General features: G+C 41.0%; 3 protein-coding genes across 4 annotated transcripts; 1 reads left to right on the top strand and 2 right to left on the bottom strand.

Moving 5' to 3' along the window:
• Positions 1-27,306: 27,306 nt before the first annotated feature.
• Positions 27,307-47,692, bottom strand: LOC125437209 (V-type proton ATPase subunit S1-like protein). 2 transcript variants are annotated; one of them, XM_048504644.1, is made up of 7 exons: positions 47,532-47,692; positions 38,672-38,712; positions 37,339-37,400; positions 34,901-35,133; positions 33,984-34,034; positions 32,333-32,576; positions 27,307-28,557 (listed from the first exon to the last, which is right to left on the bottom strand). In XM_048504644.1, the coding sequence occupies exons 1-7, from the start codon at positions 47,624-47,626 to the stop codon at positions 28,255-28,257; spliced, it is 1,029 nt and encodes a 342-aa protein (XP_048360601.1). In that variant the 5' UTR covers positions 47,627-47,692; the 3' UTR covers positions 27,307-28,254. The 2 variants fall into 2 exon arrangements, with proteins under 2 accessions (XP_048360601.1, XP_048360602.1); XM_048504645.1 differs by lacking the exon at positions 37,339-37,400.
• Positions 47,693-58,160: 10,468 nt separating this feature from the next.
• On the bottom strand, positions 58,161-61,724 carry LOC125437103 (40S ribosomal protein S23-like). Its single transcript, XM_048504472.1, has 4 exons — positions 61,103-61,724; positions 59,558-59,717; positions 58,489-58,609; positions 58,161-58,351 (listed from the first exon to the last, which is right to left on the bottom strand). The coding sequence occupies exons 1-4, from the start codon at positions 61,248-61,250 to the stop codon at positions 58,205-58,207; spliced, it is 576 nt and encodes a 191-aa protein (XP_048360429.1). The 5' UTR covers positions 61,251-61,724; the 3' UTR covers positions 58,161-58,204.
• A 126-nt stretch (positions 61,725-61,850) lies between these two features.
• On the top strand, positions 61,851-66,153 carry RPS23 (ribosomal protein S23). The gene is made up of 4 exons (XM_048503393.1): positions 61,851-61,984; positions 63,322-63,481; positions 64,195-64,315; positions 65,960-66,153. Exons 1-4 carry the CDS (start codon positions 61,981-61,983, stop codon positions 66,104-66,106), a joined length of 432 nt encoding a protein of 143 aa, XP_048359350.1. The 5' UTR covers positions 61,851-61,980; the 3' UTR covers positions 66,107-66,153.
• Positions 66,154-72,089: the final 5,936 nt, after the last annotated feature.

Raw genomic sequence — 72,089 nt, 5'->3', positions numbered from 1 at the left:
TCCATTCTAACTATAGGGGGGAAGAGTCATGGTATGTACACAGGTGTTAGTCCTTATTGCAACATGTGCATGTACACAAGTCTTTGTTGTGTGGCATATATTTAACAGTCTACAATGGAAAGTCTGCTTGTGTGAATCTATATCATAATCTGAGTTAGAAGCATTCCATAGCTGTGTGTGTGTTTGTATGCAGTAGTGGGATTCTAATAATTTAAAAACTGGTCTGACCCCTCATGCCATGCTCCCCTACCACGCCCCCATGCTGCCCACTTACCTGCTGTGGAGGAACTCTTGTGGGGGCGGAGGGGGCAATGGGGCCCTGGAGAGGGAATTACGGGGCTTCTAGTATCTCAGAGCTGCAGGTTGCTCTGAGGCTCTGAAAGCCCCCTTGCTCCCCCTCCCCTGGGAGAGGGAATGACAGGGCTTTTAGTGCCTCAGAGCAGTCGGCCGTCCAGCTGCTCTGGGGACTGAAAGCCCCCTCTCTACCCCTCCCCTGGGAGAGGAATGATGGGGCTTTTAGCACCTCAGAGCAGCCAGCCACTTTTAACAATCGATTTGCTGAACTCAACAAAAAGTTAGGTACCAGTTCTACCAAACCAGCTGAATCCCTCCACTGTTTGTATGCATCCACGTCATATTGTTTCAGAATAACTTCACAGTTATCCTGAAGGTCAGGCAATGATCATACCTATAATGTTCCCTTTAACTGGAAACAGAGTGTTATAGTTCCTATATATATAAAGGACAATAGGGATGACCCTGCCAACTACTGTCCTATTAGTTTTCTTGGTAGAATCGTAGAATCATAGAGTTGGAAGATACCACAAGGGCCATCCAGTCCAACACCCTGCCATGCAGGAATACACAATCAAAACACAGATGGACATTCAGCCTCTGTTAAAAAACCTCCAAAGAAGGAGACTCCATCACAATTCGTGGCAGTGTATTCCATTGTCAAACAGACCTTACTGTCAAAAAGTTCTTCCTAATGTTTATGTGCAATCTATTTTTTCCCAGTTTGAATCCATTACTCCTAGTCTTTGGAGCAGTGGAAAAACAAGCTTGCTCCCTCTTCAACATGGCATCCCTTCAAATATTTAAACATGGCTATCATGTCACCCCTTAACCTTTTCATCTCCAGACTAGACATACCTAGCTCCCTAAGCAGCTCTTCATAGAGGGCATGGATTTCAGACCTTTTACCATTCTGGTCACCCTCTCCTGGACCCATTTCAGCTTGTTAATATCCTTCTTCAATTGCCCAGAACTGGACCCAGTATCCAAGTTAGATCTGACCACTGCAAAATAGGGTGGTACTATTATGTCCCATGATCTAGACCAGGGGTCTACAACCTGAGGCTCTCCAGATGTTCATGGACTACAAATTCCATCAGCCCCTGCCAGCATGGCCAATTGGCAATGGTGGCAGGGGCTGATGGGAATTGTAGTACATGGACATCTGGAGAGCCGCAGGTTGCAGACCCCTGATGTAGACACTACACTCATATTAATGCAGCCCAGAATTGCATTAGCTTTCTTGGCTGTCACCTCACATTGCTGACTCATATTCAGTTTGTGGTCTACTAAGACTGCCAGATCCCTTTTACCTCAGATCTCTTTCTCCTTTTCTCAGAACTCTTCTAAACTCGCCATCGTTTATTCAGATTGGAAAACTGGTCAGAGGTGTCTAATATTTTCAATCCCCAACAAGCTGGATTTCAAAAAGGCACAGTTGATCATTGTTTGACCCTGATGGCCCTGATCCAGAAATATGCAGAAAAAAACATGGAAGAAAACTTGATGTTGCTTTTGTTGATCTTTCCTCTTCTTTTGATTCTATAGAGTGAGCAAGACTATGGAGCAAAATGGATAAAACCAACACTGATAGAAAGCTTTTTAGGTTACTACATTCCAACCTCACAGTAAGGGTTAGCATAAACTCATGAGAGTTCCCTTACAAACCCTATCCTGTTAGAGAAGAATGTCAAACGTCAAACAAGGTTGCTTGCTGGGCCCTTTGTTGTTCAATTTTTGTATTAATGATTTTAATCAGGCTATGGGATCTTAGAATTTTTCCCCTCCCCCATTAGCAGATCAGAAAATTTCTGCTCTGTTGTACACAGATGATACGGCAATTATGTCATTCACTAAAATTGGGCTCAGAAGGATGCTTGTTAGATTAGGCAATTACTGTGACAGGGAGAAGCTGAGAATTAATTACAGTAAAACAACAGTTGAGCTTTCAGAAACAAAAGACCCAAGCACAGATGGACTATCAAAGCCCATGAAATTGAACAATGCCCTTCTTTTAAATACCTTAGCATATTCTTTCATGCATCCTTGCCCTGGCAGGCACACCTTACTACCAGCTCACTGCTCAATGGGAGTCATTTAAAAAAAAACTTATTCGAAGAATGGGCAGCTCATTACCCCAGCTACTACACATATCAGGGCAAAGTCATCACACAGCTTTTGCATTTGGCTGAGATTTGGGGATAGCAAGGGAAAATTCTCGTTCAACTCGAAATAATTCAGAACACCTTATGGAAAATCCTGGCACCCCTGCTGCATTTCTGAGGCTAGAAGTTGGTCTCCCCTTTGTTCCCACAAGAGATAGTTTGAAATTATTAACTTGACAGCATCAACAATGACTATCTGGTTACCAGTATTTCCAGTATTTTAAAAAAGGGAACCAGATGTTTAAATTACAATCTCCAATTCTGCACTTCTATTCTCTGCCTTCCATAGAAATGGTAAACCTTTGGGACTTAAAAGAAACCCATAAATGGCTTTTTGAAAAAGATGCCCTTCACGATCTTAAAATGGCTTGTCAATCAAAATTTTCTTCATGGTATTCTCAGTTGAAGAAAAATGAATTCTTCTCCTGTTACTTAGCCAATCTCACCAAAACCTCATTAAGAAAATCATTCTCTAGTGCATGTCTTCAGACCATGCCATCTGAAATCTTACTGGGCAGATTCCCAAAAATACCTGTGGAGCAATGTCTTTGTCCCTGTGCCTCAATCAGGTTGATGATATTCTCCACTATGTTTTGTATTGCTCTTTCTATGTGCCCATCCACCATAAACTACTGAACCAATTACTGGCTCTGCTGAGGAATGCATTAATTTTTAGAGGCTGATGCTACCCCCTTAGTAATTTGGCTAATTTCTTCTTTTTAGCCATTAATATAAAGAAGAAATCAGTACCTATCAATTCTGTAAGAATCCTGGCCAAATTGCAATATTTTAACATTTACGGGTTGTGGATTTATTTTATTTGCTTTGTTATATATTTGTAATACATTCATATTAATTGTTTGTAATATGCATTATGTAATATATTTGTTTAATTATGACTTATGGTTGCAACAGTAAATAAACGACTGACACAGTTTTCACAGTATCTCTGATTTCATGGTTTCTCCAGATCCTGGTGAAAAGCTGCCATTTTCACCGTGTCCTTCTAAATTTTTAAAATTTGCTAGAAAGTTTTATTCCGTTATATTAATCAGAAATAAAGGCAGGGGATGCCCTCTACTGATTCCCTGTGTCTCTGCAGCATAGACCACAGAGACACTGCTGTTCTGTTCCTTATCATTTCCGCCCCTAAGAAGCATGTGTGCCTTGTCAACAAGGTTCTGTAAATAGCCTCCAACAAGAGATGTGTTACAAACATAAAACAAAGCAAGTTGCTCTTTGGTGCATCATTTTTTTCATCTTTGATAAGCGTTTCCATTTTTATGAACATTCTCATTGTACCAGCACTCTGCAAATTTATGTAGCATCATCCTAGGAGACAGCAGGAAGTTGCAATAAAATGATTTATAGATCTACAAGTCCTTAACCCATTCCAGTATACACAGTACTTCCTCTTGATTTTCAGCTAGATAACTTGAATAAGCAAACACATATGAGATAGAGAAACTGATTTGGAAAATTCGCTGTGGGCATACTTCAACGGCCATAGAAACCATGGGTCCTCTTGCACAATGGCACATCTCTGAGATTGAATAGGGACTGGATTTTAATTCTTACACTCATTAATAATTCTTATTAATAACACTCATTAATATCCTTTATATAAATACTAGCTGACCCGGACACGCTTTGCTGTGGCTCCCCGTGGGCTCGCTGGACGGCTGGGCCGTGGGTCAAGGGCGCGCATGAGGCCCGTAGGGGCTTGCTGCTGGCACGCGCTGGGAGACTCCCATCCAAGGCCCGCGCCTGGCAGAAAACAATCAAAGCGACCCCCACAGCCGCCGTGGCAGCACCCCCACCGGAGTGGTCTTGCTGCACGGTTCACCCTGGCTTGCGGGGGTTAGGAATTGAAGGGAGGAGGAAGGGGAGAGGCATACCGGTCGTGTGCTGTGCCGTGGCTGCGAACGTTCCTCCTTTCTCTTCCTGTGTCCAGAGCAGGTGGTTTCGTGCGACGTGAACATGCACGCCACGCAGAAGGCGGCCAAGCCACGCCCACCAGCTAGTGTGTGTGTATGTGTTTTGCCATCAAGTCTTAACTGATTTATGGTGATCCCATAGCATTTTCAAGGCAAGAGATATTCAGAAGTGGTTTGCCATGACCTTCTTCCATGTCAGACTTCCGGTAGTCCTTGGAGATCTCCCACCTCAATACTTGCCAGAGTTGAGGCCAATAGTGTGTTCACCCAACAGGTTTCCATGGCAGAGTGGGGATTCAAACCTGGATTTCCCAGATCCTAGTCCAACATTTTAACCACTACACCATGCTGGCTCTCACATAACAGCTAATACGTGTCATAAAATGGTTCAGTCCTTCTATGTTTTCCAGAGTTTCGGGCAGAATAGATCTTACAGCATGTATTCTGCAGCTGCCAGTTGTATAGCCAGGGCGACAGGGAGGCTCAAACTCCAGGCGCTCCTTGGAGGGAGGGTGCTGGAAAAGCCCCCATCACAATTGATCTAGCCTGGACTTGACACCTAGTAGTAAATTAATCTTAATTTTAAAGCAACCACAGGCACTTTTTTTGGTGACAGGAAGAGTGTGGGGGTGGGGCTGCAGCATGGCTCACCTAGAAGTGAGTTAAGCTTAATTTTAAACCAGAGGCTCTTCTCTTTTTTGCAGTGATGGGGGAGGTGCAGTGCCATAGAAAGGGAAAATGGCTCCTGAGCCAAAAGACAGCCACACACACCCTGTGCCCCCCATCAACCCCCCAAACACAGCCTCACTTACCTTTTTAAAGCTAAAAGAGCAGCCTGCTCTGGTCTATGCAAGCTGCGGAGGCAACCTGAGAGGAGGGGTATTTAGGGGTGGGGAGGGGAGGGGAGGGGTGGGGTGAGGGAGCAATTTCCCCCCCTGCCCCATGGTAGCTCCACCTATGGGGAGGTGGCGGGGAAAACACGGGTAATGTTTCCTCCCCTGCCACAGAAGTTCCCTCCTCCCCCCTTTCTCTCTCCCCTTTTTTCTCTCTTTATCCTATTTCTCTCCATTTCCCTGTTTCCCTCCCTTGCCCCATTCCTTTTCCTTTCCCATTTCTCCCCCTTTCCCCAGTTCTCTTTCATTCCCCCTTTCTCTCTTTCCCGCCTTTCTTTCCCTTTCCCCCATTTTTCTCCCTTCTCCTGTTTCACTCTCCCCCTTTCTCTCCCTTTCCCTATTTCTCTCTTCCCTTTCCCCCCTCTCTCTCTTCAATTTCTCTCCCTTTCCCCCTTTTTTTCCCTTTCTATCTTTCTTCCATTTCTCTTTCTCTCTTCCCCCACCCCATTCTCACTGGACGGGGGATACACTACTGAGTGGAAGTGTGTGTTAACAAGATTCTGGGGTATACGTGAACAGTAAGTTAAATATGAGCATCCAATGTGATGCAGGAACAAAAAACTCTAATGCCTATCAGACTGGTCCATCTTGCTGCCTGTGTGGAAGATCTGTTTGTAAGACCTGTGGACAGCAGCATGGCGCCAACAGGGCGGGGTGGGGTGCGACACCCCGGGCGGAGGCGTGGCCAGGCCACAGAGGGGCGGGACAAGGCGTTCTGAGGTGGGGCGGGGCGGGCATGGGTGGGCAGTGCTGCGACAGGGCGCAGGGCGTGCAAGTGCCCCGGGCGGAGTTCCCCCTCGCTTCACCTCTGCCTGTGGAACTGTGGCCTGCTCCCAGAGTGCTTGTGATTCCCACTCCACCTCATTTGCATCATCTGGAGAGGTGGGGCTGGGCAGCCGCTTAAGGAGCAGCAGTGGCAGTGACTTAAGGGTGCTGCTCATTTGTGGGTGGGTTACCTCATTTTCATTTTTGGTCTGACTTGGTACATTTGGGAAAGGAAGGTAGGTGGGCAGCTTTAGTAGGTTTCAGTGGGAACTCTTTATTATTTTCTATTTATTTATATATTTGTTTTGGTAAAATTATCCACTGTTGAAGATTGAACTAGAAATGGGAAAGGTGCTTAAGTTTGAATATTTTGTAAATAACTATTTATAGTTCTGATTTAAAGTATTTACATTTGGGTGCTGTGTGGTTTCCGGGCTGTATGGCCGTGTTCTAGCAGCATTCTCTCCTGATGTTTCACTTGCATCTGTGGCTGGCATCTTCAGAGGATCTCCTCTGAAGATGCCAGCCACAGATGCAGGCGAAACATCAGGAGAGAATGCTGCTAGAACACGGCCATACAGCCCAGAAACCACACAGCACCCAAGTGATTCCGGCCGTGAAAGCCTTTGACAGTATTTACATTGCTTACTGCACTATTTACCAGAAATAACTGAATAATGGCAAGTATTCACATGACACATTAAGCAGTACAGAAAATACAGAAATAGGTTGCTACTTACAATAAGCTGTATCGGGGGCCATGCTGGCAGTGGCTGATGGGAACTGTGGTTCATGAACATCTGGAGAGCCGCAGGTTGCAGACCCCTGAGCTATATGTAGCAATATAGACCACTGTCCTTAATCATTTATTCAAATAAATGAAATAAATGGGAGTTTTCCTGACTTCCCCAAGCAATGCATTCCACAAAGCAGAAGCCACACTGGAGAAAGTACATGTATGGCCATTTGTTCCTTGCCCATTTGCAGGTTGGCACCTGCAGAAACCTTTGGTGACAGGGACATAGTTGTCGTGGGAGAACATAGGGAGACATGTTGTCCTTGTGATATCCAATGCCTTAAAATGAGCTTGATAACAGATTGGATTCTGCTTAGAACATAGATTGCCTGCCATTTGGAAGATGTTTACAATGACATTGCACTGAGTTTATTCTTGCTGTCCTTAAATTAGATAAGATAAGATACCTAAGCATTTTATAATTGTTCTCTGGATGGCAAGGCAGGCTTTCTAGTTATACTGCAAATAAGCATGATTTAAATATAATGCTAGTGAGCCAAATGGCACAACCATGTGAATTTTCACTCAGACAGCAGCTCAACAAAGCCATGTTCAACATGTGCTAAGCACCTAAGCGTGCCCAATTAGCACTACAGCACAATGCTCACCCAAGCTGTGGACTTCTGGCACTATGTATATGCAGCTGCTTTGCAGGACTAGTAGCCTAGTTTAACAGATGTTGTAAGATTGTCCATCCCGTGGCTTTTAGCCCTGTCATTATGATCAACCACACACAACCATTAGTGCCAGAAGGCAAAATAAGGAGAAGACCTCTATCAGGATTGCTAGCAGGGGATGGGGTTGCCAGGTTTGGGATCTCCTGGAAATTTAGAGATAGACCCTGGCAAGGGCAATGAGGTACAATATTAGAGTCCACACTCCAAAGCATCCATTTTCTCCAGGGGAATATCTCTGTAGGTTTGGAGATGAGATGCAATTCCAGGAGATCCCTAGGTCCCATTCAAAGGTTGGCATTCCTACCATGGCCTCTATGTTTTTTGTTAGATCTCCACAAAACTGGCCACTGTGTGAGACAGGATGGTAGACTAAAAGGATCATCCATCAGATCCAGCAGGGCTGTTAAGTTTTTATAAGATTGGTTGCTCCTTTTGCAGTTGCCACGTTGTATGAACATGTATCTTCCTGCTTTGATGTGTACTGTCAGAGAACCCAGATTTGTTGGGGGGATGGGGGCATTTATACATACTGCCTATTTTATTTTTAAAAAATTGCAGCCATGCATATTGAGGGGTTCATGCTACATTAAGTCTCTCCTTACATACAGTTGATGGTAGCAAATTGGAAAGGCTTTTGCTTCACTTGCACCAGGTTGAAATCAAGCCTGTTGTCTGGAGTTGTCCTCACGCAACAGGCTTGGGGGGGTGGGTAGATTTAAGGTGACCTGTGTAGAAAATTAAATATACCCAACAGAAATAAAAACATACCACGAAGATGCCATAATATTTCTTCTCAGCATCAAAGCAGTTACTGGAATAGTCCTACTGAAGTTCGTGGGAGTGTAGAAGTAAAACGTCGTCTATATGGACTTTCCAAAGAAGGCAATGAATTCTTCTTAAGTGGATTTCCACTCCAGCAGTGCTATCAAAAGGCAAAAAAGATGGTTGACAGTTACAGCTTATCATATGGGAAAACAGCCTTGATGGCATAAAAAATTGAAGTGAAACATTATCCTATCATGACAAGGACATGTATAGTGCAAGACATGATTCTGAAGTGGAAAACACTTAGAAGGCGGGGGCAGGGGAGGAAGCAGCTTCTTCTGAGATTAAGTGTCAGGAAAGAAGGAAGCCAGTCATCACAAAGATGCCATTTTGGAAACGCACTCTGATAAGGTAAGAGGAATTCTACTGATGTATGTAAGATGGGGAGCCAGAGAGGAAACAACAACAAACATCCTCTTTCCAGTAATATTAGCTAAAGTGCACTCTTAAATTGAAAACGTTCAGGGCACGCAGCAGTGAGTTCTTGGGTAGGCTGTGAAGAGTTTATGAAAAAGAACTAATAAATACACATTAAACTACAAGAAGGAGAGCAAAATTAAAGGGTTTGTGGGGCTGCTAACAGACCATTCTTGGGAGTAAGTCCCATTAAGTAACATGGTAAAAACCTGCTAGGGTTGCTCCCTAAGCCATTACCTACACAGTTCCATCCCAGCAGCAGCATTTTACCTCAGCCAGCAAATTCTGAAGTATAAGATTTCTTAAATTTAAAAAAGATTTTGAGACAGACTCTCTCATCCTCACATTCTTCACACTGAACAGACAGGATCACGTCCTAAACAAGGATTTCTTTGTTATAAATTGTTTATACCACTTGGGCTGCCAGGTGCATACCTGTACCTCTGTGCAAGTTAGAATTTTAATTGTCTATAAAGCAAGGATGTTTGTCTGAAATTTGGAAGGAGAGTGGGGTTCTCTTGAGTAAACCACAATCCCTGAACATGTTATCGCAAATGGATAACATGTTATAGAAGTTATAGAAGAAAATAATGTTTCCACTGAAACCAATGAAATGAAAACTAAATAATTAAACTGTAATTTTAAAATTAAAATTAAACTAAAATTTTTAAAGAGAATAACTAAAATTCAGTTTTGATAACTAATTTATTGAAACTAAATCAAAGGTATATGTTAAAAAAAGATGATGAATAAAAAAAGAATGTATCTTCCTTAATGCATACCAATTTTTGTGTGTGTACAGTGTGACGTTTATTGTGATACAAATTAACAAAAAAGAGGAAATTACAAGATGCATTGTACCGCCACACCCTTTACCAGCATTTTTTTACAACCTTCTCCCATCTTCTGATCAGCATAACAGGATGCAGAGATTTTCATTTCCACTCTGTTGGTGTCTAATCAAGGGAGCTTCAACTCTCAGAAGCATACACCCTGAAACACTTGTTCATCTCTAAGGAGCTACTGGACAAACTGTTCTCATGCAAACCAACAAAACTACCCTCTGAAATTTTCTTCCCACACGCACCCTTGATAATGGCATTTTGTTACTTTGGATTTTGTTTTATTTTTTGTAAATGCAATTTTATCTCATGACTCATTTGCTCCTTAGAAAGAAAGAAATGTGAGGCGAGCAAACGAATGCAATCATTAATGAAACAAGCATTTAAATAAAGATTTCAAATGTCTTTAGAAGTCTTGTTGAGAAATTTGAGCTCTTACAAATTGTCTTGGCATATACCTGTGATGGCGAACCTATGGCATGGGTGCCCAAGGTGGCACTTAGAGCCGTCTCTGTGGGCACGCATGCCGTCATCTCCCACTCCCCCTTCCCCCTCCCCCAGCCAGAGGTGGCTGCCAGCAAATATGTTGGGAGTCATTCTGCACAGGCTGGCCATGCACAAGGCGCTCTGCCGGCTGGGGCTGGGCTTCAAGGAGGTCCTCTTGAGTCAACCTGATTTGCTGTAAGTACCATCTACTGCCCCACAAGTACCCCCCTCCCCCACAAAGCTTGGAAAACTGGAGGCTGGCACGCTTTTCTAGGTGTGTAACTTTTGGGACCAAACTAAAACTTTGGGGGTAGGATTAAAAAGCAGCAGTCCGGGTGAGGGGCTTCCATTGGGAGGAGTGCATCTGCCAAGAGCAGGGCAGGCGCAATGGTGGGATTAAGGCGCTCACCCTGATTGGAGTGAACTGTTTGTTCCCCTCCCCTGGGAGAGAGAGTGATGGGGCTTTTAGTGCCTGGGTTCCCAGGGCGGAGAGGAGAGATCTTGCAAGGTCCCTAGGCTCACAACGCCAATCCCGTTCCCACAGGATCAAAGCAAAAGTACAAAAGACAAAAGGCATTTCACACTGATAAAGAATTGAGCTAAAACAGGCCCCGACCAACTGGCAGGAAAGGGAGAGGAGCATCCCTTACCGCCCTGAGCATCCCTTCCCCACACCCCTTGGAAGAATTAGGGCCATTCTGACAGAGGTAAATGTGGGACAGAGAGGTCCATTTCAAAATATTCTCCATGCTTTTATTTTTCTGTTCCTATTTCATTTTTGTGGGAAGTCAAGTGCTGTGATGACATGTGAAGGAAAAACCGCAGATCAGATGGCTGCTCCACAAATTTAGCTTTCCTAAAGTTATCCCACCCCTCGCACAGCATTCTTGTTTAGGATTGCCTTTCCTGACTGCTTTTTTACTTCTATTTTGTGATAGTGGGATTTTTTGGTTTCAGAAAGTGAACGTTTTACTTCCCTCTCCCCCCGCACCCCTCTCCCTTCCCCTGCCAGGCCTCCAGTGTGATAATAGCGTAATTATTTCAAGGAGATTATTAGCATTAAACTTCAGACCTAGTTTTGGGGAAGCAGTGTAAGTAACCCTGTTAAGTGCTGTTAAGCCCCACAGATTTTCATGAGAAGAACTTAAGCGCGATCCTTTACCTGGGAGTAAGCTCGGTTTCTGGCAATGGGGCTCGCTTCTGAGTAAACCCTCCTCGGGTCGTGATTCACCCATTCGAAGCATTGCATGGTTGCTTCAAAGGAAAGTCACCGACTACCACCAAGCTTACTCCCGAGTAACGCACACCTTGGAGCCAACCATTTTTTCTAAAGTAAAACCTCAGTATTCAGGTTAAATTGCTGTGTTGGCACTTTGTGATAAATAAGTGAGTTTTGGGTTGCAGTTTCGGCACTTGGTCTCGAAAAGGTTCGCCATCACTGGCATATACCATCTGAAAAACATGATTCAGCCATAGAGTTAGCTAACTTTACTTTTATATTTGCTTTCCTTTACTACTGAGAATTACATTCACCCAAGACCATGGAGGTCTCCATCGTCTATGCAGAAAGGCCCTTTCCCAGGTTGTCACCCAAATCTCAGAATGTGGGGGCACCTGAAGCAGGGCCTCTGAAGATGACAGTAGTGATCAGGCAAGTTCATAAGGAAATAGGAGGTCATTCAAATATATTAGTTCCAAACTATATAGGACTTTGAGGGTTAACACCAACACCTTGAATTGTGCCCAGAAACACCCATTAAAATAAAACAACTAGCTTCCATCAGACTAGTTTAGCATTAACAGTATTTGTGGTTTCTTTCTCTAGTTAGAAAGCCTTTTGTAGGCTTTCCAATGCCTCTGCCTGACTTTACAGGGCAAATAGCTGCAGGAAAGGAGGGGAAGGGTGGTTAGATAAAGTTCTTGTGGATTAGGAATGGTTTTACAGTGGGCAGGTGCCACAGTGAGACATCATATTACTTCAGAATAGGTTGACCAGTGTTTCAGACTTAGCAAAATAGTACTTGGATTTAAATAACAGCCCAAATGACTGGAAATATATTAAGTTCCCCCCCCCCAAAAAAAAAACCAGTTCTTTAGCTGAATAATTTGAGTTAATACTCCTTACCTGTCAAGTGGAAGCATGTCACATAAATGAGAAATGTTCAAAGAAATCATGATGCCTCAGGAATCAAACATGACACTGCTTTCCAGGGATGCAAGCCTCAGCCTTCACAGGGTGGGATCAGACTTTTATCTTTCAACAGCAGACAAATGAATAACTTAACACTCAAGAAGTGCACAGCCTTAGAAACAGTAGAACTTCTCTTCTTTGCATGAAGCTCTTTTTGGTCAAAAATCCTCATCCCGTTGCTCTGGTTCTAAATTGATGCACTGGTCTCTATCAAAGCAGACTCTTGCTCACAAAATTAGACATGTGGGATAAAATGCTTGATTCTTGGCTCTTACACAAAGAACACTCCCACTGGATACAAGAGGCGTTTTACTTTACAATAGATGGAGAGCTTTAGCCTCTGGTTGCAAACACCTGGGGAAATCAAATGTATCAGCATTACATCACTTGCTTTAAAGAAGGCTTCTTGTGACTTTACATTTAGCCTGCAGGTGGCTAGTTCAGTCACACACATTCAAAAATCACCTGAGTCTGTGACAAAAAGTATTCAGACTCCAAAAGGTGCTGTAAAAATATAGTATCAACTGACTCTTGGCAACTGACTTGTTACTCCCACCACATTAGAGAAAATAGTAACATTTCAGTCATGACATTTTAGTTATCCCAACGGACTATGGTGTTTACTTACTTCCTGGTTAGGTATGCTTAGTCTTGAAACCTTTAATGCCAAGACAAAGTTTTGTGCTCTGATGCACACAGGTTTGGCACATAGGTGGTACAAGCCTCTCTATAAAGAGTTGCTGAAGTTCCAAGATAACAAATGTGAACTTAAACCTAAGGATGATTCAAGCCTCTCTATAGCCTTTTCTAACTAGAGAATGGATGATTCACTGATACTACGAATCAAGGAGACCCACACTTGTGCTAAGTTCTTGAAGGAGAAAAATCCTGCCCTTTTCAGCCACATACACAGACAGACAGGCAGGATTCAGTAGTGATTGTGTATTGATACTGTAAGGCTTGTGAGGAGTGACTGTATCTCCATTGTCATTTGTTTTAACTGCTGCTCCATGGGGGTCGATCACATGTTTCAAATCCTGTGTGCTGTTGTTGACAATTTGTGCATTTAGGTCACCAATGAGCAGCTTTATATCGTGACTGGGAATATCACCGATAGTGTCCTGCAGTTGATCATAGAATTCATCTTTCTCTGCATTGTTGGCATCTTCATTTGGTGCATACACTTGGATGACAGTGGTCTTTGCATGTTGGGATTGAAACCACACTGTGACGATACGTTCATTGATGGTTTTCCAACCAATCCGTGCCTTTGCTGCTTCTTTGCTCAGCACCAGGCCAACACTGCATATGTGTTGTTTATCATTCTCAGAATATAAGATGGTCTTTTCATTGCTGACCAGTTGGTTTCTACCTGTCCAGTGCATTTTCACTGATGCCGAGGATGTCTATTGGGTAGCTGTTAAATTCATTGAGCAGTTGCACTAGTCTCCCAAACTGGTACAATGTCCACGTTCCAGTTCTTGTAGTCATTTTGGTGCTTAGGATCGAGCTCTGCATCAGCACTGGACTTCCTTTCAGCTTTCATCCAGCACCATCACAAGACATAAGTTGGCCCATTCATGCCGAGTCTGGTGATTTTGATGAAGTTCACTTGTTTCCATAGCAAGTAAGGTTTCGAAGTACTTCTGATGGCGCTTCCCCCAGGGATGGGGTGCTGGCCCTCCTTTTGCATTCAGGCTTCAGACAAGCAATGGCAGAGTTTTACATTTTTTATAGTGGGACAAAGGCCATTTCAGATCTAAAAAATGACACGCAGGGAGCCATAAGCCCCATCTCTCCAAAACACCATATGGGACCTACATATGTTTGGGAATTAAGTTCCAAGTACAGAATTCTCAGCCCACATCTATCAACCATTAACATGGGGTCTAAAATGGCTTCATAATGTATGACTTGGCCCACAAAGACTCTCAAGTAGATTAATATCAACTATGTCAGAGATCAAGGGCGGGTTGGTCCATGTATGCTCATTCCTAGATTACCACAACTATGTGAAGACTTATATGTGTGAAAGGCAGAGCCATAGGGGAACTGCACCCAGGGCATGCGTGCACCCTGCACCCCTTCCTACACGCCCACCCACCCCCGCCATGCCCCGGAATACCCCCGCCATGTCCCCACACCGGCATGTGCCTGTGCATCACGCACCCCTCATCCCCTTGGTACTTCACCACTGGTGAAAGGACCAACATAGCCTTAATACCAGAAACTGCTTCCATAACTCCTCATATTGCCTCAGACTCAGTGGATTGTGATTTACACATTCAGCTGACAGTCATACAGTAATCCAACTGATAGAAGTGATGTGAGCCAAGGTGACTGGCATTTCATATAAATTCAATCTTTCAGATGGTTTTGATTTGCATTGGTGTACAAGCCAAGCAATGCTGCACTGCTAAGAGATTTTTGCCACAATTTTAAGACATTGCGCTGGCACTCAGAACTGACCTGTTCTTACATACTATTTTTCATCTCCCTAGAGTTGCCAACCTCCAGGCGGTAGCTGAAGATTTTCCGTTATTACAAATGATCTCCAGGAGTCAGAGATCAGTTCATCTGGGAAAAATGGTCACTTTGGAAGGTGGACTCTGTGGCATTATACCCCATTAAACAGGGTTCCACCCACAAAATTTTCCAGGATTTTACAACCCAAAACTGGCAACCCTGCATATCCCAAATGCAGAAATCATTCCCCTGCCATTTCTATCATGCAGACATGCCTATTAGAAAATGTATTCCTAGCATGGAACACAATTCGCATAGTTATTATTTAATTTTCAAATCCCTTCCACCACCTGATATTCAACAAAAAATGCAGGAAGAGTCTGATTGGGATTGAATTACTTATAGCCTTAGTTGCTTTTGTTAATCCCTCCTGTCTTAAATAATTATGTAATACTTCACTTACAGAAAACAGATCATTGTGTTGGGGGGGGGTGGGGGGTGAAGCCTGGCCACCAGCCAAGGGAACTATTATTTTTACCTGAAGTAGTGCTCTGTCTTTATCCCTTTATGTTTGCAGATTTCAGAAGGAGTCATATCCTCCTGACCTCAAAATGTGTGTGGCAGAACTTCTAACACCTGCAGAAATAGAAGGTGGCTGTCTATTGTTAGCAGGCTTTGTTCTGCCACTGGTCTGTTATTAATTGAAAGTCTGACTCTTCACTGAAGAGGAATGTGCCTGTCCTGAGGGGAAAAGGAGGCTGACAAAGGAAGAGACAAATGTTATTTTAAGATCACATTTTGTTTTCAGTCCAGAATTGCTGCGGGTTTCCATCATCCTTGCAGGTGGCAACATACCAGCTGCTGTTTAAATTGTGGCTGTTCACACATACACCTAGTGAGCTATAGAGGCTCCAGTCAAATCAGTGCTGAAAACAGGTAATGAAGGTATGAAGAATCTGTGAGTGCACTGTCTATCAATATATTTGGCTATTGTGGGGGGTGGGGGGTGGGATGTGTGACTGTGACATGCCACTGAAGATGCCAGCCATAGATGCAGGTGAAACCTTGGGAGTAAAAACTACCAGACCACAGCCACGTAGTCCAGAAAACAATAGCCAGTTAATTCCAGCTATAAAAACATTTGACAATACACTGCATTGTACACTTTATGAGGAAGTAGTATGTATATATTAGTGCTTAAACTTTTTTTGTTAATGTTGTTCAGCAGCCGAGTGATGTCAATCGGTCTGAATCATTCTTGTATAAGGCAGTGGAGCCCCCCCCCCCCCGGTCTCTTTTTTCATGGGTTACAGGAAAGGGAAACTGAAGGCTTCCCCTTTTCAATGGCTTCTGATAGTACTCTGTTGTCTAAAGCATTTTTCTTTCACCTCTACCACTGAAAGTCAGCCCATTTGGGAATAAAAGCACTTGAAACAATAAAGCACACTGAAGCAAAATGGGGACAGTTTTAGCTCCCTTCACCCATGCACTCCATTTCCACTTGAGTCTCATGTTGTGAGCAGGGCAATCATAATAATCCTGTATAAATAAATATACAGAATTGAATAAACAGGATTTCCCCCATCATAACGCTGGCCCTTAAAACAAAACAATGGGGATTGCAGCTCTTAATTAGGTCATCCTTTCAAAAGAACCATGAGACAAAAAATTTAGTTGACTGTTACCATTCACACTAAGCTGCTGAGTCTTTTCTCTTTCACAATAAGAAGCTCTAGTCTTTGCAAAACTCTAATTACATAGGTTTTCTGCCCAAGGCACTGAATAATTTCCATTGCTTTATTGAGTGCAGATCCACTTTTGTACATCTGTAATCTCCTTTAATCCCTTCTCAGGTAGCAACCAGTAATCTGCTGGGATATTTACAGGTTGTAAAGAAGAAACACCCACTATGCTTATGCAGTTCCAGCCTGACAGAATTAGAAGGACTGTTTTCTTCTTAAGCATCTGCATCCCTTTAGTTAAGTAATATGCTCTGCGCAGACTTTTATGACACTTCAAGTCATCTCTGACCTCTTTCTGAGCCCGCTTGCCTGAGGCTTCAGAAGCTACTCTGTTTTGTTAAGGAGAATGGGAAATTATACTAATGAGAATCGAAAAGGACAGGTTTACCCAGTGCAGAGAAGACTGTTCAAGGGAAGAATTACCAATGGGGTTCATCCTTGTTAATGTAAAATTTCCTCTGTACAAACAGAAAATAAAGAAGGGCACCGATTAATTGCTTCTAGATTAATTGCTCAGTTTTAAATGGTGGACAAATCAAAAAAGCTGAAACATTATTTTCCTCTGTAGACTATGATGCAGAGAGACTGCAAGAAAATACCCACACACCCCAACCCATCCCCATAAGTCTACTAGGAAACATTTAAAGAAATGTGCTGGACAAAAAAAAGCAGGTAAATGCCTTCCTCAAATACAATGAACTGGTAAACAAAAAGGATGGAAGAGGAAAAATTAATGACACTTAGCAACATAATGCTAGGATGACATACCAGCTGCATTTCCCCTACAAATGTCTGTCAGTGTTTCCCACAGATGAATTAGTACTGGACAGCATTTCTAGCACTCTCGAATAGTTTTAATTCTGCATTTTCCTGCTAAGGAAGAGGGTTTGTGATATATTGTACCATTATTTATTTTCCCGAAGGTCAAACCAAAAAAATTGCAGAAGTTGATAGTATTGTCATTAGCTTCTATTAGCCAATGCTCTGTGATTGATGGCATGATTATGATAGGATTGCTTAATTATCTACATTTCGATCTTGCCCTTCCTTTAGGTCACTCAGGAAGGCAGATATTGACTTGGGTTCTACCGAGCTTTTGCATGGACAAAAGCACTAGCACCCTTGAACTTCACTTTCTTGCCTTTCCCTTCTGCTGCCAACCCAAATGCCTCCAAATGCTGCACCTGAGGCTTTCCCATCCTTCAAGAGCAGCATCTGGGGGCATTTGAGCTGCAGAAGCGAGAAGCAAACAAGTCAGGCTCCCCTGGTAGAAATCCTTTCACCTGTGGAAACACTCTTTTTGAGCCAAGCCAGAGTTCTTCCTCCATTTTATTTATTTATTTGTTTGCTTATACTTTCGATTTATTGGCCGCCCTCCCCCAAAGGGCTCAGATTATGTTGACAGAGAATTAGATTATGTTATGTTGATTATGTTGACAGAGAATTAGTAGGTCTCTCATGTCCATCAGACATTGCAATCAGTATTCCATGCCTGCTTTAAACTATTAATTGATGTACCACATATTCCAACAACAAAATCCAAAGAATGCATGCCATGTTCTTTCAGCATCACTCACATTGTAATGTGTATCTAATCAATACTGACATCACAACCTGTTAGGAGAAGTGTATGATGTATCAGTAAAAGTGGACCCTATATCATTAGCCCTCTCAAATTACAAGAATATTCATTCAAATATATTGTAGTATTCAACTGAAATAGTAATGTTGTATGTTAGCATTGTGGGTGGACAATATTTAAAAAATCAGACCCAAGACTTGTTGGGAAAGGTTTGCAAATCCTGAACCACACGGGAGGATATTTCTTTTTCTCTGCCACAAGACATCATCCAGACACTGAGCATTTCAGAAGGATGCCATTCATTGTAACTCTCATACCACGGAATAAGAAAGTGCTCTGAATCAGAGTACTCCTTGTACGTGGCATGAAGGTGCATGAGAAAGCAGTTTTCAGAGTCTGTGACCTGTGTCCTGGCCATAATGTGTCTGATCACATGGACTGATTTCACATCCTGAGTCTTCATATCCCCATGCTGCATTCCTGATAGCTGTAGGTAGGCCCACAGAAATAAAAAAAGGCAAACTGTTCAAGTAGTGCAATTTAGACAAAGTAATTTCTACAATCCACTGAAATCATTAGTCTATAATATTTGGATTAGATCTGACTTTCCTACAGTGGTTGCTGAAATCAGTGGGCTAAGACTGCAATATATCTGCACAGTACTGCAATGTTAACTAGCTAATTCACTCAAGTAAAAGCAACCCTTTCCAGAGGAGACTGAGCAAAAAACCTGAGAGGCAATCAAATTAGTAGTACAATATTGTCCAGGATCTGAACTACAAATGTTCAGTAAACTGGTTTTGTTCAGTCCCTAAAGATTTTTGCTTTGTGCTCTGCAGGTTGAAATATACACAATCCAGTCAAACATAGGTATTTTAATGGCCCAATTCAGAGGCCATGTTGGCTGAGGACAGTGCTGCTCCTGCATCACCATGCCACCTCCAGAGGGCTTCCAAGTGGGACGGGGAGGCAGCAAAAAACAGGAAATCCTCAGTCACCTGAAAGCCCTCCATAGGGCAAAACCTCCAGGAGTGCCCCTAGCCCACCCCATACACATCAGTATCTGACTAGGCTTGCACAGCTCTGTGGGGCACGGGCTCTTCTAGGCTGGATACTATGGAACTCAATGGTACCCACCCACCTCCATGTTTGCCCTCCCTACCGGCATAAGTGCTACTGGTGTAAGTTCACCCCTTCCACCTCATTAATTTTTATGGAAGAGCGCTGTCATTTACACCCTATCCGAAGTCAACAGCAAAACATTAAAATAGTCAGCAACAACAATAGATTTTTTTAAAAAAAATCAAGTTAAGCAGCTGATGAAAACATTGACCAGTAGTAAAATCAGCAATTCAAAAACAGAGAATTGATTACATCACGTTGGATTAGAATCTCTTTAGCTGCAGTAAAATAAATAATTAAGAAAAATAAGGGAAATGAGGAAGACAACCTCATTTATAACCTCATATGTAAACATAACTGCTAAAAGCTTCGAAGAATAAAAACAGTTTGACACGCCACTGAAGTCTGGAGGTGTACAGCAAGGAGGTGCTACCACAAAAAATAATCTATCCCTCAAGTCCAATCAAGTCATTTCTGTAAAGGCCGGCACCTTCTACAGAGCCTGATAGGTAGATCTTAATATTTAGGCAAGTTCATACAGAAGGTGCTACTTAAAGGCCTATCAAGTTCTTCAAAGGCAAGCACCAGCTCTTTTAATTGAGCACAGAAATAAGACTGTAGACTACAGCTTCTTCAGGGTTGGTGAGTTCTATCCTGCCCTGTCTGAAGGGCTAAATTTTAGCTGCATTATGCCCAGCATCATCTATTCATGACACACTGCAAGTAAATCTCTTTATCCAGTGGTGGGATCTAGCAGAACCGGTTGTTAAAATGGTGCTTGTAAACAACCAGTTGTTAAATTATTTGAATCCCATCACCGGAACTGGTTGTTATTTGAATCCCACCATTGTCTTTATCAAAGGAAACTAAATGAACAAATATGAAATGTACAAGAACAAACAAAAAAAATCACAAAACTATAAGATGTGGGGAAATGAGTGCTGATATTGATTTTTCCTGGATGCAAGGATCAAAACAAGATAACGTACATAAAATAACTTAAACATTAACAGTAGCATCCTAAGCAGAGTTACACCCTTTTAAGCCCACTGATATCAATGGAATTAGCAGGGAGTAATTCTGCTTTGGATTGCACTAGCAAACCACATCTGAACATCTTTGGTCTTGAATACTCTGCAGGGTTACCATAAGTCAGCCATGACGTAATAGTAAAATAAAGAAATCAAACATTATTACAGCACTATGTTTGTGAACATACTAGTAGATGGGGTAATTATTAGCTTAATTTGTTCTACTTTTTCAAGAATAATTTGCTCTGCTTCTTCAAAATTAATTTGCTCTACTTCCTCAAAGATTCAGGGTTAATGTTCCATCATTTTACCACCAATCTGAACATCTTCAATATGTGAGCACCTTTATCGTGCCAAAAATTATTCAATAATGTTTCCAAATGATAAAAATGCTGGCAGCTTTGTAAGAAACACATCTTTGCAGCAACATTGTCTCTCACACATAGAGATGGAGTTATTGCCTTTTGTAATAACAAACCTGGAACAGAGTTTTGTGAAATTCAGAAGTAGATTAGTTTGTTATCTTAATTGTTTCCAATAAGGGTTTTTTCCTGTTGAAGAAGGCATTGTAGAAATTTATATTGATGAATATTAGAGGTAACCACTAGAGGGCAACCACGCACTGTGGAAACAAAATCCTCAGACTTATTTCCTGATTCTATCATTTATTGACCCACCTCTTTGTTTGGGCTATGTTGACTAAAATTATCTTTCTGGTGGGCCAACTACATGCAACTCTGTGTCCATCATACTCTATAAAGCACAGTTCTCATAATATGTAATGTATCAGGCAAATCTCATGCAGAATATCACCCACCCAGACTTAGACCTGATTAGTTGTGCGGTGTTCTTGTCATCTTGTGGCCTCCAGGAGGAAGCCTCCATCATTTTAAAAGGGAACACCCACAACACAGTGTGATGAGCTGCTCTTGCCCCTCTTCCATACACACAGATATACAAATCATGGTTGTTTTGGCAATTGAAAAGGCATGAAAGGACAATCATGCTATCTATCCTGGAGGCCCAATCATTTTTAAATGATTTTAAAACTTGCAATGGTGGCATCCTCCTGGCAGCCGCAAGAACACTGTCACAACTAATTTGGCCCTTATTACAGAGGAAATTGGCCATAAGGAATTCCTCATCACTTCCCCAAGGGTGATGTTTTCAGGTTTCCTAAACCAAGTCTACTAACCTTGTACTAGATGGCTATATTTTTAACTACAGCTGACAGATTCTTTCCCCACCCCCCACCCCCAAAAAATGCACTGAGCTTGTCTTGCAAAGCAATGAGGGCCAGTTTGTCTACTTTGAAATGGAAGAGGAATAAAGCATTTTGATTCTTATATAGTAACCACTTACCTTTTGACAAAGCACTTTGTCTGATCAGTACATACTGTATCCCCCACCTACCCATCCACAGCTACTGGAAAGAGAGATTGTTTATTATCTTCAGATTGGTTGTTATTTGTTAATCCAAAAGCGTTCTAATTCCACTTGTACCAAGAATGATTATGAGTTGTATTATCTTCTTTAGGAAGGAGCTGATATGGATACTTTGAAAAAATTCTGGCCTAATTTTTTTTTCTGTCATCAATTACTTTTGGAGAGTATATTTATATGTCATTGATACAAAATGTTTCGGCAAAATGTGTTTATGTTTAGCAGAGAAAATGTTGCAAAAGGAAACAAACTCACAGTTTCATTTTGTGAGAATAACCAAATGTTGGGAATATCCAAACCAAATCAGCAACTCTGGCTCTGAACAAACTGCTTTGTGGAATGTTTTCAATTTGGCTACATTGATTATATTGACCTTTAATACTCTAATTATTCCTTTGACTCATCAACATTCTCTCTCTCTCTCTCTCAAACATATAGTCATACGCGGGTCACTTCACCTGGTACAGTCCCACACTGCAACAGCAGCTGTCTGAATAAACCAAGTGGGTGGGGCTATCAGTCCCTCTGGATTTCTCACTCCCTTTGTCACCATTTCACTGGAAAGAAAGGTAGCCACTTTGAGGTGTGGTCCTATCCACATTCTCATAGACAGAACCATATACTGGAACTGCCTGAGATAGTTTCATGAAGAAGCAGTTCTCACCCAAATGCAGAGCTGTGAAGGGAAGAAAAGGCATGTGGCAGAGGACTTCATTGTTCAGTCATGGAGGTATGTAGTTCTCACCACATTTGGTGAATCTGATGAACTAATAGCCTAACTAGAAATTACAAACTGCTCAGGTTCACCATAGGGACTTGCAGCTATATTTTAGCTGCCAGTTCCCAGTGTCAGCTCATGAGTAAATGTGCAGCAGGGCCCAGATCAGATCAATGTTGGCTCCCAACTAAACAAATAATGTTCTCCCTGTGGCTTTCAGACTGTTTCAGCTGCCACAGACCACAGAAGGGAGAAGGCAGAAATTCTTATTTCATTGGTTTACATGAGTCAGGTCCTTCTAATGGCAAATCGGGCTCTGCTGCTTGTCTGTTGATGGGGTGCTACCAGGAAACAGCAGCTGCAGTATAGCTGCAAGTCCCCTTGGCCAATCTGTGCAATTCATAACATCCAGTACAAGACATAAGAACATAAGAACAAGCCAGCTGGATCAGACCAGAGTCCATCTAGTCCAGCTCTCTGCTACTCGCAGTGGCCCACCAGGTGCCTTTGGGAGTTCACATGTAGGATGTGAAAGCAATGGCCTTCTGCGGCTGTTGCTCCCGAGCACCTGGACTGTTAAGGCATTTGCAATCTCAGATCAAAGAGGATCAAGATTGGTAGCCATAAATTGACTTCTCCATAAATCTGTCCAAGCCCCTTTTAAAGCTATCCAGGTTAGTGGCCATCACCACCTCCTGTGGCAGCATATTCCAAACACCAATCACACGCTATGTGAAGTAGCGTTTCATTAGTTCTAATTCTTCTCTCTAATTTTTTAATGAATGCCTCCTGGTTCTAGTATTGTGAGAAAGAGAGAAAAATTTCTCTCTGTCAACATTTTCTACCCCATGCATAATTTTATAGACTTCAATCATATCCCCCCTCAGACGTCTCCTCTCCAAACTAAAGAGTCCCAAACGCTGCAGCCTTTCCTCATAAGGAAGGTGCTCCAGTCCCTCAATCATCCTCGTTGCCCTTCTCTGCACTTTTTCTATCTCTTCAATATCCTTTTTGAGATGTGGTGACCAGAACTGAACACAGTACTCCAAGTGTGGTCGCACGTGCTTTATATAAGGGCATGACAGTCTTTGCAGTTTTATTATCAATTCCTTTCCTGATTATCCCCAGCATAGAGTTTGCCTATTCATTAGCTGCCATACATTGAGTTGACATTCCCATGGAACTATCAACTAAGGCAGCCCAAATCCCTTTCCTGGTCTGTGACTGATAGCACTGACCCTCAGTAGATGTATGTGGAAGTTTGGATTTTTTGCCCCTATGGTGCACTTCACTTTGCATTTTGCTACATTGAACTGCATTTGCCATTTCTGAGCCCACTCACCTAATTTATCAAGGTCCGCTTGGAGCTCTTCGCAATCCTTTGTGGTTCTCACCACCCTACATAATTTGGTATCATCTGCAAACTTGGCCACCACGCTACCCACCCCTACTTCCAAGTCATTTATGAATAGGTTAAAGAGCACTGGTCCCAATATTATCGGATCCTTGGGGACACCTACTCCCTACATCTCCATTGTGAGAATTTCCCATTTACACCCACTCTTTGCTTCCTGTTTCTCAAACCAGTTTCCTTTTAATCCAGGGAGGACTTCCCCTCTTATTCCTTCATTGCTGAGTTTTTCTCAATAGTCTCTGGTGAGGAACTTTGTCAAAAGCCTTTGGAAATCAAGTAGATAATGTCCACTGGTTCCCCTTATCCACATGCCCTATTTACATCCTCAAAGAACTCTAGTAAGTTTGTAAAGACAGGATTTGCCTCCCAAAGTTTTGCTTCATGCTGACTCCTTTCCCCAGCAGGTTCTTTGCTTTTGGTATGTTTCTATAATTTTATCTTTAATGACAGATTCTACTAATTCCACCAGGAACAGATGTCAAACTGACTGGCCTGTAATTTCGGGTCCCCTAGATTCTTTCTTAAAGATTGGTGTGACATTGGCCATCTTCCAGTCTTCAGGATGACTGATTTCAAGGATAAGTTGCATATTAAAGTGAGAAACATTAGCAATTTACAGTTTGAGCTCTTTAAGAACTCTTGGGTGAATGCAATCTGGGCCAGGGAGTTTGGTAGCATTTAGTTTATCAATGTATTGCCAGAACTTCTCCTTGTCTACCACTATCTCTCTAGTCTGATCTCGGATTAGCCTCTAAGAAGCTTGGTTCAGATGCAGGAATTTTCCTCACGTCCTCTTGAATGAAGACAAATGCAAATAATTCATTCAGTTTTTCTGCAATCTCCCTGTCATCTTTTAGCACACCCTTTGTTCCTTTGTCATCTAACTGGCCTACCGCTTCCCTTGCTGGCTTCCTGCTTTTTTGATGTACTTGAAGAACTGTTTGTTGCTGGTTTTGATTTTCACAGCCGTTCGTTCCTCATAATCCTTTTTTGCCTCCTTACAGCTTTAACTTGCTTCTCTTTTGCCACCATTTGTGTTCCTCTCTGGTATTCTTTATCAGTTAAGTTGGACTTCCATTTTCTAAAATACATCTTTTTCCCTAATAATTTCCTCAACGCGTCCCTTGTTAACCATGGCTTTCTTTTGGACTGGCTGCCTTCCTAACCTGTGGAGACACATCTCCAGTTGAGCTTTTAAGACTGTAGTTTTTTAAATAACCTCCAAGCATCTTGGACATTTTGACTCTCTTGATTTTCCCTTTCAACTTCCTTCATGACTATCCCTCATCTTTGAGAAATTTCCTTTCTGAAGGCTAATGTAACTACATTAGTAGTTGCCACTTGTTCAGATGCTGAGATACTGAATCTGACAGCATTGTGGTGGCTGTTCCCTATCGGCTCAACAACACTGACTTCCTGCACCAGGTCCTGGGTCCCACATAGAATTAGATCTAGGATCACATCTCCCCTGGTTGGTTCTACAACCATCTGCTCTAAGCCACAGTCATTTAGCAAGCATATCCAGGAATGTTCTCTCCTTACTATGACCTGAACATGCATTTTTCCAGTTTATATGGGGATAGTTAAAATCGCCCATTACCACGACATTTTGCTTTCTTTGTTGGCCTCTCTAATTTCTTTTTTTCCATCTCAGAATCCTCTTGGTAGCGCAATAGGGACGATAATATATTCCTAATGTTAAACTATGCTTCACCCCTGGTATTGATATCCACAGTGCTTCTGTAGAGGAATCAGCTCCCCCTGCATTGTCTATTCTCTTATGTGACACTATGCTCTCTTTGATGTAGAGGGCCACCCCACCCCCAATACGCCCTGTCCTATCCTTCCTGTAGAGCCTGTAACCTGGGATAACAGCATCCCACTGATTTTCCTCATTCCACCATGTCTCTTGATGCCCACTATATCAATGTCCTCCTTCAAAACTCTGTACTCCAACTCCCCCATTTTAGGTTGAAGGCTTCTACTATTAGCATAGGGACACCTGTATGTCTCTGTCCCTAACCTGGGATTTATGTGTTTTGCCCTCTAGCCTTTTGTAGACACTATCACTTATCACATTGCTATGTTCCTCACTTGTATGTGGTTGATTTAAAAAAACCTCCTTCTCTGTCTGCATCCCCATGGACTCTGTATTCCGAACCAAAGTCATCTCAGCTCCTGTCGGCTTTCCCCCAGGAATCAGTTTAAAAGCTGTTCTGCCACCTTTTTAATGTTGAGCGCCAGCAGCCTGGTTCCTCTTTGGTTAAGATGAAGCCCGTCCCTTTTGTACAGGCCTGCCTTATTCCAAAAGGTTCCCCAGTTCCTGACAAATCTGAAACCCTCTGCCTTGCACCACCTTCTCATCCACGCATTGAGACCCTGTATCTCCGCTTGCCTAGCTCGCCCTGCGCGTGGAACAGGTAGCATTTCAGAGAATTCCCCCTTGGGGGTCCTGGATTTTACCCTTTTTCCTAGCAGCCTAAATTTAGCTTCCAGAACCTCCCGGCTACATTTCCCAATGTCATTGGTACCAATGTGGACCACAACTGCTGACTCCACCCCAGCACTGTCTAACAGCCTATCTAGACGTAGCGTGACATCCGCAACCTTCGCACCAGGCAGGCAAGTCACCATGCGGTCATCACGCCTGTCACAAACCCAACTCTCTATATTCCTGATGATCGAATCACCCACTACAAGGAGCCCCCCACCTCCCCGAGGGGTATCCTCAGTGCGAGAGGATAGCTGATCACCAGTTAAGGAAGGGATCCCATCTAAGGGAGCATCTTCCCCCACCTCAGACTGGCACCCTCTGTCACCCAGACTCTCATTCTCCAAGACATCTGAAGAGATGTCACCTTGGGAGTGGGACCCGGCTGCTAGGTCCCTGAAAGCCTTGTTTGTTGCCCTCTCTGCCTCTCTCAGCTTCTCCAGGTCTGCCACCTTGGCTTCAAGAGAACGGACACGTTCCTTGAGTGCCAGGAGCTCATTGCAGCGAGGGCACACCCACGACTTCTGGCCTAGTGGCAGATAGTCATACATGTGACTATCCCCAGGAGCTCTTGAGCTCGCAGTATTTTTGTTGTTGCTCTTCTGGATAAACATGATCCATAGAAACCAATACTACCTCAAAGAAATCTAACTTTTCACTCTTGAAAATGTATGAGAATTGAAAAGATTTGCTTAAAATTGACTTCATTTATAACCTATTTGTTCCAAACTTCAGTTTTTAATAAAGGTTCTCTCATGCAGCTGCACAAGAAAACATTCTCCAGGCTAACCTCTTCAGGAAATTTTTTCCAGAGCTCCCCCACCCTCTAAGGTCTCTTTATCAAATGCACTTTGAAAAGATTTGTAAATAGGTTGTGAAGAGAAGCACTTCAGTTTTGCAGTATTAGAGCTAATCTTTGCCACCTTAATATAAATCTTTCCCTCTGGGGTTGCTTTCCTTTACTTTGTTCTCAATGATGCAATTAGAAATTAATGCTTAACAGCCTCACATCCTTTGATCATTTATCAGAGAAATAATTTAGTAAAAAACATTTAGCTAAATATCAGAAGAACAGAACATCAGAAACCAAATGCTGATAATTTCACTGTGATACAACAAACAGGAGAAATTTGCTCAGACTGAGGGCATCAGAAGATGGAGATCCACGGCAAATCTGCTTGACATATCAATGCAGAACTGACAGAGTTTGCAGAATTTCTTCAAAAGGAGGACATCAGCTGCCATTTGATGGACTGGTGGCATTTCTGGGATGCAAACTGGTACAAGACAAGGAGTGGTCATTTTGAAGATGACCAGCAATTAACATTGCTTTGGACCATTGATTTTGAAGTCATACGCATTGCAGAGAAGACAAGCTCACTGAAGGATGTAGACCAAGTGCATGTATTTCATTCTGCCCCAAGCCTGGTGATATTCCAGCAGCAGAGAATCTGTAACCATTTTTGTGAGCAGAGCAGACCACTTAACCTGCATAATGCAGTAGTTCAGAATCCTCTAGTATCATAGCAAAAACTGCAATCTTCAGTGGCCAACCAAAAGTTAACTTTTGTTCTGCATATCCGGCAGTGCTATTTTACTTTAGAGGAGTCCTGGCAGTTTTCAAAGTGTGACAAGTCCTGCTTTGCCTGTTGAGTGTTTTTTTGCCAAATATTATAACAACTGTTTTGTAGTCTCATATATTCTTGACCATCAGTCAAAATCTTCTAAATGCACACTGGAAATGTAATATAACTGGTCTCTTTTTCTTTGTTTTTAATTTTAGAGAAATTAGTAACTGCCGCTGAAGTACACTGACATTTCTCTTCACAATCATAAGGACTAGAAATCTTGCTATTGATATCAAAGCTGAGATGCTCAAAACTCTAACATGACCTCACAGTATGCAAAAGTACCTCAGGAGTAGTTTGTTATCTGACCTTGGAACATATAGACACAGCTAAATGTAGATTTTACAGTACTGTTGGCTTGTGAGTTCATAGGCTTCATTCCCATTATTTCGCAGTGGTTCTTTTTCATCTGCTGTATCAATGTCTTTCATTTGTGGAAAATAAGAAGGAGATGCCTTACATTCATAGTGCCTGTCAAGGGATTTCAAGTGTATCAGCATGTGGAGGGCATAAGCTAGAACAAGAAGCAAAATCAGAGACATCACTAGGCCCATCAGAATTGCTGGTGGAAATAAGGAGGCACAGTCTTTTGCATAAGCAAACTGTCCATCTTCAATGTTAAATCCTTGAATCTGTTAGGAAGAAGAAAAGTGTGAATTAAAATCTTCCATGTCTTGATTAAAGGTATTTTTGTCCCTGTTACTAGTGAAGACATGAATGGAACCTATGTATGTGGCATAGGTGTTAGTATTCCCCTGACTTGAACTATTTTATTGCTGTTGCTATAGGAAATCTATGATGAGTTGATTTGTTGGAAAACACAGAGATCTTTATGTCTGTGGAATGGATCAATGTTTGTGTTCAAGAAACAGCCAAACTGGGCAGGGGACAGACCCTTTCCTTAAATCCTTTTGGACTGACCATACTGTTCTGACTCATTTGTCTGTCGTTGATATCCTGCTATCTTTTCTTCCACACAGCCAACTTTTGAGGCAGTTGTAAAGGTTGGGATATTATTTAATTACAGTGGAATATCGACAGTGCAGTCCAAAGCACAGTTATACCTTTTGAACTGTATTAAAATTTGCCACCATCTTTGGCTGTTTTGTGTACCGCAGTATAACACAGGGGCCATAATTATGGAATTTGACACACACACACCCCAGTGGAGTATGACCGATAGCTTCCTTCATGGTTTTCAAGAGAGTAGTAAAAACCGCTCTTTTTTAAATCAAGTATTGGAGTTAGCCTAAGGTTTGCTGATTGGGGAGTGATTTGGATAGCAGTGCTGGGCAATGCTCCATTGGGGTGCTTTTCTGAATTGCTCCCAACAGGTGAGCTGTTGTTTTAGAACTACTATTTCATGATTTTATGTGGCACTATATTATTATTACCTGTAGGGTTTTGTTGTGATTTTTCAGTTATTGAATTATGTTCTGTGGTTACTAAGCCAAAATATTTGAATAAATATAAATATGCAGCCTCCCACTCCTCTTTGGTTGTTTCCTTCTGTAATCTATACAGTCCTGGAACAGGCAGTAATCCAACACAGAAGAAGCAGACAGAAGAAAAGGGCTGACCTGGCTCAATGCCATATCTGGGCACTGAGATTTTCCTGCCCCTGACCAGGAATACTCCACATTGCTATTGCTTATGCCACAGGTTATCCAATCAAATTCATGAATTAGCTCCTATAGGACTTGATCGTGGACCAACAAGCTATACAATTAGATCATTAATTTTACCAGGCTGTTTTCTGATTACAGTTAAATACATGAATCTAAACTGTGGTATCTTCCTGTAAACCTGGAATAAAATCAGTGTTCAGTGTAAACACTTCAAGTTCAGTGTAAACACTTCCACTGAAACTGGAAGAGACCATTAGAGCATGTGAAGATAACCCTGCAAATCATCTGAGAGGTACCACATCAGCTAGAGGTAATAATAAACTACCAGCCCTCCAGTCAATCACAGAGTGTCCAAGGAAGAAAGCCTGTCATAGATAAGAGCTAAAAGAAGAGTCAGTTTGTAGCAGCTCAGTAAGCTTAGGACTTGAAATGGTCTTTTCAAGAAATCTGGTTAGATTTTTTAATCAGAATGAGGATATCACATTAACATGACACCATCAAACTCTTATTCCAGACAGAAAAGAAAGAGAAAAGAGAATGAGGAAGTCCAGAGGCTCCTTGCCCCCACTGGTGGTTGCTGCAGGAAGGAGAAGACATTTTGGGCGACCATCTGAGCAGTGCAGATGCCTGAAGCAAAGATGCCTCTCTAGGGAAAACAGAGAGCCTCTCTAGGGAAAACAGATGCCTCTCTAGGGAAAACAGGCTGATACTGCAGCCAAGGCTGAAGGGCAGCCAGCCATCACATAGAGGTAGGACGTCCCATCAGAGGTTAACATGCTCCATAGGATATGTGTGTCTTTATTGCATACTGTACAAAAAGGCTGGATGGGTGGCCAAAGATGCAGAAATGATCCCCCAACTCTCAGCAGTGGAGGACAAGAAGTAGAAAGAAAGAGTAGGACGCAAGTCAGCAAATCCTCTCTTCTTCTGGCTGAGGCCATAAAAGGAATAGCCAGGCTATAGCACCAAAACAGCCCATGCGCTCCAGACAAAAAAACACCAATAAAAGTGGACCAAGGCCAATTACCCACTGGTGCTCTGGCACATGGTGGGACCAGAAGTGCATCGGGACAAGAAATCTTGTCCTAACACACTTCCTCTTTGCAGCGTGCTGAGAAACGAGGCATGTCAAGGCAAGATTTCTTGTCCCAACGCACTTCCTCTTGCCCCGCACATGCATAGGGAAAGTGAGAGAACTTCTGGCGTGGCTTTTCACATCAGAATGGGGCGAGGGCAGGGAATCAGCTTGCAAGTGGTAATTAACCTGAGGGAGTCTATCCAACCGGAGAGTCTGAGTAAAAGTGACTCCTGACCTCTTGCAGGAAGCAATATTTCTTTCTGGTCTGCAATACCTAAATTCCAGCAGCCACCAGTATAAATGAGTACAAGCCTTGGATCAGCCAGATCGCATATGGGTACATTGTTTTAAAACTGCAAATTACAATGGTCACTTCAAACAAATCAGAAGAGCTTGTTGTACATTACAACCTGAGTGATTCCTTCTTGTTAGCTTTTCTCTCTCCTCCCCCACTCCCTTATCCTCATAAGAAGATAAGAGTCAGTAACAGGAATTATATCCTCTCCTTAGCTGACCTCAGCAACTGATCCAAGTGTGATCTGGTCACTGAATTGTGGAGTACGCAATGTTCACAGAACAATCCCCATGCTGTGAGAAAAAGGTTTACACTAGACATTATGGGGAATGTGTCTTTGACAGCAAAAACAGCAACCCCGATATAGGTCCCTTTCCTCTCATTGGGTAGGGGCTGGGACTTAGAGGTGCAACATCTGTTTGGCACGCAGGAAGTCCCAGGTTCAGTTCCCAGCATTTCCAGGTAAAGGATCTGACAGTAGGTGATGTGAAAATACCTGAGACCCTAAACAGCTGCTGGTGGTGGGCAATGTTCCCTTTTGATGGGCCAAGCATCTGATTCAATATAAAGCAGCGTCATGTGTGTAGTTTAGTTAGGGAGTATATGAGATAATGTCACCATGAAGGGCATCTCTCTGCTCTGCCCACAGCAAAATTATGTCATACCATGTGTTTCTCTAACTAAAAGGTACAAGGAAGAAGATGAAGGCTTTGACACACAGCTACCATTTTTCATTCAGTAATAGTCTGTTACACTGGCTAGTCTAGGTTATAATGGCAATCCTGGACATTCTTCCTAGGGCATAAGTACTATTAAATTTAGTAGGAGTTATGTCTGACCAACTGTGCTTGAGACTGTCCTACAAGCCAAGTTAAATGCAAGTGGTTTCTAGATCGATCTATTATTTTCTTCTTTCTTGCCTGAATATGACAGCCTGTAAGAATATAGAGCCCTGCACAAAGATTTTTGAAAAGTGATTGATAGCCTGTTTGCATCGCACACTAAGTCTCACAATGACACAGTGTGTAACAGATTTCTCTCTTTGATACACCTCTGAAGATGCCAGCCACAGATGCAGGCAAAACGTTAGGAACAAGATCTACCAGACCACAGCCATACAGCCCGGGAAACCACCACAACCAGTCTCACAACAGTCATCAACAAACACACACACACGGAAACAACATCTTTATGAGTTCTTCTGAAGTTGACCTTTGAGAAAAGTATTTTAATTATGAAACCATGCTCTCATATGACAAGAAATGGGGGAATTGTTTTCACTGTTTAATTCCTACCTCTTATTTAATTCCTGGAGATCCCTGTAATTTGCTTTTAGTATGTCATTAAGCATCTTTGATAACACACACAGGATCTGCTAAATTCACTTTGTCTGGCTTTTACCATACCTGAAAGTCAATAAAAGTGACTTCCCAAAGCCTGGCTGCATCATTTGTGGAGCTGGGTGTCAGCAGCGCATCATACCTCTGGAGGTTGCTAACGTGTTCACAGTGATAAGAATAACTTGCTGGAGCATGTATTCGGGTTGCATTGAATGTAGCTTGTACAGAATGGTTGTAAATGAGCTGGATTCTATGCAAGGTAAACCAGTTTTGGATGGACAGTTTGTAGTAACTGTTCGTCAGCATAAATCTAGCAGAAACAATCAGAAAACAGGAGAAAAGAACCGCAATTTCAGAATATGTTACTTTGTCCCAGGGGGATTCACCAGATATATTTCATCTTTGTACAGTCTGTCCCCATAAGCCCAGAAAGTGTTATTTGCTTCCTTCTCCCATCAATTTCTCTGAAGTACCTTCCCATGGAAGCAACCAGGAATCTATAAGACAGGGCCAAAGTGAAGATGGAAAAGAAAGTTATTTCTTCCATGTAGGTCTTACTAGCTTTCCTACGACTCTACCTGTGCACAACTCCAACAATTCTCTGTTAAGGATTCAAAATCACTAGTAATAGTAATTGTGTAAGAATGCTGTGTTTTAATGCTTTAAAAATTGCAACCTAAAAAACAGCAGAGAAATACAGATCTGATCTTCAATTTTGCTTGGTTTTCATCCCATGCATTATATTTATTCTAAGTACCCATTAGAAGTACTCATTCTAAGATCTTCCAAGTATTTGTTCCATAGGGAAGCTGTTGAAAAACACTGAAAGCTGCTCATGATCTAACCTCTCCCCCACACCAAACATTGTATGGTGTCACTGTGCAACTGATGATGATAAATGCAGCACTAATAGTTTCCAAATTTTCTCACAAAAATGTATCTACGAAGTCCTTAGTGCCAAGGCATTGTCAACCAAAGTTAAAGAAATATAAAAGCTCAAAGAGGCTTATATATTTATAATGTTAGATAAATCCTTCACTTTCCCACAAAGGAGGAAAGAGTTCTGAACTTTGACTGGATGGTGCTGTAGATGTTTTGAGTTTGGTGGGATCCCTGATCCCAAGGAGAAGGCTTCATAGCCCAGAAAGGCTCCACAATCCATCCCTGATCATTGATTCTTAGGTGGCAGCTGCAGCCCACAGAACCTTGTACCAATTTGAAAGGCCTTTGGTTGCCAATTGATGGATGTAGATTAGCCAGAGCAAATGCCCAATTTAAGCAGCCAGTTCTCACCTTTAAAGTCCTGTGTAGTCTAGGCCTATGAATCTCAGGACATGAATTCTCCCATGGAGGCTGTTGCAGATTCAGTCCTATAAGGGGATAACATTGTTGCCTACTGAAACAGGGCATTTTCTGTGGTGGCTCATATTTAGGGAGTGTGCTATATATGTGTCTCACCAGTCTTTTCCAGCATCAGGTTTTTGTTTTATCAGAGATTTGAGAATTAACTGGAGATATTTTGTACTGCTGTTTTTATGCAGTTCAACACTATTGTATTATATTGGATTGTTAGAATTTACTTTATATTTTTTAATTTTTCTAAACAGGGTTGTAAATATTTTCATATGAAAGTAGTCCAGCAACAAACGTAGTCCAGCAACATTATAATTATATAAGATTATGGATTCAGAAAAATTATTCAAATTTGAAAACCTACCTGATAATAAATTCCTTCAAATTGTCAACATCACCAAAATTAAGGGAAAGCCTGTGGCAAAAGGAACAAAAAGCCAGATTAGACAAAAGTGTAAAATATACAAAATAGGGAACACAGATATTTTCATATACAAAAAGGTGTCTAACATTCCTGTACAATCTAGAATTTTAGGCTACACAACCTTACTAATGTTTTGAAAAAGTTTCAGCCCTGCTCATACTACCCTCACCATCCCAAGAAACCCAGGGGGGAACAAAACTTTGACTTTGGCCTGTGTGTGTACACAAGCACATGTAGCCACAGCTTCCAGCATTATGTCCAAGCAGCCATTCATGTTTGGGAACACCGCTGAAATGGAGCCACATCTATGTAGTGAGTTGGGCATGTTCCTGTGCAGCATGGCAGATGATGTGTCCCACATTCTGGAAGCTGAGGTGGTCCATATTGTGCAAGCCTGCATTACTCCATGTCTTACAGGAAAGAATGACTATCAGTGCCACAGATTCATCTCAGGAGATAAACAAGACTTATACCCTGAGAGGGGCATTGAAATGATGTTGCTAATCAAGAAGCAAGTACAACAGTCTGTCAAGGCGAGAATGGGGTAGACAGCCTGGTATGACAATTTTGTTGAAGGGAGGCAGAATCAGGGGAATAAACTGACGCATCCTACCAGCTCAGGTAGGATGTACCAGTTTACTCCCCTGACTTTGTTTCCACTCTTAACAAAAGACACTTAACAAAAGTTGATAATCAGTTGACACTCAACAAAACACCTGCAAAAGTTTTAGTCTTGGGGAAAACTGGAAATTTTCCCACCGAAGCTAGACTTTTTTTAGTCACATAACATTGTTTCACCACAAATACAATATGAATTTTTCTGTGTTGCAACTTTCCAAGGTAAGACATCATCTTACATAGCATTTTCTTCACTGCAGTTTGAATCAGTAACATCTACAGTCGCATGAACACCAAATGTCTTGTCTGTTAGGTCCAGCTGAGTGTGATTCTGAAACTTAATCATGATTCTTCTGGCCCAGAAAAGTATGCAAGGGCTCCCGTTCACTGTGACATTAAGAGGACTGTAGTGGCTGTGGATGACGGACTCTCTCTCTGAAATCTCTTTACTGCTTACGTTGTAATTCACAACCTAAGTAAGAAATCAGAACTGTAGTTAGCGCATCTAGACAGAACAATTAATAGCAAGTGTTGTGAGCCAAACACCTAGCTTTTCAAAATACATCTAGTCCCACTTACTTAGGTAATTACTTCGGTAATACTGGACTGGCACAAAGTATGCCATTCTAAATGCCTTGTGAGACACACAAAATGTTAGTACTTACGCACTACTACTGTCACCCAATATGGAGGTCAATATGGATCAGACACAATAAGGGATGTGGTGGGTTTAAAAGACCAACATTCAAATCCTGGCTGAACCATAAAGCTCATTAGGCAGACTTTGATAAATCACATTCTCAGTTTCACAGGATTTTCCTGTGCATAAAATGAAATGAGGTAAGTGTTGTAAAGAACTTTCTATTCTGCACTGTAGAAATAGTAAAATAATCATCCAATGAAGACTCAGAATCACAAAATCGCAATATTCACCAATTTGGGGGTGTCAAGAGCACTGAAATATGGAATTGTAACTACAAGAGGGTTCTAAGTGGAGACCTGTCTGCAGTGACCTCTCAATATTTCATTATTATTCCAGATCTACTGGGGTAGAAAACAACTATTTGTGCCATGGAGAATTCTACTCTACAAAGCATTCCACAACAATGTAATCACCAAAAGTCATATCAAACACCCAGTCTCAATTCTTTGATAGGGTTTTCCAAATCAGATTCTCCTATAAGATAGAAATCTGAAGTTGCTATTTTAATTAATTTAGCACCCTCTTAAGAAAGCCTAAAGCATCAGTGCTTCCCTTCCCTATGAATCTATGCACTATTAAGGGTCTGATGGACAGTGAATAATAAGTCTACATGGAGATCACATATTTGTTTAGAGATTTATGCCTTCTTTTTACACTCTTAACTCACAAAGGGCTCATGAGGTAGATAAAAGACAACATAGATAAAAGACAATAAATAGATAAAAGACAATAAATAATATGCAATAAAGTCAATTAAAACAACCACAATACAATAAAAATCAACCATAAAATCAGAGGACTTGCCATAAATCAGAGACAAACAGCCATAAAATACAATAAAACAGTCGCTAAGAACAGCAATAATGATCTGACATCAGCTTTAGACCACAGATTCATGAAATATTGTTACATAATTTAATCCTCCTCTATTAAATTAGAACTTTCAGCAACTAACCCTCTAATAGTGTCTCTCAATGGGCAGTGAGTTGACCTTAGATTTAATAGACAGTGGCCCAAATCCATGGCTCAATAAAAAATTCACTGGGTGGCTCTGAGCACATCTTTATCTTCCTTCTGCAGATTTCAAATCAATAAAATAATTATTCTTTGTTTATTCCAGTTACATATCTCCCATTATCCCAGTAGTTCAGAGCACTAAACATAGAAAACCATTGTGGCTTTCTATCCATGCTCTGGCCTGGATTCAGAAACAGAATTACACCAGGTGCCCACAGAATATGCTCTGGAAAGACAGGATCGTTTCTAGGAATTTTCAGGATAAGCAAGTTGTATGTATAAACAATGATAATTTTTACAGCAGTTCCAGTACAATAGAAATTAATATATTAATATGATTGTGACTTTAATCATTACAGCTTACATAAGGGTCAGTTAGGATGAATGTGTCCTATTTTTTACCGAGATGCTGATACAGACAGGAAGAACCAAACCAAATGTGATGCTGCAACACTGTGATCTTATCCTGCTCTTTTATAAATAGGATCTAGAGGGAGGCCTCTTCTACTTTTGAACAGTGATCCTTGGCAATGGGGACAATTAACTCCTTCTCCTTCTCATACCCTTTTCCTAATGTTAACCAGCTGATGCAGTTGCTGTTCACTCTGAAGGGAGAATAAGGGGCAAATATATGTTTCCCTGCCAAGGCAAATAGCAATCTGATTTGACTACATGTTGCACACCTTCGAACACATACCCAGGAGCACAAATATAGAAGAAAGCGTCTCCTATTAGACATGATACCACACTTGTGTAGTATCATGTCTAATAGACATGATACCACATGTCTCCTATTAGACATGATACCACACTTCAATCTACAGATAATGTATATACTGAGACAGAGAACTGAATAATTCTATAATTCTATAATTCTATAATTCTATAGAATTCAGAAACAAGATATTATCTACTCCACAGGAAAACTTACAATCCACTTTTCTAGTACCTCCATACCTGTGCAATTCCTACTTGCTGTAAATTAAGTTTTGGCTTTACACCACCATCGTATCGTCGGCCTGCAGAAAAAGAGAGACATCAAGCTTTTCTGCCCAGCTTTCTGCAACCATGAAAGACTTGGATACAAAGGCTGTTGCACAGTCCAGTATCAGTAAAATAATACTAGTAAGAAGGAATGCCAACTTCCAATAATAAGGAGTTTTCAGACTATTGTAGTTCCATTTATATATAATCTAATGGGAAGCCTGGTGTAGGAAGAATAAGAACAAGAAGAGAGAGCTTATATTTTATATAACTTTTAAAATCTGCCTTCCTCTTTAGTCTCTCAAGTTCCTCAGCAAGTACCTCTCATTAATTGTATCTTCCATCAATTCAACCATAACTGAACATTTGAGTATATTTCAGAACATTAGGAAGACAAGTGGTCCATCTAGTTCAGCATCTGTTTCACACAGCAACAAACAGTGGCCCTGGAGGACCAAAGAAACAGAGCATAGAGACACTCCTTTGTTGCTGCCTCCCAGAGCTGATATTCAAAGGTTTGGAACTGCTGTAGTTGGAAGCTCCCTTCAGTCACCATGGCTATTAGCTACAGATGGACCTCTCCTCCATTAAGCTCTCTAACCACCTTTTCAAGCTATTGCCCTGGCCATCCCTATCTACAGCTTTTCCTATACTCTGAATCATGCATGGCACTTCCCCATGGCCTCATCTCCTTGCCCATCACCCTTCCTTTTGGGCCCACCAATTCTCTTCCCACCTAAGAGGACAGAGGTGTGTGCACGTTCGGACACCGCAGCCATTGGGGAGACAGCAAGATATGGTGTTTTTACTGAGGTGCAGAGGGGTTGCAGGTTTCCTCATTCCCCTGTTCTGTTTATTGAATTTCCTTTCCTCGGAGGGAAATGAAGTCCTTCCCAATGTTTTTTCTTATCTCTGCACACCCCTGGTAGAATAGTTTCAAATTACATTAGAAAAAATTCATGGCATTATGAAAGAGCTAACAAAATATTTCCTAGTTATTTTGTAAGCTGCATTTTCAGAGGAGAGGGCAATGTAGAGGCTAGAGCTCCCCTGTCTAGCCATATCTTTTTACACGTGTTGTATGTAGGTGAACAATAAAGGAGGCAATGATCATCTATTTTATATAAAGTGTTGTGAAAGAAATGCAACATGAAAAAAATCGGGATATACTCAAGCCTTGACCAAATTCTCACGCAGGCAAAAGGCTTTTATTAAGCTTTTTTATTTCATGGCTTTTATTAGTGACCAAGAACATCTCTATATGGTGTTATCAATATCAATTCATTAATTCACTTTGAAAACTTACCATTTCTTTGAAGCAGGTCTTGGTCATGGTATGCAAACCAGCTGCAACAAAGCAAACACATGAACAGTCAATGGGCAAGTATGTGTGTGTGTGTTTTAGTTTGTGGACCATGTTATATTGGAGAATTTTGGTTCAGCTATACTGCAATTGCAACAACACTAGGGAGCTGATACGTCTTCACTTCCATCTCACATATGCCTTCATGCATGTGTTTTCTACAATCCTACTGTAAATATGCCCTGACTAGTAAAATGTTTTTCATTTTCTTTCACAGCATTCCTTGCAGAAACTACACTATAATATTGTATAGTAGTCAGAGTTCTGACCTAGGATGTGGAAGACCTGAGCTCATATCTACTTTCTGGGCAATCTTGAGCCAATCTCTTACAGCCTAACATGTCTCACAAAATTGTTGCAATGATGCAACGATGACAGGGAGAAGAAGAAAACAAATCATGCATCCCTGAGATCTTTCAGGGAAAGAAGGGATTAAAGTGTATAGAACTGACAGAATAACCTTACACTTCTAGGGCAAAAAATATAGAAATAAACCTGACCAGTCCAGAGTCTGGAGTAAGTGGCAGATTTTTCTCCCTTTATTTAATTGAACCCCATATTCCATGTGTTTACTTTGCCTCACCAAACCTAAAGGATGCCAGTGAGAATTAAGTGTTCCAAGGTCAGAACATACCACATAAATCTATTGTGACCAACAAATCACAAATGGCCCAGAATGTTTTTAAAGTGGTCTTGAGTATGTCTGTTCCTTTAAAATAAGCTTCATATTTATTAACAGAGTACTCTTCATTCTAGGGATACACATTAGGACAGTTTGTTTACTACCTTCAAGATTAGTGATTATTAAATGCCCATGTTTTGATTAGATAACTCAGTGCAATACAGAAGGATAGCCAGACAGTACTCCCATGAGAAAATTATGATGATTAATTATGTCTGTTTAAAAAGATAAAATAACTGGACACAGCCATGTCATATGATTTAGAATGGCACCAGAGAAGTTGATATTAAATTGATGTTCACTTCAGTAGTTCATGGTGTGAAATATCTATTTGATGCAAGACTGCATGATATATCTGCTGATACGTTCAACCAGGTGGAGACTGTGTCTCTGATCAGATGCTAGAAACTCCCAGATTCAAGCTAATGCTTAGGACAGGCATTTGATGTCTCCCAGAAAACCACCTGAAAATGAAACCATGTTTCACACACAAGTAACAAGATTCTATTGTAAGTAGGAACATACCCACAACGTGCTAAATATACCTCCCAATGAAATATTCATAGCCCAGCTTGAAACCCAGCAGTAAGAGTGAGCTGTGAGCCTCTGCAAAATACCACAGATTGACAGATTCAATTGGCAACTTTCTACATCTCCAGGGAAACAAGCAGTAGATACAGCAGCAAACACACCTCTTAGCATGACTGTCATTTGTGTCTTTGGTATTTATAGACTGACAGGAAGTCACGGTAGCATCTAGGAAAACAAGACTCTTTTTTCTATTCTGCCTGTTACAAATATTTTGGTGAATTACCTCACAATGTGTAGATGTGTAAAGGAAGATTATTGTACAAGAGACTAGTAGTAAAGCCCATTTTATGTACAAAAAATGGGGTCTAGACAGGAAAGGTTAGGTGGGGACCATCCCTGTTCTACCTCAGCCCCACCCCTGCTGTGACTTCCCTATGGCCCCTCCCTCCATTGCCCAAATGCTGAGGCTGGTAAACCAACCCTCTAAGCATTTTTATTGTCATTGTGCACGCACAACGAAATTTACAATTTCTAGAAGGCTGGTCTATCTAGAAGGCTGGTCTATCTCCCATTAAGAAGCAAAGGGTAGACCTGGTATTCACAGAGGTCTACCCATTACTTTCAATTGCAGAGTGAGGGCCAAGGTCTGCATTTACCCATGGCTGCAGCTCTTTGGCTGTAGGAAGGAAAAATGGCACCTGGAGCAAAAATGACAGCCGACACCCCCCACTTCCCCAAAAATGCCTGATTTACCTTTTTAAAGTTAAAAGAGCAGCCTGCTACAGTCCATAGGGGGAAAGGTGGGAGGGGTGGGGGAGCAATTCTCCACCCTCCCGCACCTGCACCCAGGGTGTTTGTCCCTCCCCCACCCTGTGATAGCTCTGCCTATGCTTGGCCTGCCCACTCCTGCTGCTGTTTGACATCCTTGCAAGCTGGATCTTGGACACTGGGCATGTGGGTGAGCCAGCAATGAGGGGAAAGAGGGCCAAGTCTACCCATTAGTTTCTGCAGACACTAGGTCTACCCATTACTTGGGAAGGCTGGTCTACCTACCATTAAGAAGCAAGTCTACCTTCCAATAAGAAATAGAAGGGGCCAAGTCTACCCATTACTTTCCTCAGAAGTCAGGTCCACCTATGGTACCTGCATCATCTTCCCCATCCTGCTTTCCATCACCTAGATATGCCATTTCTCAAAATCAGATGAGTTATCTCATTCCATTTCTCAGTATAAGGAGTTGGGCACCACACAGTGGAGCAAAACAGTTTGAGCATGTGGATTTTAAGTCATAACTAGCCTGGCACTAACAAACAACACTGTAATTTTGAAAAGTGTGACCATTCTAGTGACCATTTGCCTAACACAAGTGTCAATCATCCAATCACTATGTCATGTTGGATATATGATTAGTGAATATCTGTGTAAACCAGCTATGGCCAATGTCTACAATTCTAGCATATTGCTACTCCATACTTAATTTTAATGAACCGGTTTTTAGCACATATTTATAGGACAGAAACCACATTCATAGAAGATATTGTTCCAATTTAATTCACTATTACAGACACCCTTGTTATGTAATTTAAGTTTCTAGCAAGACCTAAAGGGGACTTTCATACAGGAATAATGGCATATTACTAAAAAAAAAACTCTTAGGAGTCTTTGTGTACAGATTTATTATCCATCCCTCAAAAGGAAATCTCTGCCGTTGCACTTACAGTTTAGTGGAGCAGCTAACTCACCATGTACACCAGATCATTTTGCTGTGACAGCCAGCAGGAAGATTTCTAGTATCTAACACAGAGCACATTTATTTATATCATTATATTTGCTTAAATAACAAGGAAGCTTTAAAGGGAAAAAATGTATATGTCAACACTTGGAAGAACCCCAACACTAGATCAAAAGCTACATTTTACATTTTGGAGACAGAGGAGAGGGGAGGGCTGTGTAGGGTTTTTAAATGTGCTGTGTGGATCCTAGCCCATAAGAGCCAGTAGAGTATACTAGAAAGGATCTCAGACTTGGATTGTTTCCACGATTATGTTTTGCTCTTCTTCAGTTTTCTTAATGTGGCCTTGCTTTGGGAGTGACCACATATGTCATCCTCCATTTATTTTGCTTTCCTTCCCCCACTTTGTTACAATAATTCCTAAATCTGTTTTGGTATGATCTGTTTGGAATCTGTTCACAGTCAAATAACTTTTTTATGTCAGTCCCTCAACATGGTCACATACCAGCAGGTTTACAAAAATAAATGGAGTTGCTAGACTGAGCGTTATAGTGGTCTAGTGCCACATTAGTTCTCAGCTATCTTCTTTTTCTTTTTGTAAAGTGAGCATCTAACCCTTTTTGTGGCAGAGTGATGAGTGGAAGGGGTACATTTTACCTTACAATACCACAGCAGAAAAGGGCTATAAGCTTTTTAGTGCTAGGAACTAGCACTAACCACAGATCATTATAACACTATCATGATCTAACAACTCCCTCTAGGTGGTGACTAGAGACAAGGTATTTTCTGTGGTGGCACCTCACCTCTAAAACTTCCTGCTCCCCCCCCCCCCCAAGTCTCCCCTGTTACCTACTTTACTTTCTGTTAGGTGCCAAGCCAAAATAACCCAGGCTCTTATTTTGGGGTTTTATCTTACCAGCAATGTTCCCCACAGGCTGTGCAGACACCATATGGGTGCCACGCAGACTGGGCAGCCACTAGCAAGAGGAGCTCTCACAGATAGATTGTTAATGATGAGCAGTACAAAGATAATCAGCAACTTTTATCAGCTATTATTAAAACAAAAGACAGAAAAGGAGGTAGTGAAGCAATGTATGGTTGAGTGGGCACAAGAACATGGGAATATTATAGTGTTGGAATGGTGGAATACATATTGGAAGAGTATATATTATCACACCTCAAACACCAATTTGTGGGAAAACAATTTAAAAATTATGTACAGGACTTATATAATGCCAAATAAATGGTATAAAATAAGTAAAAATAACTCTGAAAAAATGCTGGAAGTGCCTGCGAGAAATTGGCACATTCAAACATATGTGGTGGGATTGTAAAAAGGTGGAAAGTTATTGGCAACAAATACACATGCAGGCAATACAAATTGTTGGTCAACAGTTTACTTTACAAAGTATTATATACTTGGTGAGTCCAACTTTGACAGGGAACGAAATACCAAAAAGATATTACCATTTATTTTTTCATCTAGCAGCAGCAGCAAGAATTGTGTTAGCGAGACTATGGAAAACTGATAAGATACCAACTTTGGAAGACTGGAAGGAAAAAGTTCAATATTTCTCCAGTGTGGATCAGATGGCACATGTGATTAGGAAGATACCTTATGAAACATACAAGGAGAAATGGGAACCTTGGTTTGTGTACATTAAGGAAACTAATGGTATTAAACATTGTTATGTGGCAAAAAAAAAAGGAGGCTCTGTGCCACCTAGTGGTAGGGAATGTCCACACAATTCCCTACTATGATTAGAGAGCCCATTGCTTGTCAGTTTTTATAATCTGCTTCCATGATATATGGTATAACCTGATCTCATTAGATCTTGGAAGCTAAGCAAGGACAGTACTTGCATGGGAGAGCACCAAGGAAGACTCTGCTGAGGAAGGCAATGACAAACTACCTCTGCTTTTCACTTGCCTTGAAAACCTCTTGCTAAGGTCACCATAAGCCAGCTGCAACTTGACAGCATTTCTGTATATTTGTCCAATGGCGTATTTTTATGTTGTGATGTTGTTTCAATTGTAAGCCACAGTCAGCAGGACTCTGAAGAAGTAGCATGAATAAATAAGTGAAATGCTGTCATAGGCTTTTGTATATTTTAGTGTAACTGTTCTGAACATCTGGTAGGTACTGTTCTTAAGTAATACATTTATTAGATTCACATACCCATTCTGGGCCAGAGTCCATTTGGAACATTTAAAATTATTTTAATTCAATTTAATTTTCATGCATTTATATATGCATGTATGTAACTTCAAGGAGAATAGTGCAGAGTCTCTCTCTGCAGGTGATATTAACTAGACCAGAAGCAGCTTGCAATCTGGCTTAGTTAATTTCACCACCCTTTTTACATGCATGGAACTAGTGGATTCAGAGGAAACAGCTTCTGGAAGCTTGTTCATCTCAGTGGCCTTTTCTGCACATAGCGCCCCATATTTTAAGCATTGTCAATCCAATCATTTTCCATGATTTGTGTCCATTTCCCTCCCTTTGCAATGTTGTTTCCTGTTTACTTTAATCAGTTTCATCTTGTCTGCACTGGAAGAGGTGGAGGCATGGGTGACATCATGGATGACAGTGATACTTCCAGAGTGAAGCTATTCTTTAGGTCTAGGAGTACCCAGAGTTTCAGTATTGCCTTTTTGTACTGGCTCTCATAGGTACAGGTTATATTAGGTTAATATACCTACCCTATCTAAGAAGAATACACAAGCTGTAATAAGTCTGTATATAGTTACTTCAGTCACACCTTCTCTGAATGTTAAATTGAAACTGAAAAGAAAAACCACTTTACTACTCATAAAGTTTGTAGAATAATCGTTTAAGTTCTCATTAGCTGAGCAACCACATCCAAGCAGCTGGGTGCCTAGATGTGGCACCACAGTCACAACCATGCCACCCCACCATTTTCAGGAGGACTTTCTGGTGGCATGGGGAGCCAAAAGCTTTTTTTAAAAAAAAAACACCTGCTACTGGAAAACCCTCTATGGGACTCCCATGGACTTATGCCACCAAAGAAAATGGCATAAGCCCAGGAACCAGGCACTGGTATTTCCAGTGGCAAAGCCAACAAATGTTGGCTCTGCTCCTGACCATGCCTCTGGAATGCCCCCATGATCCCAGCATAGGCTGTGGAGGCAGAGGAGCACTGGCATGGCATGCGCCACCACGTCTGGCTGTTTCAGCGCACCTCAGCAGCCACCCACTGGCAGCACCTCTCCACCAGGGCAAGTACCTCAGGGAGGACAAATCCACCAACGTAGGCCCATGCTGCCTCCAGTGATGAATTCCACCCCCCTTTGGATGGGGCCATAAATCTGAATCTTCCAATAGGGAAATCAGTAGGAAGTAGTTAATTATTCAGGGGCTTTCCATGCTACTCCGATATACAAAGGAGAGAGAGGGGAAATTTATTACATGCTCACTTGGTCATCTGCATCAGTGCTAATCTAAAACTGAAAAAATTAAAATGGGGGGAGACAGCTGGAGGGAAGGAATGGGGCAAATTGGCTAACCAAGAAAAAGAGAAAATGGCTGAAGGGGAGTTTCAATGACTACCTGGGAGTGTGGATAAGATCTGGGTGTTTGGTGAGGCTGAGAAATAGACAATCAATATGATTGCACGTTCAAGGGAACTGGCTTGGAAATGATTTGGGAAAAACATTGCAGTAAAAGAGTTCATGAAAACAATGGAGGAAAAGTAAAGTGGAAATGTTTCCAGAACTAAATAGGGTGAAAAAGTTGCAGAATACCAACAAAAAAGTAGCATTTGGCAGCAGGATAAATTTTCAGTTATTCAAGCAGAAAAGACCAACGTCTTCCCTCTTCCATCTAGAGCTAATGCTGAAGATCAGTGTTAAGCTACAGCTGAAGTCACTTTAGTTGTTAATTATCTATACACTTGTCTAGTGCTGATATTCCATTAAAATGTATGAATTTAAATACCCCAAGATCTGTTGATATTATTGGACCTTTTTACACCTGTAGGAAACCATCAGAAATGTGAATCATAAGACTTAAATCTGTTTCCTAAAAACTGCTCTGGCACTAAAGACTCCACTCCTCCTACACATATTAAAGAGCCACAAAATGACAGAAAAGACTGAAAAAAAAAGATCTGATATCACTCAGTCGTTAGCTGAATTCAGAAATGTCAAAGATTAAAAACAGTGGCCAAAACTTCTGCAGATATTTACATGATTTCAATTTGACAAAGAAAACCACCCTAGGGCATTTGTAAATATTAGTTTATAAAGTTCCCAGAAATTATAATGTTTATAAAAGCGAAGGTGCATGAATCAGTTTGATTTATACCTGCAACCACAGTACTCATGACAAACCCTGGAATCTCAAACAGTACAGGTAACTCAGTACAGAAGACTCAGAACAGGTAACACAGGAATAGTAATGCCAGCTCCCTCTGTTAATAGGTATCTCTTCTCCTGCACAGTGCAAATTAGACTTAAGATCCAAGCATGTATTCCTCTAAGACGTTAATAAGAGTTGCCACACATTCCTTGTTTTAAAAATACATCCCTTAAAAAATACAGAGAGTGCAACATGCTCAGGACTTCAGAGCTCTTTTGCAAGTACGAACCAATAACTCTAAATTTAATAGGTCCTTTTAAAAAAAAGCTAAGGAACTCACTCTTACAAAGTGTCTGTGAGGTCAGTTCTTGCAAAGTCTTGCAAAGTTTAGTCTGCTCCTCCAGTTTCTTTACTTACAACTCTGACTATATTACACTGAGAACATGAAAGGGCATTTGATGTTACTTTTAAGTTCATTTTTGTACCTGATTATCAGGATTATTGATTATCAGGATGACTCTTTCAAAATAAAAAAAATCAAAGTTGTGTTTTGGAGTTTATAGATATGATCCTTCTTTTGCAGGAGTAACATCCAGGACACAGAGGCTGATACTCTGAAATATATATTTAATCTAGAAACATGAGCATACTTCACGGATAACTTACTAGAAAAATAGTAATTGAATGTGAATATTCCATCTTCACAGCAAACAAACAACTTAAATGCTACAGTATGTTTTCATTTATCAGTTAACTGAGCCAAAGATCTCTTAATACAAGCTTAAGCAAATCACCTCATGCCCCTGTTACCCTAAATGCACAGACCTGATCACTCACTGTGATCCTCAGCGTTGTTACCTGGCCAGTTATTACTAGCTGTGATAGACAGTGTGCATATTAATTCCATTGAGCTGTTTTCCCATCCTGGATTATTTTGTACAACTTCTTTTGGCTCAGACCCTTACTGAAATATTTGAGAACTGTTTATTTTGCACAAATGAAGAGATCTTATACTGGAGTGGCATATTTTCCAGTAAAGCTAAAATTATATCCACCTCTATATGACACACTTCCCTTTGGAAATTTGTTTAAAGCCCTTAATTTGGCTGTGTTTTAAGGGGTATGTTTTTACACCTACACTCTTTTATTTTTATCTCTGTTACTAACACTTCAGAAGGATGGTGAAATGACAAACTCAAAGGGGGAAAAAACTGCAACAGAGACTATTACCTCCTGAGCCTTTAGATACAAAACCATATGAAAAATCCTTCATTTAATCAGCAATATACCATTCCGTTTCCTCAAGAGGAGTCCCACTGATGCTAATAGCCTTCCCTTTGAATAAACAGTTTGCAGCAGGTAGTATCGTTAGTCTTGAAATAACATAATTCTGCATAAATTCTGCAATGTTTGAAGAAAAATAAAACAGACTACTCCTTACCTATTTTACATTTTTTTAAAATTCCAGTCCCACAACATGCACACCATTCATTCAGCTGTACCCATGATTTTTATTCAAAGGCATGAAAACACTTACCTCCTCTCCATTCTTCCCAATAATTGGTCCATGCATGAGGTAAATCCTACAAGGAAAAAGAAAAGAAAAACCGTAAAGGTGCTGTTGCTTTCCATTGAAAGAAGAATCCGTCCCTCCAGACCCAGCACATCTGTTCATGTGTATCAAAGAAACCTGAGCCAGTATTCTCAGGATGCATGTGATGGACAGCAGAGCCAGCCAATAGGAAGCAACTTTGAACACCACATGAGTTGCCATGTACTGTCTATACATAATAAAAGGCTGCTATCTTGCTTGAAAACAACCGGCTTCCTTGTGCAATCTGTAATTGTCCTTAGGGAAGGATTAGAGACTGTGGAAAACTTGGGGGAAATGCAGCTAATATGAGACTGATCTTTTAATAAAGTATTTTAAAGCTAGCCGTTCCTAACACAAATGCAGTTAATTTATTTACTTAAATGCTAATCCTTTCTAAAGAGCACGAGGTGATCACTTAAGAATGGGCAAAACATTTCAATTTAGAGAGAGAGAGCAATCACAGTCTTTGGAGAACATGTCCAAGGCAAATGTACTGAAATGAATGGCATGTGTTGCCTAAAGAGGCACAGGGCTTGCAAATAAATGTAGTTTTCCCACCAATCTTCCCTCAAAAACATGTGTCTTTAAACCCCAGTCTGTCAAAGCCGTGACACAATTCACTAACATGCAGCATTCCCAGATCATGTGTGGGACAAGGCAAATAATCACCAAACACAAGAGATGAAACACAGTCAATCCACTCTCAGCATTTTCATGCTCCTGGAGCTAATTTAGCGCATGCAAAAACAATTGGTTATCCCAGACCTCTTCTGCCAAGGATTTGGTTCCAGCAAGAGCTTGTGAGTAACCTTTTGCCAGACAAGAGGAATTTGTGCTAATTTCCCCTGTGTGATTCAAAATGCTGTTTGTGTGAAAGTCTCACCAACAAAGTGCAAGCTTCACATCCAAAAGGTATGCAAGACTGATCAGAGAGAATCAAATGTATGTCAGAGACCCTACCATCTGGCCCATGGGTGTCCTAGCTGGCTTTTACCTTTGTATAGCTTCTGGTTGGAGATTATAATGGGTTGCAGGGATAGTCAGCACCCTAAACTGTGTGGAGTTGCGGGGGAGGGCACAGTTCTTTCTCTTGTGTGGTCCTCTATGACTTTGTTGGGGGTTTTGCTGCACTACATCAGAGTTGGAGTCTTAACCCGGGCTGCAGGGCTTTTTCAAGTCCTGCTCTGCCTACAGTGTGCCCCTAACACCACCCAGATCTACACTGCCATATCTTTGCCATATGTTGCCATAGCTTGGTAGTACACCAGCACAGCACTTGGTTGTCATCCTGAACCCACTCAATCTTGAGTTTAGCTGTTAATTTTACATAAGTGGTTTCCATTACTGATTTTGATGGTGTTGTTTGCCACAGAATTTAGGATTCCTGCAAGTCCAAAGTAGGCAGCCTTAATTATGGTTATCTTTATTGCTTGCTAGTTAGTATCATACGTACCTACTGGTGTGATTGAAGAAGAAATAACTGATTATGCCAGTCAAATGCAGCCTAGATATAAGATTAAGCAAGGGCTTTAGCATCTGCAACCATTAAGCTTTGGGATTTACCGTCTTTAATTATTTTTCCTTGAGTGATACAGAGAGTATATGATAATCTCAAAATCCTTCAGCAGCCTGTACTCACCATGAGAACATCATTGTGAAGCAAAATCCAAACACAGGTCTTACAATGAAATTCCAACATGTGATTCCCCTTTTACAATTGCAGAGGAAAACTATAATACTCCTTTAAAAAAAAATAGCCACAATATTCATTTATGAGAATAAAGATGGTGAAAGAAGAGGATAAAAAGGTGGTGGAAATGGCTACAAATACTATTTTAAAAGTTGGAACAGAATAAAGAAAAAGTAGAAAAAGGAACTGGTCAGACACATCTCAGAATGTTAGAAAACTATTACCACTTCATGTTCTTAATCCACATTTGATGGTTTCATAAAGAGAGAAGAAAACAAGAAGTCGCTGAAGGTGGGGGATGTTCAAATTTCTCCATGAAACAGATAAATGAATTATTCTATTGCTTTTATTGATTCTGAGAATATTCCCCAAACAATAAACACGAACTACAAATGGATAACAAATTCAGGATGCTTAGAATGAACTTTTCTGATATATTGTCGAAGGCTTTCACAGCCGGATTCAACTGGTTCTGGTGGGTTTTCCGGGCTGTGATCACCTGACCACGGCCACACAGTCCGGAAAACCCACCAGAACCAGTTTACAAAAAAGTGCAAATATCTATCATGATTTAGATGTGTGAGAATAAAGAAGTGATGATGCAGCTGCAGCACAACAGTTAATAGTGTTTGGTGGGAGGTTCTTATCTAGTTCATATGTTAGGTCTCCCACCAACAAAAGATTCTGTCCCATAGCCACAATAATGAATAATGAACTTTCAACACACTTTAACGATTGTTTGCCAGTAGATTTTTGCCATTTCATACAATAAAATCAGGCTGCAAAGTGGATTGAAAATAGACTGTAAGTGCCTTTTTTCTCCAGTTTTACATGGGTAAAAGCTCTGTAGAGCCATCCTTGTAAACAAATTGATCTCAATCTTAGAAAGGTGAAAAGTCTGCTTAGATGTTGCTCTCTGTCTGCTTGATTGAACTGTTACAAAAATTACTAAAATTACAAAGATTTGTTTTGTAAAGAGGTTTGAAAAGAGCATGATTGCTAAGATTTACCTCATTCTTTTTAGAATATGCTGTTGAGCAGTTTTAGTCTGTGCTAGGATTTCCAAGAGCAGAATGATAGCATTTAGCTGAGCTAAGGGTGTGTTACAATTCGGAAGCAGAATCCCTTCAGTGAGTGTCAAAGAGCTTTGCAACTTGTTTGTGGAAAACAAAAAGCATCTGGTTGGTCATTGTCAGAAATGGGATGGTAGAACAGATGGAGTCTCCAGCAAGGATTGCATTTTTATTAATTCCAGATTAATTAATACAGGATGAAATCTTGTGATCTTATTTATTTCTTTGTATTGTACCACTCATTAAAAATGTTTCAGAAATTAAGCATCTGAAAAATGAAATGTTTTCAAGTCCTGGAAGTCTTTACCCCCTAGTATCAGATGAGGAGGATCTTTTTATATCCAAAAATATTGAGGGTGGAGAATTTGGCATATGGTCACAAGCTACCCCCATCTTTTCTGCCCTTTGCCTGTTTAAAGGTTTGGGTCCAAAAAGAAATCCTGGTGAGTGTTGATGCCATATATGCCCTAAGGATAATGTTTTCAAGGAAAATCCAAAATACTAGAAATGAAAATATTTCTTTTAAAAAAATCCCTCCCATTTGTGAATATTTTAGTGAGCAAAAAGGGAGAGACTTGTAGATTCACAGCAGATGTTCGTGTAACCCCCATGCCCAGAATGGGTTGGCCCAGAATGGGTTGACCCAGAAAGGGGTGGAGTCTGAAGGGAAGCAGAATGCTGCAGAACTCAGAGCTCTTTGGAGAAGACAAGGGTACCAGACTCGGACCTTGATTTCTATAAGCCCTTAACACCTTGTTAAGGTAATTTGCAATATTGTTGGGAACTACTGGGAAGGTAGTTGTTGTTTTGCTGTGTTGTAAATGTTGGAGTTTATTGTTTCAGGGTTTTCTTGTGTGGTTGTAATGGGTGAGAGTTCTCCTGGAAACCTTCATCATGTTGCAACCTGTTCATCAAGCCCTTGGAGTCTTCAAAACCAACCACCAGCAAAGAAGAATTTGGACTTGGCAATATCAGTAGGCTGTAAATAGAAGGACTTGAAATGCAACCTGAACAGGACCTTGAATTGTAACGTTAAATGTTGATGTTTAATGTTAATTGTAAAGAGAAGTAAACCATATTGTTGTTTAAAAATTGTTGTTGCAACTCATTCCAAGTACTGCCCCACAGAACTCACAAGCTGAGGTTACAAATGGCGCCCAACGTGGGGCTTGGAAGTGAGATTGCAAATATAAATTGCTTGCAATGGAAATGTGCAGCAAGTTGGGGTTTGATCCCCATATAACTGTTTTGTTATGTGATGTAAGTTCAAGAGATGTTGCTATGTGAATGTGAAGCACATGATTCTGTTTGGCAGTTGCATGAAGGAAGGGATTCCAGTTGCAACCCCCCATCCCTTCTGCAAACTAATTGGTTGAATAGCAACATTTGCTGGAAAGTTTTGCAAACTTCCAGTGCAGCTAAGTTTGGAACAGTTGGAAACCCTTGCAAGGGAAAGACAATGTTCTGCATTCAGATGCACCAAATGTGGTTCCTCCAAGTACAGGAATCTCTGGGGAAATCATTGTGCAATGATTTCAAGAGTTGCATTGTAATTACTGTCGGGACGACAGAATTTTAGTGGGGGAGAATGTAACCCCCATGCCCAGAATGGGTTGACCCAGAAAGGGGTGGAGTCTGAAGGGAAGCAGAATGCTGCAGAACTCAGAGCTCTTTGGAGAAGACAAGGGTACCAGACTCGGACCTTGATTTCTATAAGCCCTTAACACCTTGTTAAGGTAATTTGCAATATTGTTGGGAACTACTGGGAAGGTAGTTGTTGTTTTGCTGTGTTGTAAATGTTGGAGTTTATTGTTTCAGGGTTTTCTTGTGTGGTTGTAATGGGTGAGAGTTCTCCTGGAAACCTTCATCATGTTGCAACCTGTTCATCAAGCCCTTGGAGTCTTCAAAACCAACCACCAGCAAAGAAGAATTTGGACTTGGCAATATCAGTAGACTGTAAATAGAAGGACTTGAAATGCAACCTGAACAGGACCTTGAATTGTAACGTTAAATGTTGATGTTTAATGTTAATTGTAAAGAGAAATAAACCATATTGTTGTTTAAAAATTGTTGTTGCAACTCATTCCAAGTACTGCCCCACAGAACTCACAAGCTGAGGTTACATTCGCACATACAACTTTTTCTTTGATCATTTATTGGTCTCCTGCTTTGCTAATAGACAGGATTTTGGAGGATAGGAATTTTATTAATAAAAGCAAATAGGGGATCCAAAACTCTAAGCATCAGTAGTGACTGGGGACAAAATGGATTCACAAGCCCTTCCCTGTCTCTTCCAACTAGATGCCCAGGTCAGAAGAACCCCTCAGCAGCCCCAGGCCTTCGCTTGATGACATACTCTTCCCCTTGCTCTTCAAGAGTGCCTGGGTAACCACCAACGACCACCAAGGACTCTTAAGGGTTGCCAGACGGAGTCATATATATGATAGATTACCCACACACCCGGCACTTTACATTTAGGAAGATGGGTAGCTCTGTAATCTATTCCTATCAGTCAGAGTAACATTAAATTGGAACCAAAGGCAAGCAGAGTTCAAACAAAGATTTAGATGTTTATTTATTTACAAGGAAACTGAAGTGAATCAGGAAGGGTTTTGAGCCAAAAATCACATTAATAATTATATACAAGAAGTTGGTTCAGAGAAGATATTTGTTTGATACTTTAATGTCTTTAAATTGCTGTTACAAGGGTAGCACTAGTCACGGACTCTGGTGCCTTCAGGTTTGTTACAGTCACTTAGAAAAATTCTCAGGAGGTTTTCTTTCACTGTTTGGAAATCTCTAATTCCAGTGCTGACAAGACTTAATTCCTCACTTAAGTGTAAGTGACACAGGTCCTAAACCCCTAACTCCTAGACTATCTCCTTTATCTGAGATGTCTGTTTCACACAGTGCTTACCAGAGAAGGACTTGTGGTTTTCCTCCAGGAAACCTAATCCTTTTTCTATTTATACTTCCACCATCCTCAGGAGCTTCATTGCCCCATATCTGGGTGAGTTCTCCTCAGAGAAACTAAACCAGAGGTGGGATCCAACCAGTTCTCACCACTTCTCTAGAAGTGGTTACTAATTTTTTCTGAGTGCCGAGAAGGGGTTACTAAAGCAACCTCCCTGCCCAATAGGGACTGGAGGTGTGTGTGTGCGGCGACACCACTGTTTTAATCCCACCACCATCGGAACCTGTTATTAAAATTTTTGGATCCCACCATTGAACTAAACCAAGTCATCAGTGTGATTAATTAGGGTTTCTGTGTAAAGGTTACCTACAGGACCTTGAAGCAGATTTCTTCACAGAAATCTGCCATTGACCCTTACTCTCTCACAGAACTGGCCTTCAGCCTGTATATCAGCATTACCCCCTCTGGCATTCTCCACAGTTTATCCCTCCACACCGACTGCCTTCCAGTTAAGAATACCCAGCAGTTCTTGCTAGCCAATCAGGGTAGTCTCCATTAACCCTTTAGGCTCTCAATATTCTACTGTTACCCAAACTGGGTCCTGAGATGTTAAGAAAAGTGGGCATATAAATATTTTAAGTAACTTTGTACAATCCATCTTTAAAGGCTCCTATGCCTGTAACTATCATTATACCCTGAGACTGTGAGTTCCACAAGTTAGTTATGTATTGTATGACGTTCTTTCTTTTGTTGATCCTGTACTGACTGCCATCAACTTTACTGGGTGCCCTAGTTCTAGTATTTTGAGAGGAACAAAGTGTTCTCTTTGTCTGCAGACCATGCATATCCCTCATTCCACTATCAATATATCTAATTCTCAACATGATTTAAATTCAGAGACTGGACATGAGCAGACCAGAAGGATTTTTCTACAAACTAGAGAAAACCTCAGGTTGGCAGAAAAATCTGAAATCTACCCCAAAAAGTTCCAATAAGGGGTTACACAAAAGAAGCAGCATTTGTAACTTTAAAAACAAATGTTCTTTGTGGCCACTACTTTTCTACAAGCAAACACAAGAGCAATGTGTCACAGTACTAACAGAGTTCAAATCTTGATTTCAGCAAAAGGCAGGGGAAGGCAGCTGTACCCTTCATGGTCTGTTTTAGTTTTTGAGGACTCATTTGGGGCCAGCAGCACCTGATGGCTGGCTACCACATAACTTCCATGACACATATATGACTGGCAGCTTGCTACTGTTCAAAAGCAGCCACCACCTGAATGTCAGTGTGGTATAGTGGCTAGAGTTTCAGACTAGGATCTGGGAGATTCAGATTCAAATTTTCCAGGTGATTATGGATGACCTAAGTCCAGTCACATACTTTCAGCCTAACCAATCACACAGAACTGTTGTGATGATAAAATAGAGAGGGCAACAATGTACGCTGTTCTGAGTCCCCACTGTGGAGAAAAATGGGGTGTAAATGTGGTAAGTAGGTTGGTCAGTAGGAAGGAGGAAGCAGGAAAAGGGGAGATGATATGTAGGCTGCCAGGAAGAGAGAAAGAGGAAACAGTATGAAGATGGTCTGAGGGGAAAGTGAGGTCCCCCTGCAAGTCCTTGCAAATGTCCTACCATTCAAGTGTATGCCTCCAAGCATCTTCATCAGACATTTCCCAGGAAGAGGCTGCCCAGGGGAGGAAAAGCTGAACACAAAGGTAGGTTGACTGGGGAATGTGAAGGATAGAATGAAGTAGGAAAGGAAGACAGCCTATTGGAGCTTTCAAGGAAGGTAAAGAGGATGAAGCCCTCACAGGTTCCCCATTTTTTTCTAAACAGAAAAGTCACAAACCCATTAAGCCTTTCCTTTTAGGAAAGGTGCTTCAGTACTCTGATATTTTTGGTTACCTTTGCCGTATCATTTTTAGTTCTTTTTCAATTACAGTGATCAGAATTATATACAGCATTTCAAATTCAGCTGAGGTCATTATAGAAGTTAGTGGGTATAGTGATCCTGACTATTTCATTTTCAGTCTCTTTTCTAATAACCCCTATCATAAAATTTAATGTATATTGACTATTTCCATTTTATAATCCAAAGATTTATAATTAAAACATTTGTTTAAACTTACAAAATGTTACCAGCTGCAACCCTAAAACTTTCCACAAAAATATTTCCTGACTACAACCATCAATCCACTCTTTTTTAAATAATCTCCTTGAACTCCTACCAAAGTCAGTTGCACTATACTACAGTAAGCAGTTTGGAAATAGCTGCCTTGGCATTTCTCTGCCCCAAGATTTCTTATACGCTTGCATTTTTTTTCAGAAAGCAAGATCTAATAATGTATCCATCTTATCAAAGAATTGTGCAGATAAATTTAGGCTACAATGTTGTTATCAGCACAACATGGCCTAAATTTATCTACTCTATAAATTGGAGGGACTCCATTGGGTCAGAGATGACCTGTAATAAATAATTTACTACAAAACCATCACATTGCTATTTCACTGCAAATTCATTTCCATGAGTCTATTGCCCGGTTTCACCAGAGTTACACAAAGCCTTAAATGGTCCCATCTCATCTCTGGATCCCCCCAAATCTTCCCTGTCAGATACTGGAAGACTTTACATCCAAGTCTTTGCACTATCATTCCCCAGTTGACTCTTTGGGATTGCAGTCTAATAGTCTAGGCTGTATCATAAAAATTAAAGTCTACGGGAAGGTAAGAGTTACTACCTGCCAGGAGCAGGGAGAGTGGTCAGGGAAAGTCAGGAAACTTCTATTTTCCTGATGGAGTTTTCATCTGGGGCCTTTTAAAAATTTCTTTTAGCCATCAAGTCAGACTTAAGGCAACCCAGTAGGGTTTTCAAGACAAGAGACATTTAAAGGTGGTTTACCATTGCTTGCTTCAGCATCATGACCCTGGTATTCCTTGGAGTTTGCCCAACCAAATACTAACCAGTGCCAACCTTGCTTAGCTTCTGAGATCTGACATCAGGCTAGTCTAACAGCATTAATATAGTGGTGAAGAGTAGGGGAGAAACACAGGGAAGATAACAAAGAAGTTTTCCCTGTGTTCCAAATTGTTGTTTCTTATTTCTTCCTGGCAGAAAACTATTTTGGAAGCTTTAGAGATCTGCAGTCTAAATAAATGCAGAAAGCAGAGATTAATTAAGCAAATTTTTCTAATTCAGCAGCCAATTTCACCTTTGCCCCTCACATTGTGTATTTAGCAAAAGATCTGAACATGAAGCCCCATCCAGCAAACCTCAAATCAACCAGGATGATTATATGTTGATGAATCCAGAATTACCAGCTGAACTCAGTGATTATATGCACCCTACATTTACAATCATGGAATGATTACATCAGCAAAATCTATCACTTTCTACATGGACAATTCGTAAGCGTGATTAGGTCCTCAAGAACGCATATAAGTGAAAAAAGCTTTGAATATGGAAATCTCTCACTGGGATCAGTTAGTTTCCTTGGTCCAACACTGCTGTTCATTCAGACTTTTAACTAAGCCATCTTTCAAAACCATTTCAGTGTGCTTTAATCTGAAAACCGCTTTTTTAGCTGCTCAATGATCTATATTTTTATGCTGCAGCTGGGTTTTTAGTGGCAGATTTTAAGGTTTGTTAATGTTGTCTTTTATGCTTTATTTTATAACTGCCCTTAGGCATGGTTCCATGAAGAAAGAACACAGAAATCTGCTAAATAAATAAATGCTATTTGGTTCAGGAGATTGAGAACAATGTATTTTGATTTACCAGTGGTTTTCTGGAACATGGCCTTGCACAGGTGTTACTAATGATGTCCAAACTTTGCAGTTGCATAAGATACTTGTTAGTCTATAAAGAGGATCATATTCAAAAATTGACATATTGTATCACAAATATTCTGCCCATTTAGCCATTTACTGATGCAGGGTAGGAGTGGTACCTGAAAGTGGTTAATGTTGTCCAAACAATGCTGTAATACATGGAGGATACTTCCAAGAACCAGGACAAAGATAGATCAGAATACTTAATTACTGTTACAAATATCCTCTGAAGCTGGATTAGACTGTCTGACTGAATAAACCTATTTATCTAATTAGATTGCTTTTAGCCCCAACTTCTCTAAAATTATAAATTCAGCATGTCAATTTTAATTAAAAATTTACAGAAAATCTTCATATATTACTTCAGTCAGGAATTACTCACCTAGCTGAATCCCATATCAAATCTTACAGGTTTTAACAGAACTAGTTTCTGAGATAAGATACTCAAGATCACACTTTAAACTACTCAATTGGAACCCATCACACGAAGCCTCTAAGACAGCAGCAAGAATCACATGTGAGCAAATATATTGGCTTAAATCTTCCAGCATTTTCCCACAGCAGAAATACTTCCACCCTTTCAGTTACATAATTAAACACATTAAACTAATAAAATGCTATGTAAATCTTTTCAATATACTCCAGTTTAACATTTCTTTAACGCCTATTAATATTTTTTGATTTGATTTTGTTGGCAGTTTTATTAATTAATTAACTAATTAATTAATTAATTAATTAATTAACTAATTAATTAGACTTATAGGCCGCCTCATCCTTGAAGGGCTCTTTTGTTAAGAAACAGTCTTTTGCAACTTATACTCTAATCCTAAAAAGAGTTAGCACAGGATTTTACGGTTAGACTGCAACACTGTACATAAATACTAGTAAGTACGCTCCAGTGAATTCACTGAGATTACTTGAGACTGAACAAGTTTGTATTCAGGATGTCAGAATTCATTCAGAAGATTCATGTAACTCAATTTGGTCAAAACAATCAGTTCTTTCCAGGATAATTCTCGATGTTATAAAAATCTACACAATTATAAAACAGTCTGCAGAAGTCCTCTGTTAAACCAAGATGTTTATTACAGATCAAAGCAGCATCACAGGAATTATGATCGTGGTCTCTCTTTCTTGCCTTTGTACAAAGCTAAAAGAGAAACATTGGCGACTTTGACAACTTTGAAGCGAACTCCTGGGATGTCACCAACAGCATGACCCTTCCGACCAAAACCAGCTACTAGGACTTCATCATTTTCCTATAGCATAAAAAAACACAACAAGAAATGCTTAATCACAACAATTATACAACCAAGGATATCACTTTCCCTCAATAAAACTTACAGTACTATATGTCAACTAATGCTATTCTCAATAGTTCCACAAATGCAAATACCTCAATGAAGTTCAAACAACCATCATTAGGAACAAAGGCTGTTATTTTCTTGCCATTCTTGATGAGCTGGACTCTGACACACTTCCTGATGGCTGAATTTGGCTGCTTGGCCTCCACACCACTAAAACATACAATGTAACAAGAGAGATGCTGTTATGACAAATATTTCTACAAACTGAATTTAGTAATGAAAAACACAATTATTCCTATTCAAGATCAAGATCACAGCTGAGACTTAAATTTGCCTTAAGACTAAAATGAAATCTAAAGGCTTTAACACAAAATACCTCCAAACAGAGCACTCTTTATAATCCAGGTTTAAGTAAATTAACAGATCAAATCCATGGATTCTTGCTCAGAGGTATTGCAAATTCAATGCAATTTTGCTGCAGGCCTTAATTTTATATAGGGTAAAACAAATCAAAAATTGTTTACTTTGAATTAAGGTAAATTATGTAAATTAAATTTGAAAGACATTACAATGAATAACTACTTCTGGTGTTTACCAACACCCCCTTTTTAACTTGTTTAAAAAATGGTTGAAGACTAGGTTAAAAGATGGTTCTGTAGCCAGTATGGTGAAATTACAATTTTTACAAACTCCAGTGCAACACAATAACTCTCTAGAAAGAGACAGAGCATTCTTACTAGCTCTAGAAGCTTTGCAATTTCAGAAATGTTAAAGGGGGGCTCAATTCAACAATTAGTTACCATCTGTAATTTGTGCAGCCGCATTTTTTAAATAAATCCCACTGAATTCAACTGGAATAATGTACAAGTAAACATAAATAGAATTGGGTTGCAGCATTATAATCTGTGCATTATATATGTGGCAATTCACCCAATATATCTAAACAAAATATCAAAGAGATTAGAAGGACCTAATTCTACAGAGGCTTGGAACCAGACATGTGCTAAGCTAAGTGGATGTGAGAAAAGATAAACATATAATAAAAATAACAGGGCATAAATATGCTGTTCTAAGATGTCCCAAGGCCCTTCTATTATTGGCAAAAAGTAAAAAAATTCACAGCCCCGCCTCACTTTTCATTGTCAAAGCTTCACTCACACTTTTTCCAGGACAATTCCTTTGGCATGGGAAGCTCCTCCAAAGGGGTTGGCCTTCAGAGCAGTACCCAGGTGAGCCTTCTTATACTGCTTATCATGCCACTTCTGATCCCGGCGGTGACTGCGCAGCTTCCTGGCAGTACGAAGCCCACGACACTTACCTGGAAGGCAAATAGAGAGCCAATCAGGAAAGCAAAGCAGGAGCAGGCCAAGGTAATGAAATAAAGTGTACCACTTCATGCTTTATATGGAGAAGCAGTTTCCCTGTTCTGCTAGCTACAATAATCACAACCACATTGCAAATACAAGATGCAGCTACAACACAACCAGCCAACAGAGCAGTTTCACTGGTGCAATAAAACAGGGGTCCAACAATATCTCTTTTTTGCCATCAATTCAATAATGACCCCGTAAAGTTTTCAAGGTAAGAGACATTCAGAGAAGGGTTGTCACTTCCTGCCTTCCCATCACAACCTGGCATTCCTTGGAGGTCTCCCATCCAAATATTTGCCAGGGTCAAATTCAACTTAGCTTCTGAGATCTGACAAGATCAGACTAGTGTGGGCTATCCAGGTCAAGGCCCAGACACCATAAGAATAACAAAATGGACCTCAAAATGTGTTCATCACATTCATCTCTTTCTTTGTTACAATCATACATAATACCACATTGGCTGAATCTAGAATTTCTCCCTGGTACTTTTTGGATGCATAGGAGGGAGGGGGAGGCTTAAGCCTCAGTGTTCCGGGGGGGGGGGGGTTGCAGGAAGAGACTCCACCCCTATTGATTTAGCCCAGTCTCTCCACCTGGAAATAAGTTAATGTTAATTTTAAAGCAACAAGAGTCTTTTATAGTGGCAGTGGAAATGGTGGGGGCAGGAGGTGGTTCACATCCCGCTCCATCCAAAAAAAACCCCACCTCTCATTGCTTTAAAATTAAGATTATCTTATTTTCAGGTGAGCAGCACTGCAGCTGGGAAGAGACTGAGGGTGGAGACAAGGTCAGAGAGGACACTTTCCCTGGCCAGTCACTACCCCCAGCCTCCTCCCTGGCCACAGCATCACTTGCCTGAAAGTAAGTTAATTTTAAAGCAACCAGAGGCTTTTTTTCTCTTCCTCTCACTTTCCCCCATTTCCCTTCCCCCTTTCTCTTCCTTTCCCCCGTTTTTTCTCTCCCCCCCCCCCTTTGTCTGGATGAAGGATACACCACTGAGTAGCACTGTGTGAGAACAAGATCATGGGGGCGGACAGTAAGTTAAACATGAGCAGTCAGTGTGATGAAGCCTCAAAAGGGCTAATGCGACATTGGGCTGTATCAATAGGGGAACAGCATCCAGATCGCAAGAGGTCCGGGGAGCCAGGGGTGTTGCAGTTTGACAGCTTGCCCTGGGCACTATTTTCTGTAGATACGCCCTTGAATCTTTTAAAACCACATCCAAGGTAGGAATCTACCCCTTGCAGAAGTGAAAAAGCCTAATTTCCGATCTCAAGCCTCTGCCACCCTCGTCCACCTTTGGCAAACTATCAGACAGACTCCTCTCACTCACCCATGATGCCAAGAATGTAATAGAGGAGAATCCACAAGTCCCCGCGACGCTTCAGTGAGGACCTCCGCAGGACAACCACCTTCGCGCCTGACTCATAACAGTTCCACCAAGTCGGCTGAGCGAAGCAGAGGGGCTCGCTATGTGTCATACACGTGGGATAATGTGGCCATCTCACATATTTGGGGCAGGGGGTGGAGGCACGAGAGCTGTACAGAGCCTGAACTGCCGGTTTTCCTTTCAGAAACGCTATTGGCAGTGCTTCTCTAAATAGACATTTTATCTTTGATGAAGATGGCGGGAGGGGGGATTGAACTGCCTTAGTACTGGGAATTCAATCGGCATCCAGCTCCATCTAATGCTGAAAGTGCCAATGAGGACTGCAAAGACTTCCGGGCATTTTTTTTTTTAAAAAAAACCGCTTTCCTATCTCTGTGGCTTGACTATATACACCTTGGATAGGAATTTCTTTTGCATGTAGGAAAAGAGGAAGCCCCAACATGAGATGTGTTGACCGCCCTGACCTGAGCAAGGACGTTTAGGAGGATATGGAAACCAAGAGCCGCCATGAGTCAAAACTTAGCGACTTGACGGCACGCGACATACAGACACAGTTCATGGAGAGCCAAGATGTAGCCAAGGTGTCTTCCGCCTATAGACTGGGCAAGCTGTAGACTACTACTCCCACAATGCATCGCACAACCCGTATCCCCCGAGTCTCTAACAAAGAAAAAAAATCCTATTTTGTGATGCATGATGGGTAATGCTTCTCTGACTAGGCATTAGGTTAGACAGCCTTTCTCGAGGTCCTTGGAGCGGGGAGAGTGTGCCGCCGTGGATTGTGGGCCTTTCTCTTCTCCTCGGGATCGGCGTTGGGCGGCATGGGTGAGTGGGTGACTAAGGAGGGCCCGTTGTGGGGAAGAACGGAGACCCTCACGGCCACTGCTGTGTGAGAAGGGTGGCTCGTGGATCTGAACACGCCTCGTGCTCTTCCTTTCCTGATAACTGGCGTTTCTCGATCTCTGGAGGAGGAAGCCACGCGGGCAGCTTCCTTGGAGGCAGGCCTGGGTGTGATGAAGGGGCATCAGGGGTCTTCTTCGTGGATACCCTGAGGAAAGAGAGCAGTGAAGGCGAAAACCTGCGTCTGGGGACTGTGACTTCTGTTGTGTGTCCCACCCGCCTCCAAAAATTCTCCTTTCAAGACACGTGCAGGCAGGCTATTAGGACGATGTTTTAATGACCTCGTGGTGGCAGTCCAGCAGTTGAAGGGCGATGTGTCTGCATTTTTGCCTTCCATTATCCCGTTTGATATGGCTTGCTTTTGGATAAAGAGAAGGCATGAGGTGTCTCATCATCTCAAGAAGTCGCAGAGACAGCTGATTTTCAATTACAGTTTGCATTTTGTGTCTTTTTTCAAAAATCTCTGACTGGTGATCATACCTTCCTCTTCTCCCCAATTTTATCCTCATACTAATCCTGTGAGATATGTCAGGCTCAAAATGAGCTAGGGTTACTAGCTGGTTGTTGGTCCAGTCATGTGAAGATGTGGAAATGAAGCCACAGGATGCCTTTTCTGCCTTTCTGTTTCCTCCTGCTGCTCATTTGTGGGAATGTAGGAAGGATCGTGGGAATGTAGGAAGGATCGATGGAATCCCTCTTACTGGAAGAGGGTATTTGGGGTTCCTAGCAGAGAGTGACTAGTTCAAAGGCACCATGAGCCTGAACCCCAGGTCTTAATCCAGCACACTAGACACTGCACTACAAGAATAAACCAATCATTCCACTTCACCAAAGGAAGTAGAGAATTGTAAATCTTATACTCCACATAAGCCATCTGTGCAGACTCTTTGAGGCCCCATCCCCTGGCAGGTATAACATTACATTAAAATACTATGGAGATACAATGGTAGATTTTGAACTTAATGGGGAAAGTTCTATTTGTCCCCCAGAGGAAGCTGTTAACTATATCCTTTTCTGTTTGTAATGCACCAGTGTTGCTTTCCTTTTTCACCTGCTGTCAGTGGTGTAGCTGTAGTTCTGTTGGAGCAACTGAGTCTGGGTCTAAAGGCATTTCAGGAAGTGACAACACAATTGTTAGCATATTGGGTCTGTGAATCTTTTCATACCTCATGAAAGAGAGTTGGGTTGGTTGGATTGAGTCGTGTAAATGCTACTAATTTATTTTCTGCTATCTTAATATTTTCTAATGCTCTGGTTCTTAGGTAAGTGTCGTGGACTTCGTACTGCCAGGAAACTGCGCAGTCACCGCCGGGATCAGAAGTGGCATGACAAGCAGTATAAAAAGGCCCACCTGGGCACTGCTCTGAAGGCCAACCCCTTTGGGGGAGCTTCCCATGCCAAAGGAATTGTCCTAGAAAAAGTGTGAGTTTCATTTAATAATTCTTCATGGTATTACTTTTGACTGAAAGCCTGGTTGCACTGTACAGTTGAACTGGAGTTAAATGCATCTTAAGTGTGTGATCACAAATACATTGTTACAAATACATTCTGGCACCTAATACTTAGGAAAGCTTATCAGTGCTAGCAATAGAAAATATCAGCCCCCAGCTTAATATTATACTAGCTTTCTGGATATTTTGGTGTAATTTTATTATATTTATATCCCATCCTTTTCTGACTATTGTCCGACTCAGGGCAACTGTAGTAAATTTTTGTGCGAGAAAATGAGTAAACCAATGAAAGAAAGAAATGGATTTGGGCTGGGGCTATTTAATGTAGTCAGTCTCTTCATTTAAAATTATTTTTACATTATGTAATTTTTTTCTTTAAGGAAATAAAACATAATGTTAATATACCTTGAAAGTGTCGTTGGCATGTTATAACCTCTACTGAGGAGTTCAGTTACCTTAAATAATGCTTCAGAACTTTTTTCACAGCTGGTTTGTTGAATAGTTTTTAATCTAAATTAAATTTAAGATTTTCTTATACATGGATATTCTACCTTATAGTTCTTGTTAGGTTCAGTATTTCTGCAAAATGTACCTACTTTCATCTAACCTCAATGAATTTGATTTCTTAGCCTTCTATCTCTGTTCTGACAATAAATATGTATGTCTTCATTATTCCCATTTTAGTGGTGTAGAGGCTAAGCAGCCAAATTCTGCCATCAGGAAGTGTGTCAGAGTCCAGCTCATCAAGAACGGCAAGAAAATAACAGCCTTTGTTCCTAATGATGGTTGTTTGAACTTCATTGAGGTAAATAACTTTTCCAGCTCTGCAGAGTAGTTGTACATGAACAACAGTTTTGTACAAGTCCATCTCATTGCTTTGTCAGCAGCAGAAATAGCAAAGACTTGTAATGCCTTATGGATCAGCTAATTTATTGTGATATCAGGTGTCATGACACAGCTCAAATCATCAGATGCACGAAGGTTGATATGGCATCTCTCCTAACTGCATGTGATGTGGAAACTGGTTTACTGTATTCCACAATAAGTTCTTGAAACCTTATCTACAAACACACACACACACACACACACACACACACACACACACAAAACTGTTATAATAAATTATGATTTGAACCTCTGTGGTGTTTTGCAACTTTAGAATAGTGAGCATTGGACAAACAGCGTATGACTATGCAGGAATGGGTCTGCACAATTTGAGGGGCTCACTTCTTCAAGTACAGACCCTATTTCTGAAGAATGTAGAAACCATCCCTGTCTTCCTTGATCGTGAGAAGCATAGTGAAAATAGTCAAGAGCATAAGGGGAAACAAGCTGTAACTGAACCCCACTAAAGTAGAGGTTATGCAAGTTAGAGAAGTTGATAATTTGAAGACATTGCCATCTTTGGATGGGATCGCTCTGTCACTGGCAGATCATGTGAAAAGATGTTCAATGTATTGTCGAAGGCTTTCACGGCCGGAATCACTTGGAGGTTCTGGTCAGCCCGGAAACCACACAGCACCCATGTGAAAAGATTTGATCCTGTTTATTGAGAGACAGATCAGCATTGTTGCCAGAAGTACCTTCTTCCCGTTACTCCCAGTTCATAAATTGATCGCTTGTTTTTAGACAATTCCATTCTACTTTAACTTCAAGGCTGGATTACTTGAGTACTTTCTTGAGTACTTTCAAGGGGCTGTCCTTAAAGACACCTTGGAAACTACAAGTTAGAAAGTGACATTGTTGACTAAGGCATTCAGTGTCTAAAACATATAACTCTGGCTGCCAGTATGTTTTGGGTTTCAATTTAAAGTGTTTAGATTTAGAGCCTTACTTAGCCTGAACTTACAAGGGACTACCTTTTCCTGCATGAACTTGCATTGCCAAATCCATTCACTGTGGCAGTTCCGTCTCTGCATCTCTTCCTTCAGGAAAATTAGAACAGTGGTGACCTGCTCCAGAACTTTTCAGTGATAGCCCTGGAGCAGGTAGCAAGTAGAAGTGTGAGCCATACTGTGTTTTTTTCTCAACCTGTGAAAAACACTTTAAAAATCTTGTTTAAAAGAACTGTTAACCTTAGTTCATTGAACTGATTTGGTTAGTGTAACACTTGTGATTTCTACACTGTTACCCCAGAATACAGTGAGTTGGATCCCATGATAACATTAATGCAAGGCTTATAACTTGAGTTTTCTAGGGTAGCATCACACAACCTTTGGGACTACCTTTCTTTCTGTAGGGTTATTTGAGAATTGGTGATAGTTGTTGAGTGACACAGATAAATGTGCACAGATAATAGTGAAGTTTTTTTCAAGAACCAAGTTTGTTTATTGTAGAATATTTGTCTTACTTTTCTTCCAGTCAGCAAGGCTCAGCTTTAGTATTTATTTGTATTCACTAATTCATACCATGAATTTGTATAAAGTGGCATTTTATTGTATAATTGCAGGAGAACGACGAGGTTCTGGTCGCTGGCTTTGGTCGAAAGGGTCATGCTGTTGGTGACATTCCTGGAGTTCGTTTCAAGGTCGTCAAAGTAGCGAATGTTTCTCTGCTAGCCTTGTACAAAGGCAAGAAGGAGAGACCAAGATCATAAAACTATTTGAACCTTTAAGATGGTCAATAAAGTTTTCTCATAAATTCTTTTGTGCCTGCTACTGTGTGGAATTGTGCTTTTTAGCATTTGTCTTCTAGCTGTATCCTGGGTCATCCAGGGTTGACTGGGACTTTCTTTTGAGTATACCTGATTAGGTTTGTTCCCCCAATACCACAATTCTGTTGTTAATTCCATAGAACTTCATCTTGGCCCAGTTTAAATTTCATTTATTTTGCAAAAAAAAAAAAAGACCCTTGCTGATTGCAGTGGTGAGAAAACTTTTTGTAACTGTTTAATCAGCTTGCAATTTCCCCATCAAACTTTGCCACTTCACTGTTTCCTTAAGTCCCTGTCATTTATGTATATTAAATAGTAGGAGTTCAGATGGGGATTTTTCAGGGAGCTGTTATGGGTCGGATCCTTATTACTATCAGCTGAGTTATGTTCTCAGACTGAAAATTTTTTGGTCAGCCGTCTCCTTGATTTCCTAGTAGTCAAAGTATGAGAGAAAGGTAGGGTATGCCAAGGGAGGGGGAATAACAAAAAAATCACCTTCCAAGCCACAAATTGAAGCATCATTTTCATAGAATAGGAGTTACTATGTCAATGGAAGACTGCCCTGGGCTCCAACTCAATATATGTTTCTCAGTTTTCATCTGGTTTCCAAAACAGCTTGTAAAAATTAAGCTAACGTTAAAGAAAAAAGTAAGTATAACATATTTGGGGGTGCGGGGTACTGAGATAAACTGGGTGTGGACAGTATGGAGGGGTTTCTCCATATGGCTGTTTCCTCCCTTATGGTGCATTCACTTACTGCCATTTGTGGGGGAAATCCTGTTTATTCATACCCTATAGTCTAGTTTGTAGCAAGTTAGCAGCTAAATCCGTTAGAGGAAGCGGGTTGTGAGCGAAGGACATAGTTTCTGGCATTTATCCATCTGCTACAGCCAGTTAAACTGCCAGGTTCTATTTCCAGTTTTTAGAACATGGGTCATTTAATGTGAACCAAACAGTCCAAACATTATTTCCACAACTTGTCCTCAGTCCATGACTACTAAATGTCAATCCCTATCCTGTGAGCATGACTCTGCCAAAATTAAGGAGTTTAAGCTCCACTGATTAAAATAGAATTCACGGCATATGCTTAAATCAATGTGTGTTTGTGTGAACGCATGCTATCAAATCACAGCTGACTTATGGCGACTTTGCAGTGTTTTGAAGGCAAGAGAGGTTCAGAGATGATTTGCCATTGCCTTCCCCTATGTAGGCTGATAAAATTCTGACAGAGCTATGACTAGCTCAGTGTCATCCAGCAGGCTTCACATGGAAGAGTTTAGCCTACGAGGTTGTGGGGTGCGTGTGTAGGAGGATGGGGGGAGCCTTTGTTTTTCTGATTCTTTTAGTTACCCTTTATTTTAGTTTTATTCTGCTTCCAGACGGGCTTAATAGGCTTGCAGCGGTTTGCAGGATTCTCTTCTCTTGGCCTGTTTTAGAATTAACTGCTTTTTCTTTTCTTTGGCCCCTTCCGAACATGCAAAATAATGTGTTTTCAAACCACTTTCACAACTGTTTGCAAGTGGATTTAGCTTTTCCGCACAGCTTCAAAGAGCACTGAAAGCAGTTTGAAAGTGCATTATTCTGCATGTGCGGAATGAGCCTTTGTTTCTAAAAGGTGTTTAATTTATAACAGGTTTGTGCTTGTCTCTTGGGCCCTCCGGTTTAATATTGGTAGGAGTTCAGTTTACCACATTGACTGTGGTTCTGCTGGGAGAATAAAACTGCAAAGATTGTCATGCCCTTATATAAAGCCGTGGTGCGACCGCACTTGGAGTACTGTGTTCAGTTCTGGTTGCCACATCTCAAAAAGGATATTGAAGAGATAGAAAAAGTGCAGAGAAGGACAACGAGGATGATTGAAGGATTGGAGCACCTTCCTTATGAGGAGAGGCTGCAGAGTTTGGGACTCTTTAGCTTGGAGAGGAGACGTCTGAGGGGAGATATGATTGAAGTCTATAAAATTATGCATGGGGTAGAAAATGTTGACAGAGAGAAATTTTTCTCTCTTTCTCACAATACTAGAACCAGGGGCATAAGCATTGAAAATGCTGGGGGAAGAGAATTAGGACTAATAAAAAAGGAAACTTACTTCTTCACGCAACGTGTGATTGGTAAAGTTTACAGAATATGCTACCACAGTGAGGTGGTGGTGATGGCCACTAACCTGGATAGCTTCTTTAAAAGGGGCTTGGACAGATTTATGGAGGAGAAGTCGATTTATGGCTACCAATCTTGGATCCTCTTTGATCTGGGATTGCAAATGCCTTAACAGTCCAAGGTGCTTGGGAGCAACAGCCGCAGAAGGCCATTGCTTTCACATCCTGCATGTGAGCTCCCAAAGGCACCTGGTGGGCCACTGCGAGTAGCAGAGAGCTGGACTAGATGGACTCTGGTCAGATCCAGCTGTCTTGTTCTTATGTTCTTATGAGTCTTTAGTTTGATGTTAGTTATTTTGGGCTTTGGTTCTGTTGCCTTTGGAGGATTTTGGCCAGTGGTTGCTTTCTTCTGTCAAAAGTGTGGTATTTCTCCTCCCGCAGGAAACAATGGAGACAAATAGGATAGCTAAGGGATATATAGAATTTGAACCCCTTGATTCAGTTTATCTGAATCTTCTGGGGTCTTTAGTGAAGTGGCCAGATTAGGTTTCCTGCAATTTTGGTGAATTTGCTTGAAAAACAACCATTCCAGATCCCTGGAAAGTGCCTCCCCAATAATTCAGAATTCCAGGGGGGAAAACAGTATTGAGGACAGTGGTATAATAATCCAGAGTGGTATAACAGTGGTATAATAATCCAGAACAGTGGTATGAAAACCATTCCTGAAATCTGAATCCAAAAGATGCTGAATTTTTTTCTCCCAAGTGCACATCTCTAAACCCAGTGTAGATGGATTTGTATGCAAAATCCTAACAAATGTCAAAGATTCAGCACCAAAGTGGGATATGCCTTGCTCTTTAAAGAACGCGTTACTAGGGAGTTATTAGGAATGCTGCATTGCATACTTCCACTGCTTCCAGTAGCTTTTTTAGTCTTCAACATGATCAGTCTACTAGATTGCATCAACTGTATCTTGGTTACTCTTGATGGCTGTGCCAGCTCTGATTCACCCTACTACTGCTCCGTTCAGAAAAGGCCTTTCACTTCCCAGAGAGAATGAAGCTTGTGTCTCAGTACATCCAGAGTTTGGATGCTCAAGTCAATACAGTGACTAACAGTTCTATTCCTAAGCATAAATATATCCTTATAGGTCCATTGAAGCCAATGGCCTTAGAAGGGTGCAATTTAGGATGGCATTGTAGTACAATTTGATTTCACATCAGCTTTCTAAGGCCCTGCTGAATGTAAGAAGATATTCCACAAGGCACTCATATCAACACATTGATTCATTTATAGTCTTCCTTTCTCACTGAGACATGAGGCACATTACCTGATTTAAGGCAATGTAATTAAAATAGCTGTGCTTTGTTTGAGAAAAGCAGAATTGTAAGTCAAAAGTGCCACCACAGCTCTGGTTAATCTTGTTTTGGAGAACATACTCACCCTATATAATACATTTAGGCTATCCCTTTGGTATACTTGGCCTCTTTATTGGTCTAGCACTGTGGTGGCGAACCTATGGAACTCCAGATGTTCATGGACTACAATTCCCATCATCCCCTGCCACCATGGCCAATTGTAGTCCATAAACATCTGGAGTGTCATAAGTTCGCCACCACTGGTCTAGAACATCCACAAAGACTTGGTTTCTAAAAGAGCTTTGGAATCATTGCATTGTTGCAGTTGATATCTTATGCCTGCCTAGAGATTGTCATTGGAATTTTTGCAACTAATGAAGAAATGCTTTGAGCTTCTGGCATCTTGCAGTCTTTTAATTCATAAGACAGTTTTTCTGATAGCAATTATTTCCACTGACCAAACAACTGAACTGAGTGCACTGATATCTTAGTGTTTTCTTCCAGTTACACTTGTCTTGAGACACATTATTCACCTTTAAGATTGTTTCAGGCTTTTAGTGGGTTCAAGATATTGTGCTCCCATTTTTGTTTCTTCGACTAGATATAATAGAGAGCACTATGTATGTCATCTTCTTTCATAGTTTACCTGAACAGGGTTAATATCCACTGCATGGAATCTACACTGTTTCTTTGTTATGGTGTTCCAAACAAGGAAACTAAAGTGTTTGCCATTGGTTATGAGGATAGTATGCTCAGGAAAGTGAATTTATGAGGCTCCCATCAGCACAAGAGAAACTACCATGAGAAAAGAGAGGTAGTCCATTTGTAACTGATATTCTTCAAGTGGCCATTAGTTCAATTGTAGAACCATCCCTCGCCTCTATATCTGTCCTCTACTGCTGCCGCACCTATAAAAGCATGCATGTGCATTCAGGAGACTTGCTAGTCTTAAACTTGAGAAAGTTCCAAGGCCATCTCTGCACAGGTGCTGATCATATTGCAGTGTGTGACATGTGACCCTCAGAAGATCAGTTACAGAAAAGAAGTGTCAACCGTAAATCTGATCTCTTATTTAGACTTTATAAATATTTGTTCATGAAACCCAGAAGAGACAAACTACATACTTCAAGACCATACTTTATATTCCTTTCCATTTAAAACTAAGCAATATAGTGAACAAATCAATCTCATCAGGGTCTGTATGATCATTTCTCTTAAATTGTCATCCGCTGATTACTAACACATGATTTTTTAGTATTTTCTGTAGGAAAGTAGTCTGGAAATAAGTTTTCTTTTCATACTTAGGAAAATGTTGGGAGAAAATAATGAGAAGGAAACATGGCTTTTCAAATTTGGGATAATGCTGCTAAGGAAACTTGAACCATTAAGCTAAAGTGCTTCTATCAAATGCTGACAGGTAGCACCTTTGCTTTTATGCACTGAAAGATAGGTGCAATCATTTGATGATAAATCAGTATGCATCCAAAAGACAAACAGTAACCCTCTTTATACTTTCAGCTTCTCTGTTTAATGCATGTTCTAGTGCAATTTACAAATATGCTCCTATATTAAGTGCAGAAATGGGAATTACCTCCTTTGTTATTTTCACCTCACCAAACCTGAATTTAAAAGGAATATCATTACTTCTGGAAACTTGGCTAATGAGAAGAAAACCTCCAAGGACAGATTGTGAAGCTGCAGCGCATTTAGTGGAATGTTGGCACGTAGCCACCTATCTGCCTTGACTGGTTGCATGATTATGACAGTACAGGAGCTGAGGGAAAGTGTCATGGGCATTGTAATGAGGAAATAAAACAGCAATATGCCTGGGCAGCCAGAACTGGAGGGGTGTGCTGAAGGCATCTAGCATTAGCAGCCTCCATACTAACGCTAATGGGTTCCAACAATCACAGTGGTCTGCAGATCACACAAACAGGTGCTTTAACAGGGTAAGTAAACCCAGAGCTGGGGAACAGCTGTTCCGTTTTCCAAAACACAGTAAAGAGAAGGAGGTGCTGAAAAATGTAGTCCTGATATTCCACATTACTAGTACATTGGCGCCAGAGGTACAAACTTGATGGCTTGGCTCAGGTATGAGGAGATGAAGGGATATCCCAGCTCAGGTATTGGAAGGAAGCCTGATTATCTGTCTCTGGGATGGTTTGAGTTTAGGTTCAGCTGTGGCATCTGTGCATGGGAAATCCCTCCACCTGGCTTTATAGTTGAAAGCTATTGTTTCTGTATTGTCCTATGCCAGGAAGAGGTGCCAATCTTGCATACTGTCTGGTAGACAGACACTTCCTGAGCCAGAATTAGTGATTTTTAAAAAACACATTGAGTTAATGTGTTACTGAATTAACTTTGTATTTTCGTTTACATGCCCATAAAATTGGATTATTTTTTTTTACAAATATTCAGTGTCTACTATTAGAATGGGAAACTGCTAAACTGGGAGGGGGAAATTTGTTGGCA

The sequence above is a fragment of the Sphaerodactylus townsendi genome, linkage group LG07 (genome assembly GCF_021028975.2).
Source record: "Sphaerodactylus townsendi isolate TG3544 linkage group LG07, MPM_Stown_v2.3, whole genome shotgun sequence".
NCBI lineage: Eukaryota > Metazoa > Chordata > Lepidosauria > Squamata > Sphaerodactylidae > Sphaerodactylus > Sphaerodactylus townsendi.
This window is presented reverse-complemented; position numbering and strand designations above follow the sequence as displayed.

Coding starts and splice junctions, on each gene's coding strand:
- LOC125437209 (XM_048504644.1), bottom strand. CDS start 47,626: ATGGAAAGCAACAGCACCTTTACGGTTTTTCTTTTCTTTTTCCTTGTA. Junction 37,401..38,671: donor AGACCTGCTTCAAAGAAATG/GTAAGTTTTCAA, acceptor CTTTTTCTGCAG/GCCGACGATACGATGGTGGT. Junction 32,577..33,983: donor TTGAAGGAATTTATTATCAG/GTAGGTTTTCAA, acceptor TGTTTCTGCTAG/ATTTATGCTGACGAACAGTT.
- LOC125437103 (XM_048504472.1), bottom strand. CDS start 61,250: ATGACACATAGCGAGCCCCTCTGCTTCGCTCAGCCGACTTGGTGGAAC. Junction 58,610..59,557: donor GGAATTGTCCTGGAAAAAGT/GTGAGTGAAGCT, acceptor TGTATGTTTTAG/TGGTGTGGAGGCCAAGCAGC. Junction 58,352..58,488: donor GTTGTTTGAACTTCATTGAG/GTATTTGCATTT, acceptor TTTATGCTATAG/GAAAATGATGAAGTCCTAGT.
- RPS23 (XM_048503393.1), top strand. Junction 63,482..64,194: donor GGAATTGTCCTAGAAAAAGT/GTGAGTTTCATT, acceptor TTCCCATTTTAG/TGGTGTAGAGGCTAAGCAGC. Junction 64,316..65,959: donor GTTGTTTGAACTTCATTGAG/GTAAATAACTTT, acceptor GTATAATTGCAG/GAGAACGACGAGGTTCTGGT.